General features: G+C 32.2%; 6 protein-coding genes and 1 long non-coding RNA gene across 10 annotated transcripts in view; 4 read left to right on the top strand and 3 right to left on the bottom strand.

Moving 5' to 3' along the window:
- Nucleotides 1-195, top strand: part of LOC110641794 (uncharacterized) — a 1741-nt gene extending 1546 nt beyond the window's left edge. Inside the window, exon 4 of the mRNA XM_021793632.2 lies at nt 1-195. This exon is cut by the window's left edge and continues 73 nt beyond it. Coding sequence (XP_021649324.2) covers nt 1-35 — 35 coding nt within the window. The 3' untranslated portion in view covers nt 36-195.
- Nucleotides 196-19887: 19692 nt separating this feature from the next.
- LOC110641782 (gibberellin 2-beta-dioxygenase) lies at nt 19888-21885 on the top strand. Its single transcript, XM_021793623.2, is given in 4 exon segments — nt 19888-20560; nt 20723-21071; nt 21426-21665; nt 21667-21885. Coding segments are annotated over 4 exon segments (1020 nt in total). The 5' UTR covers nt 19888-20159; the 3' UTR covers nt 21697-21885.
- A 6884-nt stretch (nt 21886-28769) lies between these two features.
- Nucleotides 28770-37992, top strand: LOC131175987 (uncharacterized). The gene is made up of 3 exons (XR_009146099.1): nt 28770-28981; nt 37103-37160; nt 37731-37992. It is a non-coding gene; the product is annotated as an uncharacterized LOC131175987 (long non-coding RNA).
- Nucleotides 37993-41243: 3251 nt separating this feature from the next.
- LOC110641803 (uncharacterized) lies at nt 41244-47472 on the top strand. 4 transcript variants are annotated; one of them, XM_058140419.1, is made up of 12 exons: nt 41244-41457; nt 41806-41991; nt 42098-42156; nt 42682-42747; nt 42894-43001; nt 43793-43859; nt 44838-44922; nt 45372-45532; nt 46062-46163; nt 46317-46539; nt 46872-47007; nt 47238-47472. In XM_058140419.1, exons 1-11 carry the CDS (start codon nt 41416-41418, stop codon nt 47003-47005), a joined length of 1233 nt encoding a protein of 410 aa, XP_057996402.1. In that variant the 5' UTR covers nt 41244-41415; the 3' UTR covers nt 47006-47007; nt 47238-47472. The 4 variants fall into 4 exon arrangements, with proteins under 4 accessions (XP_057996402.1, XP_057996404.1, XP_057996403.1 ...); XM_058140420.1 differs by having other exon boundaries at nt 41245-41457; nt 41833-41991; nt 47287-47472; XM_021793642.2 differs by having other exon boundaries at nt 41245-41457; nt 47287-47472.
- Nucleotides 47473-48198: 726 nt separating this feature from the next.
- LOC110641795 (uncharacterized) lies at nt 48199-50608 on the bottom strand. The gene is made up of 5 exons (XM_021793633.2): nt 50264-50608; nt 49127-49264; nt 48764-49003; nt 48614-48673; nt 48199-48463 (listed from the first exon to the last, which is right to left on the bottom strand). The coding sequence occupies exons 1-5, from the start codon at nt 50372-50374 to the stop codon at nt 48359-48361; spliced, it is 654 nt and encodes a 217-aa protein (XP_021649325.2). The 5' UTR covers nt 50375-50608; the 3' UTR covers nt 48199-48358.
- A 1666-nt stretch (nt 50609-52274) lies between these two features.
- On the bottom strand, nt 52275-53433 carry LOC110641796 (uncharacterized). The gene is made up of 4 exons (XM_021793634.2): nt 53307-53433; nt 53038-53225; nt 52769-52931; nt 52275-52625 (listed from the first exon to the last, which is right to left on the bottom strand). Exons 1-4 carry the CDS (start codon nt 53382-53384, stop codon nt 52401-52403), a joined length of 654 nt encoding a protein of 217 aa, XP_021649326.1. The 5' UTR covers nt 53385-53433; the 3' UTR covers nt 52275-52400.
- Nucleotides 53434-56119: 2686 nt separating this feature from the next.
- LOC110641781 (glucan endo-1,3-beta-glucosidase 11) lies at nt 56120-58498 on the bottom strand. The gene is made up of 3 exons (XM_021793621.2): nt 58273-58498; nt 57048-58096; nt 56120-56599 (listed from the first exon to the last, which is right to left on the bottom strand). The coding sequence occupies exons 1-3, from the start codon at nt 58316-58318 to the stop codon at nt 56510-56512; spliced, it is 1185 nt and encodes a 394-aa protein (XP_021649313.2). The 5' UTR covers nt 58319-58498; the 3' UTR covers nt 56120-56509.
- Between the last annotated feature and the right edge of the window lie 13591 nt (nt 58499-72089).

The following is a 72089-nucleotide window of genomic DNA, read 5'->3' as shown; positions in this document are numbered from 1 at the left end:
AAGGAGAATTTGACCCTAGAAGCTCTAAAATTTAATTATATGAACATTCCAATTGCAAGTTTACAACTCCATTGTTTTATTCATGCCCTTGTTTAATACAATTATTCGCTCAGAATTTCTGTAATAAACTAGGAGAAAAGAAAAAGATGAAAATTGATCCTTAATTTTAGAATGCCAACCCAATTGTTATGTTAAGCTCATCTCTTGGGGCCTCGAGCCTGCAGGCTGAATTAAGCTTGGGTGGACAGGACAATAAAGGGTGACGTGCGAACCCAACACACATCATGTAGCACGTGTAGGAAAGGCCAATGGGCCATGTCTCCTTTCCTTCATTCTGTCATAAATTGTAAATGTCAATTTTATTCATTATAAAAATCACGTAATGCTATATTTTGGAGAATGAAAAAAATAAAAATTATCTATAAATATCAAGTAAATTCTCATTTCTAAACCTACCAAAATTTTTTCGATTTGCTTAATCATCAAATACCCAAATGACCAATTTTTCCTAACATTAATTTCATCTATTTTTTAATTTTTCAATTTAAAATTTTCTTATATTTTACTTTTTCTTTTCTTATAAAAAATTTAAAGACATCTAACAAATGGCAAACGTTAAAAAAAAAAAAAAAAAAAAAAAAAAAAAAGCATCTGGCCGAGCCCTGTAACTGTCAAACCAAAATTGTTGGAAACCAATTCCCTAAAATTCAGTTCATGCCCTTCATTTTCACGGACCGGAACTGAGCCATTAATGGTTGTCCGAACCTGAAAATGGCAAACAGAAGCTATAGTTGGTATTTTCTGATGAGGATGAAGAGAAATTATAGTGATATACTAAGAAACTGACATGGTGAAGGATGTGAGCTCCTAGTGATATCGTGAATAATTAAAATAATGAAATAAGGACCACGATGCCTGCTCAAGATATCTATGTTTTGGATTCCACGATTGAAAAACATTTTTCCATCTGATCGATGTGTGTGTATGTATATATGCCATCTGTTTTGGAGGAATCTCATACAGAAGTCCAATTTTCAGAAACTCGACAGTCATGTTTCCCAACCACATTGTCACATGCACTCTACATTCAAATAAAATAAAATTCTATTACCCATGTATCAATCTCAGAGTGCAGCATGATCTTCGAAATGAGTCATCATTAGGAAAATACACGTAATGGGAATTCAATTTTGATTTTCAACTTTAGAGATTAACCATAAATATAATTAGTTCCAGCTAGTTGGCCAAAACATATTTTATTAATTTCATTGAGAGATTATAGTAAAAATTTTGCCCATCAAAAATAACTATTCAGTAAAACTAAACACTCAGCCTAATAGGCCCATATGCATGCACGTCATATTTTTGTTCTGCTTAATATTTTTTTCAATGAAGTGTTGATTGAATAGTTAACACTGAAATTCTAAGATGATAATATTTTAAATTGGAACCTATGAGATGTTTTTAAGATTTTCATATTATTTCAAGAAGTCAAAGGATGATTAGGTTAGTGATGTTAAATACACTTGAGGGTGTACATTATTTGATTATAATTAAATAATTAAATTGATAAAATTAAGTTATTTTAGAAAAGATAATTTCAGCTTAGTTTGATTGATTTTTATTAGTAATTTTAAAAATTTTTTATTTTTGATTATAAATTCGATTGTTTATGATTTGGTAATCGAAATAATTGATTATATATTAAATAATATATTAATTATATTTTTTATTAATAATATATTATTTATAATATTATTTATTAATAAAAAAATATATTTATAAATAAAAATGATTAAAAATGTATTATTATTAATTAATTTAAAATATATATCACAATATTTTTAATTAATTCAATTGTAACAATGATTTCATTTAAATTTAATTTTTTCTAATTTTAATTTGATTTAATTAAAATTTTTGAAGTTAATTAAAAATTCAGTTTAATTCAATCCAGGTAAATGATTCTCACCCTGAAATACACCCATAGTAAAAAAGAAAAACTATATATGTTTGGGTGCTTGAATAACTAGCCCAACTGCCTACAAGCCAATATAAACGCCATTGCTGCCATGAAAACCTGATTTTGGTTTCCTTCTCCATGGTTCTTATCTGGCATGAAAGCCTTGTAATGTCATAAATCTCAATGTTTCATGTCATTTTTCCAATGAAGGGGTGCGTGTGTATTGTACAAATCAGAGGAAATTCCTTTCGTGTCTGGAAGGAATAAGTACGGATACAGAGGGTGGGGGGTGGTTAAGCTTAGCCCAAGCCTTGACTTGTGGATGTACATTGGAAACTTTCAGTAAACTGGGTGTGGTACATCATTTTATCCTCTGCTCTGACTTCCATTATTTATCACCTCGCGCGTGCTCTACCAATCTCTTTCTCCCGCTTTATACTACAGCCAAGTGGGACTGTATGCTTTAATTACGTGTCACACAGTGGGGCCTTGGCCATTCCTGCTGTGCCAGCATTGCACTAATAACTATCAAAATCTTAATATAATTTTAATTTAAAAATAAATGTCTGATTTTGACTTATAATATTAACACTTGTAAATTTAAACTTAATTTTAGGCTTTTTTTTTTTAATATTACCAAAAGCTTTATATTTTAATAGCATGTATGTTAAAATTGAGTAAATTAATTGTTCATAGGTATATCAACTGGAAGTGAGGACTTTGTGGGAAATTGAAATTGAATGGTAAAAATTAATTAATATTATTCTTAAAATATCATTTTATTTTTTTGACAACCTTAAAATATTATATTATTATTTCAAAGTTTTTATTATTAAAATATATTAAATTAAAATTTAAAAATTATAATAAATCATTTTGAAATAGTACTTTCTCAATAAACATTTTCGAAATTCGTAACGGCATCGCTGCAACCTAGAGTGGAAAGAGTGTGTGTGATTAAGAATGGAAAGGAGAGGTGGCTTATTGTGTACCGTTGATCTAGTACTAAAAGAGGAAACGAGACTGAAATCGGCAGAACACAGACAAGAGAAGAACTGAAGAAGGGCAGTCACTGGGTGACAGCTTGGTCAGAAAATAATAAAACAAAGGTGAGGTATAGGCCAACCTGGATACAATAGACTTGACAGAGAAATGGTGCGAATGAGGAATGTCCACGTCACCTGCCAAATCTGACGCAGCCTATCGTTCCACGTTTCCAAAGTCTGATTCGTTGGAGCGTAAGACTGCCACTTACGATTTTGGAACCTTTAGCACCACTCGCATGCGGCTACACGGTGGGTTTTTGGGTGTCCCAACTCCCACACACAGTATGCACCTTCCATGGTCTCTCTTATTTCTTGTAAAAATGCCTATAATTAAATTTAATAATTAGAAAAACAGAATTTGAGGACATTAACATTCCATCTCACAGTCTGTTAATGCAATTTAATTTGAATTTTGGATTCTTAATTTATACTATCAGGTAAGGGATACTATATAATTGAGAGATCATAGAATTAGTAATTTTGGATATTACTAGCATGCTCCTTAGTTTTATTATTGTTCATTTATTAAAAGGCTTTATTAATACTTTTTTATAATTTTAATGTTTACATTTAAAAAATAAATAGAAAATATTTTTTTAATTTAGAAGAAAATGAAGTCATTGGAAAATAGACTTAAAAATGGCCTCATTTAGTGTATAAATAAAAATAAATTATATGAATTGTATCTCAATTTAAAATTATGTACCAATAAGATATTTAAATTTTAATTTATAATACAAAATCCCTTATTTAAAAAAAAAAGTGAGTATCACGATCTCAGCATGGAGAATGGAGATGCAAGTACCAATCATAGCGTGTTTATATTTGAGAAATCTGATATCTAATAAAAAGAGTTTGATAATAACCGATAGTACTCTTCATTCATGCAGAGTAAAAACTACTTTAACTGCTTCAAAGTATAAATGAGAGTACATTTGTCTTTTTCATTGGGGGATAGAAGGAGAAGGAATATCGAGAGTGATATATTATTCGGCAATAGTAGATCTGAGAACACAATATTTAAGATGAGAAGTCTGTACATATTATTTAGTGATAAATTTTCTTGAAGAGATAAGAGACTAATTTTTAAGTTATTTATATTAATATAACATTTATTAAATTGAAAAAATTATATTTTTATCAATTAGTAGCTTCAAGTAAATAAATTTTGTATTACTAAAGTGTCAATATGCATATTTTGAATTAAAAACAAGCAAGAGAGGGTTAGAGATCAATTAATTATAAAATTATTTTTAACTAATTATTTTTCTTAATAAATATCCAATTAATAGAGAGATAATAATTTTTTTTAATTAAACAAGTGACACGTTAAAAAAAATAATTTAAAAATCTATTATTAAAAGGCCACAAAGTGTTTTATATTATACAAAGTAAAGATAAAGAGTTTTGTATTATAAATTAAACTTTTAATAACTTATTATTATATACCCTACAATTTTATGTAATTTACCCGTATAACTAGCTTTCCACTTAAAGCAATCCTATCACAATCTCATCAAAAAAAAAAAACAAAGACTTGCTCTCTTTCGCCATATTGATCCCTTCAATATCAATATATATCCTGGTTCCATTAATAAGCAGTTTCATTCCCACCACTTCACACATCATACATCGATCTCTGCAATGAATGCATTTTGTTGCTCCATCCTTGAAAAAAAACATATATATGCTGACTCCCTCTCCATCTTTTTAGTATCCCAACAGGCTTTATCATGAAGCAAAACTGATTCTTGCATATATATATATATATATATATATATATCAGCTGCAACCCCACAAAAATTAATTAATACCCACCAATTTGTTTGGTATCCTGATTATATTATTGGGTGACATCACAAGCCAATAGTCTATGGACTATTCCTGTATCACTCTTATTCTAGCTGATAAGGAAGTCTGCGGGTGACTGGAGAGAGCTACAGAGATGTCTATTTCAGTGGCAGTCGATTTTACAATAACTTTTCTAGACACAACATTGTCATCATTTTTCCTTAGAAAGTGAATCCACTGATTTGGGCACCTCTAGATAAACTGTTCGAGCACCTTTCCAATCTTAATTACTGTAAATGAAGTGATTATAAGATTATCCTTCGATATCTACTAAACTTAAACCTTCTTATCTAGTAAGGTATTTTTATTTTTAATGGAAACTGGGAAAATAAATTTAATGTGAAGTGCGAAAATGACGTGTTAATATTTTATATTCGTACATTAATTAAAAAGAAGAGAAGTAAAAAGATATTAATGCGTTAAATTGGATTCTGGATTTTTTTAGGTATTTTGATGATAGAGATAGGAGTGGGTCTGTTCATGGGGTAACATATATTCTGGATTCTTCATTATGAAGTCAATTTTGTGAATTGCATGTGATGCCTTGTGGAGTGGGGGTCGCTGGCGTACAGTACTACCGTTCGTGACAGATGGAAAGCAAGCAAGCTGCAACTAAAATGACATTGCACTGCAGCTAAATTGATTAGTGAAAGTGTTGAACTTTTGTAAAGGTTTTGTGCTGAATTGATTCGATTTCTTGATGAGAACAAATTTAATAATAATATTTATTATATATATATATTTTTTAATTAATTATATATAATTTTTAATTAAATATTTAATTTATCTATTAATTATTAACACGTTGTTATGAAATTGTTCTAAAAAATATATACTTTCAATTAAGTTGAAATTTCAAATAAAGTAGAATAATAAGTTAAAACACGAATCAATCTCGTCAAAACAATTACATAAAGCCGTTTGACTAATGTAATAGCTAAGAATGTATTATTCAAAGGTTTCAGCCACCGAATTTGTGTTTGTAGAAGGGTTAAGTAAAAGGAGTTCAACAGTAACAGCCATCTTTTACAGCGTTAGAAAAAACCAAGAGAATAAATGCACTAGTGATGAAGAAGAATGGACAGGACTTGTCCTAAGCTATAGGATTGGAAATGCATTATTATTATTATTATTATTATTATTATTATTATTATTATTATTATTATGAAGAAAGTGACCCCAAATTGAGAAGTCTTCTTGTCGATAATCTAAGATTTTCTAAAGCCATCAGCACTCTTGACCAAATGAAAAGACCAAAGAGAAGCCAAACCATTAGCATGTTTATATAGTGGCCTATATTTGTGTTTTTGGATTTATTAAGTATTTGTCCACAAAAAAATTAATTTTTTTATAATTTGTGATTGTCCTTTTTAATAATATATTTTTTTAAGGATCGAACTTAAGTTCTTTCATCGAGAGCACAATGAACCTTATCAATTGTATGTTTATATAGTGGTCTATATTTGTGTTTGAGAAAGAGAATGAGTTTGATTTTTTTCTCATCAGTACTAACGTTAATTAGGGACAAAGTCTAGATTACCCGCAAGATATGCATACATAGAAAATGACCAAGAAGGATGCAATATCTACTGAAAGGTCCTCTTTACCTGCATTTAAACAATCTTTTCACCACTTTAATTCCTCCTCATTTTTCTTCCATTTGAAAGAGTGAGTCGTTGAAATTTTGGCGTTTGAAGTTGATGGAAATAGAATCTCTCATAGCGAAAGCACGCTACTTAGTATGATTAGTCTAGTTCATAAAGATGGGATATACCATCTTTATCAAATAAAGCTTAACAAGGTTAGAAAAACACTTCAAAATTATATAAGAATCTTGAATGTATTAAGCAAATATGAGAGAGTGTACCATTAAATTTTTAATGGTAAAAAATAAAAAATAAAAATATGTTAATTATATATATTTTTTCAATTTTTTTATATTTATATATTTGTATATATTTATATAAACAAGACACACCATAATATTTAAAGAAAGGAAAAAGATTGAATAAACAACTACCTATGGATAATGACATTATAACGTCAATAACCTAATTGGCATGCTTGTTCTTCATTATGATGCATTAGACCTTAGCATCACTCTTATATTGTGGCATCATTTCTTAGGTCATGATGTGATTGTTCTTTCTAATAGTTATAACATTTAACAGAGAACTACAGTAGCCCAAAGTTAGTGCTTTCCCATAATAATAAAAAGGAAAGAGAATTAAGAAGCATTACCTACCTAGCAATGGATGAAAATTTCCATTAATATTCAAAGTGATTTGTGTGAACGTTGGTTTCAAGTTGAGAAGGAATTTGCATTCTTTGTCACCCTTTACCAATCAAAAACCAAAGGTTCTGTCGAAAAAATCAAAAACCAAAGGCTAGCTACAAAGATACAATGTATATCATGTGTCATATAGGATCAAGATAAAAATATAAAATATTAAGAAATTAAAATTAAATAATATAAAAAATTTGAATAAAATTTACATGAAAGTATAGAGACTGCCAAAAAAAAAAAGAAAAAAAATATTACAAGGACAAATAATAATTTTTTTAAAAAATACAGTAAAAATTATACGTAAAATTTTAATTTTAAAACATTTTAGGGGATACTGAAATTTATAAATAAAATTTTAATTTTATTTGATAATTAGAAATTTTAAGACTATAAAATACTCATTAAATGGCATTTTAATTTGATTTTGATAATCTCCAAGATAGTCAAAAGTAATAGGATCTTTGATAACTTTGTCACAAGTAATGATGATAATAGCCTCTCGATATAACCTAGTATTTTACTTGGGTATTGTAAAACATCGAGGAAAATCATTGTTATTATACTCTTAATCGAAGTAATTAATGGTTGTCAAAACTTTATTAGGTTGCATCCTAATTTTCACATTCCTTGTTGTCAAATTTGATTTCGGCTAAAAGAGAACGAGCGAGTAGAGTAATATATAGGATATGATATAATTGTGCATCTTAATTATATAATTATTATATATGGTGTATACTAATTAATTAGCATTGGAAAATATGACTTTAATTTAGAAGTTTTGCTCTCACAATACTCATCATTATTGTCTTTACAGCATATCATTTATGGCTACAATAATTCATGTATATATGATTTACATGATTCTACCTACCTAGACACATCAAAATCCACTGGTCACCCTCACTAGAGATGGAATTCTAAAGAACACACAATTTAAAAAAAAAAATTATTTATTAATAAGTATTCTTAAAAAATAATCAAACCTAACTCATCCCTAAAAGTTAATTTAAGAGAATGAAATTTACTCAAGTCAAACTTGAAAGTAAACACATCTACATATAACTCAATATTAAAACTACTCTTATATCATATTGAGAAAATATACCAAATCTAATTTTACTTCAAAAGTTAGTTTAAATAAAAAAAAATTTATTCAAGCCTAATATGTATAATTCAAATACTTCACCCCATAACATATCTTATAGTATAAATATAACATAATATTTTTAAATGAGAAAAAATATAAATATAAATAATAAAAAAATTTTCTGTTCATAAATGATATGGCAGACAAGGATAATCTTACTGATAAATTTTTTTTTTTTTTTTAATTTTGGACGGTAAAAGAAACTTACAGAAATTTTTATTTTTTTTTCATTTTCAACGGTAAAAGAAACTTTCTACAACCTTCTACTATCTATTACATAGATTAAGTGGAAACTGAAATATTTAATTTTTGTTGTTTGAAATTTTTTAGTTTCAATATGAATAATTATATTTATCTTTGATATTGATTAATTTGATCACTTTAAATTTGAAGTCATTGCAACCACTGAAAAAGATTGAAAATAAAAGAAAAGCTTTTAGGATATAGTGATGTCTCTATGTGTAGGGGGAGAAAAGATGGCAATCAAAATCAGGTCCTCTTATTTCCCCACTCAAAGGTTTGATTGTAATATGGGTGACAGCTACCAATTAATTGTTTTTACAAGTCCATGTTCACATTAAGATCCACGCACCAAGAATAATAACAATTATCTAGAGGTTTTTTTTTATAAAAAAAAAAAAAGATTTTTATAGAAATATCAAGTAGGGGAAACATCAGCAAGACAGACAAAGGAAACCCAGTCCTGTAAACACAATCTGAGAGTGCAAGGCCAAATATATATATTTTTTTATTTTTTTTTTTGTTTATTTTGTGTATGTGCTTAATATTATTATTCAACATTATGAGTAATTCAGACCTGCAACAGAATGCTGCAAAGCTAGAGAAGAGCATCCGTCTCAATTTTCAGTTTTGCCACGAGACTAAAAAATAAATATTATTATTTTCAAAAATAAATAAATAAATAGTATTTGAGTTGTTTTTAAAATTATAAAATTTAAATAATTTGAATTTGATTAAATGAAACTTAAATAACAGTGTTCGAAAATTAATCACTTTCCTAACATATGCAAGACAGCATTTGCGATGATGTTATTTTCAAAGTATGAGATAGAGATCCACCATCCAGCTTTTTTTTTTTTTTGAATTTATAAATTATTAAAAATTCAAGTGGATTAATATTTTCCATGAGACTGTTGTTTGTTTGGATAAAAAAAAGAAAATTAGAAAATAAAATAAAAAAATATGCTTTTTTTTTTGTTTGGAATAGAGGAAAATTGAAGAGGAAAGAAAATATACTCATAATTTATTTTCTCGTTAATTAAAAAAATGAAAAATTAAAAAAAAAGTCAAAGATAAGTTTTATTATTTATAAAATAATTCATTTTTCTCCCTAATTTCTAAACAAAAAAAGAAAATAATTTTATTTTCCATTTAATACTTTCCTTCCTTTTTTTATACTCTCTATTTGCTTTTCCCCTAAATGGGTCTTTGATTTACCTGTTGGGTGCAGCTGATGGCTAATAGATATTCAAATAGGTAAATTATAGTGTTTGAAAAGCTTAAAAAAATAGAGCTGATAGTTGATGGAGAACTGATATGATACCCATCGGCTGCAGTTTGTATCATCTCTATTTTTAAAACAGTTTCTTATCGGCTGATAGCTCATTTGATTTTATTTTTTATTTTGATCATATTATTCTTTTTTATTTAACTTGAAAATTAATATTATTAATATTTTTATTTTTTATTTATAATTTTAATATTTTAATTAACGTATTTCAACTTTATTAAAATATTTTTTTAATAACATAAAATATTTATTTATATGTAAAAACTTAAAATTAATTATAAATTTTTATATTAACAATAATAATTATTTTATTATTTTATTTATATTTTTAAAATTATTTAATTATCTTAAAAAATGATTATTTTTTATTTCAATAATAAAATAAATAATATAATATAAAAGATTAATAATTATATATTTATTTAAATAATATAATATATTAATTTAATAATTATATATTTAATTTAATAATAAAATAAATAATATAATATAATAAATTTATAATTTTATATTTATTTAAATAATAAAATAAATTATATGATGTATATCTTTATTAGTCATTTCACGTATCAACAACAACAGCTAAATATAATTTTACTAAACACTTAATATAAAATAGCTATCAATTATCATCTAATAATTATTAATTGTATTCAACAGTTAAATCAGATCATAAATCTTTTCAAACTGACAATCTAGAATATTCAGTATATTTTTTATTTTTTAAAAAGATATTATTTTTTAACAGAAAAGGAATAGAGAAGTTTCTTTTTTATTTTATGAATTAAAAAAAAAAAACTTACCATTTCTATAGAAACAAGATATATATGGAAACCCATGAATACCCTGTTAGTTAGCCTTATCCAAATGCTAGACTAATTAAGCCCTTAAATCACAATTTCAATTAATTAATCATGTTTATTAGATTATTTAGATACAATTAAACGCACAAAGCCACAAAAGTAGATGTTAAATATGCCAATTAGGCACAGCTAAATCTTAGCGGGGCTGTAGCCAACAGTAATATGTGCAAAAAAGAAGCATTATTGGTGGGTGAATTGAGGACTGTAGAGAATCCATGCCCATTCTACAGGGTGCCCAAATCATTTCTCAAATTGCAAACTAATAATTATTTTCCTTAAAAACAGACTGAAAAGGAAAGGCAATTACAGATGAGTTTGAAATTGACCATATTATTTTATTATTATTATTATTACCTTTTTGGTCAAAATATTATTTTTATTATTATTATTATTATTAAAATGGCCCTGTTATTATTAAAATGGCCCTGTTAATCATCTAAATTAAATGATGAGCCTCCAGAATTGGGAAAAGAAATATTGAGCTTCTAATTCTAAAGGAAGAGAAGAGATGTGGTTTTCTGGAATTTTTGTTAATTATTATGGACCCATTAAACTTTGAATACTTTTCAATGTGAACAAAGGTTCTGCTTTAATTGACCATTTTAGTCTCATTGCAAAATAAGGACCCTTTTAATTATCTGAAACTAATGTTAGGTCTCCAACTCCAAACTAATAAATAATATCTGGTCCTGCTTATTATATTTAATACATTAATTATAAGAGTTTCAAAAATTTTCAATAAAATCTTTGATTTTAAAGCTTCTCCTTTTCAATATTATGAGATAACTTCTCAATTATATTATTTCTATTGATTTTTAATTGTTGTATTTAGAACTTATAACCTCATTTTTATTAAAAAAAAAATTCTAGTAATTGGTTAAATTATCTTTTATATATTTCATCTTATTATTTATTATATAAATATTTATTGTATTTAATAGAGATAAAGTATATAATACTCTAAATTTTTAAATAATTATTTTATACATAAATTATAATATTTTATTTTATTAAATATTATGAAAATTAAATTGAAATTTTTTTATTTTTAAAATCAGATTTGATTTTTTTGAAACAATAAATTTTATTAATTTTTAAAAATTTATTTAAAAACGACGTGGTAAATTTAAAAATATATTTAGACTCTATAAATTTTTGTAAGTTTTAAGTAATTTTTTTTGGAATTTTTGGGTCTTATTTTAGGTCTCAGAGTGAAGTAAAAATTAAATTTCGAATATTTTGAATCGAATTGCCTGAATCGAATCAGACTAAATCAGACCGGTCAAATCAAATCGCCCATCTTTTCTTCCCTTCCTCTCCTTTCGCGCGTTGCTGCCCATCCCTCTTCTCTCCCATTTTTCTCTCTCCTCTCCATTCCCCCACGCCGGCGATCCACCTGGTCCCCTTCTCACAGCCGACCGCTGCCCCATACATTAGAAAATCGAGCTTGAACCTCCCTTCATGCACAGCGCACTGTTTCAGCTTTCATGGTCGATTTTGGCTGATTTGGCCACTGATTGGATCGGATCCAGTCCCAATCATGTTCTACTCTCCAAGAGTTTTCCAAAGACACCAAGAGCGCCCATTTTCATCAAGTAGTTTGTCCGATTTAAGCCCGGAAAGTTTTAACCAATTTCGACTTTTGGACTAAATTTCTTCCAAACCGAGAATTTCACAGTGATTCCAAGACTACCGGCACACTCTACTCAGTGAGAGCTTCGTGGTAATATAAATTTTAAAATTTTACGATACTAAAAATTTGATGGGTGTCACGAACTTTGAAGTGTTTTTCCCAGCCTTTAATGGGCTTATTTAATTAAATATAAATTATATTCTAACTCCTGTAATTGTGGGCTTCGCGTAGGTACTTTCGTTTTGTAGAAAATACACCGACGCCCAAATCTGCATTTTCGAACCGGACAGATAGGCTGTCAAAATTATCTCAGAAGTAGGCTAATATTACTGTCCCTACCACTATTTTCAGAAGCCCCGGATGTGTTCTACGTCTCAGAATTAGCGTAGGTAAACTTGAACTCTAAATTCTCTTAATTGCTTAATGACGAGTTTAGAATAAAAATCTATAAAATATTTGTGGGTGACTAGAAAATTATAATTCCTTTTGCAATAACCTTATAGCATTGTTTAGGGCCATGGGGAAAAATTTTAAAATTTTTAGAGCTAGTTTGAATAATTTTTGCAGGATATTAATTTTAAAGACTATAACTGAATTTTCTGAGTATATGAGTTTTGCTTGGTTTTGAGGGTCCAAGAGAGGCCATGTGATGTTGTTGAGATGTGGATTTGAGACTTATGATTTTAGAAGTGTGATTTGAACCACTTTGCATGTTGAGTAGGTCCTAAGTACAGGGAAAATTTTGCTGAATTTTCGACATAAATTAGGACGTCTTTTATCTCTTTAAAGTCTTGTTTTGAGCTAGTACTGATAAAAATATAATATAATTATTTAGGTGATCAGAATCAGCTCTCTTCCTCCACTCAGCCACCACAGTAGTTTTTTATTAATCTGTGAGCAGATATTGATTTTATTTATAATTTTAATATTACTGAATATTCAAGGCATACCTATGCATTCACTTATAAATATTTGTACATAACTATTATTAGGCATGTCTTGTGTTGCTTTCTTGTTTGATGAAATTGATATGGGTGTCGCCTTAGGGTAATTTGGAGCTATATGCGTGTGTTGGCGTGCGTGTGGTGTGATGCTGATTATGGGTGGGACCGGTAGATTGATTGGGTCTTGCTGGGACCTGATCATTTTTATGATAAGTTGAGGTGAGTACAGTTTTGAGTTGATCTCGCTAACCCCCGCATTTGGATTATTAGGAAAAAGACCAGCTCGAGTTGATCTCGCTGGCAAGTATTGGATTAAGAGAGCTGTATAGGGAATCAACTCCCATATATATATAATTTGATGTGATATACGGGTGCGTGAGTGCTCCAATTTATCTTTTGTGTGAATATTGTTGAAATTGATTGACTTTGAATGTATATGTTGCACTTATGCTTAGAGATGCATTAGTTTTAGATAGTTATAGAAATTATATTTAAAATCAATATTTTACTCTATGAGTCAAACACTCACTTCTGTTCATCTTATTTTTCCAGGCTACAGGAAGATTCCTTTTTTAGTATAACCTGTATTATTTCTTGCAGGTTCTATCAAAGAAGTTCTATTGTAGTGGTGGCCACGGTCCGGTTTGGAATCGAAATCGAACCGAAATTGGACCGGTCAAACCCAGACCGAAACCGTTATTAAATCAAACCTAAATCGTTCCTCCATGATTTGGTTCAGGTTCAAGATATTATAAAACCGTTGAACCGTCGGTTTGATTCGAATTAAAACCGTAGGGTTAATTCGAATCGAACCGGCGGTTTGGATTAAAACGTGTACAGTACACACTGCTGCAGTGCAGCACTGCAGCCCAGCTGCCCACCTACTCTGCGCAGGCCCAGCACGTCTCTATAGCAGCCTACCCTCTGCAAATGTCCATTCAAATGTCATTTCTTTTTTTTTTTAATTTATAATCATTTATTAAATTTCAAAATCAATTGTTTTTATTTTTTTAATCTCAAACGATAAAAATATTTACTGTTACAGTTTTTTTTTATTTTAATTATAAAATTACTCTTTAGTCCCTAATAACAGTAAAAAAGTAGTTACTTTTTTGGGATAATTTTAGAAATAAAAAATTTATAAAAACTCTATAAATACCTCAATTCATCCACTTAATTCATTCACACAACTCTTAAATTCTCTCCAATCTCTCAAATCTCTCAAATTCTCTACACAATTATTCTCAAATCTCTCTTTAATTCTCAATATTCTCTAAATTTTTACACTTTATTTTTTTTAAACTCATAAAAATTTCTTATATCCCATTATTTTATTCAATAACTTTATTATTATTTTTTTATACTATCATTAAAATTTAATATTTTCTTTATTACTCTATTTTTTTATATACTCATAAAAATTTCCACTATCTCTAATTTTTAATTTAAAATTTTACACTATTTTTTTTGTTTGCAAATTTCTAATTTTTTTTTGTTATCTTCTACACTTCTTTTTTTCAAATTTCTAGTACCTTCTATTTTTTGTTATCTCTACACTATTTTTTTTTTCAAATATTATCATAGTATCATACCTTTTTTTTTTTTTTTTTTGAGAAAATGGCAAGTAGTGGATTTGGAAGTTCATCAAGTAGCAAGGGGAAAAGTAAGGTTGATGAATTAACGTACCTAAATCCAAATAAGCTTACTACAGTTAATTTAGACAACATAATGGAGCAAATTGGGGATGATGATAATGATATTGAAGTTCAAGAGTTATTCCACCACACTAAAAAAAGCTAAAATCAACAAGCTGAGAAAGATGAAAAAAAAAAAAAGCACTCACGTCCGATATTTTCAAAGTCCACTTTACAAAAAAACGAAGATCTGAAAATACATTTGATGTAATTTGCAATTACTGTGGCCAAGTCTACAAGTTCAAAATGGGAGATGGATATGGCACATTCAATAGGCATTTGGAGCAAAAACATCCGATCAAAATTGGGTATGATAAGTCTCAAACTCAAATATCAAGGTACACAAATTCTAAATCTCAATCTTTATTTCAATATTCTGATCAAAAAAATAAAGAAGAATTAGCAATAATAATTTGTGTTGAGCATTTATCATTTAATTTTGGTGAAAAACTTGGTTTTATTAATTATTGTCAAAATGCTTTAAATACTAATGCAAAACGTATTCCTAGAAATACTTTGAAACGAAATGTTTTTTCTTTATTTAAAAAAGGAAAAAAAGAATTATAATAATTTTTTTTTAAATATGAGTGCACAAGTTTCTATTTGTAGTGATATTTGGAGTGATCATTGGCAAATGCATTTATATATGGACATAACATGTCATTGGATTAGTGATGATTAGATCATGCAAAAAAGAATAATTGCAATTCGTGTTTTTGATGAGAGAAATACTGCTGATAATATTTATAGGATGATTAAAATATTTTAAAAGAATATAGATTAGTTTATAAAATTTTTTTAATTGGTTTTGATAATGCTACTGCAAATTCTGCATCAATTAATGACCTTAAAAAAATTTATCAACCCAATTTTGGGGGAAAATTTTTTCATATTAGGTGTGCATGTCATGCATTAAATTTGAGTGTGCAAGATGGTTTAAGAACCCTGGATGAATTTATTTCTTCCATCAAAAAAATAATTTTATTTTTATGGGAATATCCCCGAATTATGAAAGAATGGGCTAAATTTTGTAAAATAAATAATAAAAGTTCCAAGAAATGTTCCCACTTGTTGGAATTCAATATATGAATTACTAAACGAGTCATTTTGATATATAGATTTATTGTGCATATTTATTAGCAATAATGTGCCACAAGTTCAACTATATCTACAAAATTGGGACATTTGTACAAAACTTTTGGATATTTTAAAAGTTTTTAATGATACTACATATACATTGAGTGGTGTTTATTATCCTACATCTCATTTATTTATGATTGAATGTCTTAATATTATTGGTGCATTGCAAGACCATGAAAATGATGTTAATTTAAAAAATTGCATTTCTAACATGAAAAAAAAAATGGTTGAATTATTTCAAAAATATTCCTCCACTTTATCTTGTTGCTTGTGTTTTTTATCCTAGATGTAAATTAGATGGTTTAAATGATTATTTGTCTCTTTATTATTCATGTTTAAATCTTGATGATGAGATTGATTTTGATATTCTTGCAATAATTGTTGAAATTAGAAAATTAATTTTTGATTTATATAGTGAATTTTGTTCTTCTAGTCAACAATTAGTTTCTTAATCTCAGCCTTCTAGTTAAGTTCAGAATGAGCCAACCTCTAGAATAAGCATGGGTGATCGTGCCTTATTACAAAGGCAAAAAGTGCCTAGAGGATCCCTTGATAATAATTCTGATTTTGATATTTATTTAATCACTATTTTCGAGTTTGGTGATAATAGTGCAGGTAAAGAATTTTTAGTACTTGATTGGTGGCGTCGACATACAAATACTTTTCCCACCCTTGCACTAATTGCTAAATAAATTTTAGCAGCACCAGTCTCCACAGTTGTAGTTGAACAAGCTTTTAGTGCAGGGGGTAGTATATTAGATGAGACACGATCTAATATGGTTCCTGAATCATTAGAAGCTCAAACATGTTTAAATGATTGGATTAAGGCAGCCTTAAGGCAACAAGAGATCACACGTGAAGGAAATAAAGATTTATATGACATAAGAACCAATGGAACAACAACGGAATCGAGCGGTTGTGGAAGTGATTAGGGTAAGGGGGTTATCTAACTCAAAATAGAAGGTAAGAGAACTACGTGGGCTTTGATTCCTCTAAACCCCAAGAGGATACGTAGGCAACTTAATTTCTACAAAATTAAGTTCAAGCCCTTCTTCCTTTTTTTTTTTAATTAAAATTAATTTAATCTCTTTTCATTTCTATAATTTTTTTAAATTAACTCTACACATTTCTTATTAATTTTTATTACAAATACAAATAATATCATTTTCTTCTTTTCTTTTTTTTTTGAAATATTTATTTTACCAATTTTTTTTTCTCCTATTTTTTGATCAAACTGTCCTAAACCATCCCCCGAACCGCTCCAAACCGCCTCTTGAACCGCTCTAAACAGCCCAACTCTAAACCGCCTATTAAACCGTTTTAAATTGGGGCTCGAACCGAAACCGGCGGTTCATGAACCGCCCTTCAAACTGTCTCTTAGCTGTTCGGTTCAGGTTCAATATTTCTCTAAACCTAAACCGGCAGTTTAAGAACTGTAACCGGCGATTTCTGAACCGTGGCCACCCCTATTTTATTGTATTCTTCTTTTTCTTTATCTTCATTCTAGGACTCCACATGTATCGGTAGTGTATTATTTATTTGGGTTTGAAATAACTTAACTTTGGGGTTGTAATATTATATATATGAATGTGTATGGGTACGTGATATGTACTATTTTATGGATGAGGGAGCTGAGCTCCCATTTGATTAATTTGTGATTGATTGAGGATAGTAAAGGTGAGCCGAGCTCCCCAATTTAATATATTTTATATTTATAGATCGGGTGAGCTAAAACTCTCTGTTAGATAGTCCAGTTTATGGCCAGACTCTATTCGGTTGTTTTCTTGAAATTGAACTACAAGAATGGGCATTAGACTTGGGCTAGAAATAATAGGTTTGCTACGGGTTTTGAGGACTTTATGCTGATTTAAGTCCTAGTGCTGATCTGACCCATAATTTGAGTCTTGACAAAGCATAAAATTAAAAAAAAAAAAAAAGTTAATACTTTTTGGCTGTCTAAATGCGATAGATAATTATAGACAAAAGAAAATACAACAAATAAAAATGGATGGAAAAAATAATTCAATGTAGTATTTTAAGAGACTTGTGTTATTTTGAAATATTATATCATAATTTTTTAATTTTTAAAATAATTAATTATAAATACTAAATAGCAAATTGTTTTGAATATTCGTTCTAAAAAAAATAAAATTGTTAAAATATGAATAATTTAAAATATAATTGTAGAAGTTGGTTAATTCATTTGAAAATATAACCACTAAAATAAAAATTCTTTTATATTACAAACTTAATTATAATATATCTTATTTCATAAAATTTTTCTAATTTTAATCCCATTAATCTTTTTCAATACATAATACAGTAAAAATATGTGTGATATTAAATAAGGTATCATTTCATTCAATTTTCGCTTTTTGATTGTTTAAATTACTTTTATAGTTTTTTTTTAATTTTCATTATAAAGTAAAAATGATAATAAAGAAAAAAAAACTTTTCAGTTTCTCAAATTTTAATTTCAACTAAAATTAATAATAATAAAAAATACTATATTTACTGTAAGTAATGCTGCTACATAATAAATATAAGGCATCGATGGGAAACTGTTGTTAAATATGATTAAATCATAGCCATACATCAATGATGAAGCAGTGGCTTGTGAACCAATACATATGCCTATATTATCATAACACAAAGTAACAGTTTAATTATATTTTCACAATAGATAAAAATTGTTGTTTTGGATATGTATAAATCATTATTATTGTAACAGTAGCAATTTTGCTAAAATTTTACATAATTTATCGATTATAAGATTGAAATTATTTACTCATCAATCAAATTACACCCAATAAAATTTTCACATCAAATTGCTCATAATAAATATATTAATCGATCCCTTTTATATCCCTTTATACATAACTCAATTGTGTCTATAACTATAATGAATGATAGTACATTCCTCTTAAATTATATCCTTTCTACCCTTATCGAAATCTCTTTCCTTTCATTAGACTGCAATAAACAAATGTAACCCTTTTTAATAGACAAAAATATATTATTTCTTGAGTAAAAGTCATTCTTTTTAATGGACAAAACCCCTTATCCTCTATGAGAAAATCCTTCTCTATATTTACTATATTTATAAAGTTAATTTATTAGAAATCTCACTCAAATTAAGAATATCAATATAATAGAAGTTACACCCTATATAAAAAATAATCTTATTAATATTTAATTATAGTGTAAATTAATAATATAATTACGATAAAAATCTCACAATAAAATATTAGTGATGCTTACCTTGAAATAATACAATTTTGTAAAAAAAAACTTTTCAAATAATATAAAATAAATTAAGGTTGAATAATAATACCTGCTAATATAATTGTTATAAATTCCCACATGACATATTAATAGAGCAAAGTCGAAATAACAGAAAATAAATTTGTAGGGCCTAACTTGGAATAATATGAAAAAGATAAAAAAATAAATGATTAAATAGGAAATAAAAAAAAGAAAAAATTTAAGAAATTTCTTGATATTATTTATAACTTAAATTTTGAATACATTTTATAGATTTAAATTGTGGTTCGATTTATTTAAATTAGGGTTGTAAGTTATTTAAAAAATATACTAAAATTAAAATTTAAAAATTTTAAATAATTATATTTTATTTTTTTTATTATAATATAATTTTTTATATATTTTTTTATAAATATAGAACTTATAATTAAAATACATTAAATTTTATATTATTATTTTAATATTATATAACTATGCTATTAGCGCGTCTTAAATTTACGTTGCTATTACAACATTTCTATTTTCTTCTCTTCCTCGAAAGCATAAAAGCCAAGCAGACACACAAGGCCAGATGGCTCCCCTTTATAGTTACTAACGCCTGTGTCCCTCCTCCCTCTCTCATGCATTAGCTTCTTCACCCATTTGCCCATTTATAACCCCATCAATCTCCGCCAACTTCTCTATTCCAAATCGCCTCATCTTCTCTTTGTTTCTTTCTCTCTTACTCTGTTTCTTTTTCTTTTTTGTGTTCTTGTGCCCCTTTTGGTGTTTTTGAGTGTGAAACAATAGCAGAGCCATGGTGGTTCTGTCGCAGACAGCATTAGACCATTACTCCCTAATCAAAACATGCAAGCCTACGGGCTTATTCTCTGGGATTCCTGTGATAAACTTGATGGACCCTGATGCCAAGACCCTCATAGTTGAAGCTTGTGAAGAGTTTGGGTTCTTCAAGTTGGTCAATCACGGAGTCCCATTGGAGTTCATGAGCAGATTGGAAACACTGGCCATGAACTTCTTTGACCTTCCTCAGTCTGAGAAAGATAAGGTTGGCCCACCTGACCCTTTTGGCTATGGCAACAAGAGAATTGGCCCTAATGGTGATGTTGGTTGGATTGAATATCTTCTTCTCAACACCAATCCCCAAATCACTTCCCACAAAACTCTCTCCATTTTCCAGGAAAACCCACAAATTTTCCGGTAAAATTTGTACATAAGCCTCCTCCTTTTCTTGTTTTCTCCTTCTCTCTTTCGTACTTCTGTTTGTCTCTTGTCGTAACAGAGGAAATAACATAATTTAGTATCAGATAAATGAATGAATTGCATTATTAATATTTTTCTTCTTTTTGTTAATGGTTGTAGCTCTGCTGTGGAAGATTACATATTGGCAGTGAAGAGAATGGCATATGAAGTGCTGGAATTGATGGCAGATGGACTGGGGATTGAACCAAGGAATGTGCTGAGTAAGCTGGTGAAGGATGAGAAGAGCGACTCATGCTTCAGGCTAAACTACTATGCACCATGCCCAGAGCTGCAAGCATTGAGTGGTAGAAATTTGATTGGGTTTGGGGAGCACACAGACCCACAGATAATTTCTGTCTTAAGATCTAACAACACAACTGGCCTGCAAATCTGTCTGAGAGATGGGACTTGGGTTTCAGTCCCACCTGATCAGACGTCCTTTTTTATCAATGTTGGTGATGCCTTGCAGGTACAGTTTATTTTCTTTTAGTTTATTTTATATGTATATTTCTTTAATTTATTATGTAATATCTTTTTTCTAAGAAAAAGAAAAATTGCAGCTAAGTTTGTTACTTGTGTTTATCGGCCTGTGTCTTCCATATTGAACAGAACGTACCCTCAAGTAAAAATAAATGATTTTCTATATTGGCCCCATCTAGTTTTACTAGTAAAAGTTTAATTTTTTTTTTTTTAAAGTTTCATTTTCTGTGTTTTCTTGGAAAAGTTTTTGGGTTCAAAAGTAGTAAAGTACAAAGGGAAACTTTTTATTTTTTTTTCTTGTTTTATTGAATTTTGTGTGGGGATTTTGAAAATAAAAATACAGGTAATGACTAATGGAAGGTTTAAGAGTGTGAGGCACAGAGTTTTAGCTGACACAAGAAAATCAAGAATTTCCATGATCTACTTCGGTGGTCCACCTCTGAGTGAAAAGATTGCACCTTTACCATCTCTATTAGCAGAAGGGGAAGAAAGCTTATATGAGCAGTTCACATGGAGTGAATACAAAAACTCAGCTTACAAGTCAAGGTTGGCTGACTACAGACTTGGGCTATTTGAAAAGAAGAAAACTGCAGGCCATTTTAGCAAATATTTAATTTAGGGTTTTGTCAAAGCTCAAAATAGGTTTGAAAGAGTTGACTCAATTCCCACAGATGGAAAAGCATAGAGGTTGTTCTTTTGCTTTTGTGGATTTCTTTCTTTCTTTCTTTCTTTTCTTCTGGTTTAAATGTAACAGCAGCTGCAGCTTCTCTACCATTAATGCAAGTTTATTATCATATGTACAATATTATCCAAATGTTTGTGTCAAAATTCCCTGCATGGCCCTTAACTGTAACTTTTACCAGATGGGGGATTCTCCACTTCTCTGATAATTGTGGCAAGCAAAGTTCCCATCTCTAGTCAGATTTCCAATTGCTATCAATTTTTATAGTTTTCTCACCCTCCCATCATACCATGAATGTGTAGATTGGTATTTGACACGATAATGCTAATCACACGCAAGTAAGCCCAATTTGTCCACCTATGCAGACAACCATGGCTACAATTATTAGCTTATCTATGATTTCATAAAAGTTGTTATTGCACCTATTTGTATGATTCACCTACTGGCTTGTCATTTGGGAAACTGAAATGTGGCATATTAAAAAAAAAAAAAAAAAAAAAAAAAAGACTAAAAGCAATTGAGCAAGTTATGATGATGATTATCTGTTAATGGTTTTTGGAGTAGTAGTCCCTAGTGCCCCACACGAAATGAGAGGGTTGAGAAGATTCTGAAAGGGAAAGGTGTGCTTGGTCAAGTCACTCTACCAGCAAAGAGTTTGTATTGACCATCCAATTGAACTACACAATCTCAGTCACGTCCCCTTTTCTGAGTCGTCATTTCATCAATGATCAACCATTAATTTTCTATAGTGAATGGTTTCACTTCTATATTTCTAAATATTTTTTTCTCTTTAAATTATATCTAAAGAGAAAAAATCGACACGCTATTGACCCAATGATTTTCAGGTCGTTATTTATAAGTATTTTTCTTTGAATTGGTCTCTCAAGGCAAAGATGAACATGGATAGGTATTTTGTGTTAGAAGTCCCATTCAAAGGAAGGACCACATCAAAAAATAATTTTGTGGTCACAAAGCAAGTTGCAATTCTAGGAAGTGACTTGTTCAGTGAGAAATACATTCAATCTTTGAACCATAAAGGACTTGGCTTCTCCTTCTGGCTGAAGATAGATTTCGCTGACAGAAATTGCTAAATCCACATGTTTATATTTGCATCCACCCACTCACCTTCAGGCTTCAGGCTGTGGATTTAGAAGAAAAGTGTTGATAACTCCATCCCAAAAAACATTTATTCTATAAAAATTAGAAAAAAAAATATAAAGGATCCTTTAGAGAGAGGTGTAATAAAAGTTATTAAATTTTAATTTTTTTTATAAAATTAATTAAATTTCAATTTAATTTTATAAAATTCTTTGGAATATAAAATTAAAGGTTTTAAATTAATTTATCTTGTATAAATAAAATTACCTAACTAACAATTGTTGATAAAAAAAGATGAGAGATTTGACGATGAGAGAAGTAGTTAGATGCGTTTTATGCATTTTATTTTTTTTAATAAACTAATAAAATAAAATAATTTTATTTATAAAATAATTAACAGGTCAATAAATTAATATATAATATTTTAATTTTTTATTACAGAAGATATGAAATTAAATTAAAATTTAATGAGTTTTATGAAATAAATTAAAATTTAAAAAATTTTATAAAAAAATGAAATGTAATGAATTTTATAAAAATATTCCTATAAAAAAAAAAAAAAGAGTAAATGATCACATTTAGTATTGAGAAGGATGAAGCATTTAAAATTTCACCGCAGAATCACAGGTAGGCAATAAAGAGGAGCAGATTCTCCAATTTCTTAAAAAGGTAATGTAGACAATGCAATTCCCTAATTTTTGGGCAACCTTCAACGTCATTTGCTTTGCAAGTAGGGGATTTTTTGAAGTGGGTATAATTGGATTGGTAACATATGAGATAGGGACAGAAACACACATACCCCCACCCACCCAAAAATAATAAAAAAAAAAAAAACAGCAGACTTTTTTGAGTGTTTTTTTTTTTTTTTTATTTAAAGAAAGAATATTACAGCCGGGGTACAATTTTGGTCCCAAAGTAGAATACAATATTCTGCACATGAGAGAGATATTTGAGAGACAGATACCCAACAAACATCTATAAATTTCAAATTATCACTACCCTGAAACCATCCCTCTTATAATTGTGCATGATTCCTAGAAAAAGGAAATATCACAATTGTCCACAACTTGATCTTCCTTCACTCCATTCTTTAACATTGATTATATTATTGGGTCCATTTTCAAAAAATTGACACATATAATATTTTAATTCGTTGGTTGGGAATAATGTAGTGCATTCTTTTTTCTTTTTTTTCCAGAAGCAAAGCTGTACAATTCTTTCTGAATCTTGCCAATGAAATGAACAAAAGAAATAGTTTGGCATTCTCCATTACGTTCATTCAGAATGCATCTGATTCCTAATTTGGGCTAAGTCAACTTTTGCTTTTCTTACAAAGTCGAATAATGATTCTAACACAACAAAACTCACAGTGCAATTTGAACAAAATATTTTGTAAATAATTTGATTAATTATCAACTATTTGTCACAATTAAATAATTTATTAAAAAAAAATACGTCACACAATCTTGTTGCATCAATAGAATGTCCAAATTGAAAAACCGTCACCAAATAAATGAATGAACTTCTAGTTGCGAGGGCACCCATCAATGCCATTGTTTCAGCAATTATTGAAGATTTTGTCAAGAGGGGGTGGTGGACTGTTGGTGGTGGTGGTCATTTCTGTTCAACAACACCCAACAGAATTTCTTTAAAGTATCTCCTCATCTCATCGGATGTCAACCTCTTTCGCTTAAGAGGAACCGCCGCTAAGCACAATCATCTTTGAACATAAATAGCTGTATAAGTTTCATTATTGTTTTCATGATTGCCTAAAATTATAAACCAAGTTGTTCCGTATAGTTAGCTAGCTCTCACATCTTTCCATTGGTTTTTGCCGATACATAACTATATTGAAACTAGAAACCTTCATGTGTGTACGCGCGCACATGTATATGTATATATATATATATATATATATATATATATATATATATATATATATATATATATATATATATATATATATATATATATATATATAAATTTATTAAATTTAGAGAAAATGTTTAATAAATTATATCTTAATTTATTTTTAATTTAAATTTATATAAATAATTAAATTAATTATTTTATATATCAAAATTACTAATCAAATTAATATTATAATTTAATCACTTATATTTATTCTTTAATATTTAATCTTTGTATTTTCCTAATATGGAATAAGTAGTCCCAACAAAGTATTATATTCATAACCCTGGTATTGATATAGTGTAATATCTCTAGACAATTTCTTTACATGTATAACTTGTTTTAAATTTATTTTATAAATATAAATTTGTTTTACTTTTTCATTTATCTCAAATTATAAGCCACTTTCTTTTACTTAATATATATTGAACAACAAAACCTATTAATTCTGATGATAGTTTAATAATATAAATTATTTTATTTTTTAATAAAATAATATGAGTGAAAAATACAATAAAAAAGCCTAAATAAAATTCATTAACTTATTTATATTAATTACATTTTTTTAATTTATGTAAAAAATAAAAATAATTTTGTGAAAAGGATCGTTAAGTAATTCTCTTATGGACAATAGGAGGGAGCTAGGCTGTGGATTTTGATGTCGTAATTTTTTTTAAACTAAAAAATCAGTATTATTCTGATACGATAATTATAGCCCCTTAAATTTAAAACTTAGGATTATAAGTTGACGTTTTCAATTTAATCCAATCTTATAAAAAGGAATCTATCACTAAATTTGAAGCGAGACATAATAAGATAAATAATTGAATAATCCGATGCTTTCTCTTATAACATTTTTAAATATAAATAATATTTAATTATTATGCAGATAAATAAATATTTACGGTTATACCATTTCCTACTGGAGACAACAATAAAACATTGAAACAACAAAATCATTATCGCAATGGAGCATCCATTAATTCTGTGTCCCCTATATTGCTTGAAGCACTTATGGGCACCAAAGATTTTTAGTTATCACATTATTTGTAAATTAAAATTTTCTACAATTATTTATATATATTTATAATTTTTTTAATGTTAAAGAATAACAAAAAATTAATTCACATGATTATTTATGATTCCATTACTATAAAGTAATTTAATATAGTAGATTGAATTTAAATAATTTAATATAATAATTCCATTACTCATATAGCACAGAGGGCTCACATTTTTAAATAAAGGAAGTAAGAATTTTATTATTATAAGAAATATTAATTTTTAATACTTCTAATATTAATATATTTTAGAATTCAATGGGCTTGGGCTGCTTGAATTTCGTGTTAATTGATTTCAAGCAACTTTGGAATGATTTCATGAAATTAATTATGGAAGAGAAGGCACCATGGACGGTCAATTGTAGTTTTCAAAGGAAGACCTTTGCTGGTCTACAGCCATCTAATTAAAAACAGGGAATAATTAAACAAACAATTGCTTATCCAAAATCCTAAAATTCAAACACTTTTCTGAATTCCTGAAGATGATTAGCTTACTTAGAATCCTTCCATGATTTGGACATTCCACAATTAATCAGATTAATTAGATCACATCTTATCAGAACTTATGTTGTCACTCTCATTTTTCAACTTTGATTTATTTAAAATAATAATAATAATAATAGTATTTTTAAAGTCTCTTTCGGCTGCTAAGTTCATTGAATTCTTAAAGCCATTTTCTATGTATTTTGAATGCCCTTTTTATTGTTTTTTAATTCAAATTTTACCTTTTTAATAATATTTTAGAAATTTCGTTCTCTAATACTTTCTAATTCTAGAATTTCAAATTATTATTATTATTATTATTATTATTATTATTATTATTATTATTATTATTATTATTATTATTATTATAAACTACTCATAAATTAATAAAAAAAAGATATAATTACCGATAATTTGAGACATAAAATTATCCTAATAACATGCCACACTCATACCCTTTCGATATATCATATTAAATAACATGTGAATAAAAAAAAAGCTACACATAAATTTATAATTAATTTTAAAAAATTGCATAGTTATAAGTTTGTGGGACGGTATATTTACACATATAAATTTATTATTGGTTTATTATTTCAAGTAGTTTCCCTCACCTAAGTCTCCCCTTATATAATTTTTTTTTTATATTTTATAATTGATTAAATTTTATAATTTGTTAATTATTATGTTAAATAAATTATGCTTATTTGATTATAAAAAAAAAAAAGTAGAATAGTACAAATGAATTTCAATTTTGCCATTTTGGTCCAAGGCTGTTTTGGAAGGGGCTTGGTGGTTCAGAACCAAAAGGCAAAACTCATTGGGCCTGGATTTCTGCTCTATCTTTGGGTATTAGTCTTGGTGGCATCACAATCTGCACCAGTTACACAGGTGGGTTTCATTTGCATTCTGCATAAATAAAATTGTTGTCAATTATGATTGTACATGAGTTTCAATCTCCTCATCCTGAAAAAATTTTAATCCTGAGGGTCAAATCCAACAACTTGCTTAAATCATCTCAAGAGCTAACGAACCCATAATGCTTTATTTATTTTATTTAACATCAATTTTTCAAGGCATTCACAAGCATTATTATTCATGCGATGCTGGAAAATGTAATTTTCTAAAGAAAAAATATTTTTATTAATAATAAGTGCAATAATCAATAAAAATGATTTAATAAATACTAGACATTTATTTGGGAAATTTTTATTTTTTAAAAATTATTAATAAAATAAATAATAATAATAATATAATAGTTTCTAAATTTAGAAAAAAAATATTAAATTTTAAGAACATATCTTATGAATACTTGTGAAAACTCTTATTCACGATCTTCACTTTTTTTTTTTTATTATAACTTTTGTTTATGATGATTTAAATTTATATCGACTTCTTCTTGTCATCAAAATTTTTATAAAATTATTTTTTCAATAGTAATTTTATTTGATATTCATTCATCATATGCTTATGAGTCATAACTATGACATTTTATTTGTCATTCAACAATTATTTTTCATTAACCTTTTTATATTCTTATCATAGCTTAATTTTATGTTGTTATTTTATAACTCATGTAACACCCCAACATTTTAAATTTTATTATTTTATGAGCATTTTTGGTATTTTAATCTTATTTAAATTTTAGGAATTTTTTTGAGATTTTTCAGATTTTAAAAATCGGGTTCGATTTTCCGAAAATATAAACTTTGATGATTTTTAAAATTAATTTAAAGACCATGTGGCAAAACTAAAAATATATTTGGAATCTACGTATTTTTCTGAGTTTTCTGGAATTTTTTCGGAATTTTTGGATCTCGTTTTCGGTCCCGAGGCAGAGTAAAAATTTAAAATTTTGTATCCTGAATCGAACCGGTCGAATCGAACCGGACCGGATCGGACCGATCGAATCGGACCGGCCTTTTCTTTTTCTTCCTTCTTCCTCCCGCGCACGTCGACCTCTCTCCCTTCTCTCTCTCTTTTCTCTCTCCTCCCTCCTCCCCTTGCCGCGCCACCACCTCCCCTGCCTCCCCACCTCGCTGGCGCTCCACCTTGGCCCTCCCCACGGCCGGCCGCCGCCTGGAACGCCGGAAAACGTCGCCCGAAGTTGAGCGACGCGCGCGCGCGGCTGTTGGTCTTCCCAGCCGATCCGGCTACCAATCGGACCGGGTCTTGTGTCTAAAATCATCTACTCGTCGAGAGCTTTCCATAGACACCAAGAACACCAAAATCCATCAAGCGGTTTGTCCGATTTTTGCCCGGGAAGTTTTAGCCCATTTTGACTTTCGGACTAGATTTCTCACAAACCGTGAATCCCACGAGAAAACCGAGAGTACCAGAGCACTCCATTCTTCGAGAGCTTCGCGACGACATAAATTTCAAATTTTTCCGACACCGTTTTTCGGTGGGTCCCACGGAACTTCGCAGTGTCTTTTCGAGCATTAAATGAGCTTAGAAAATTCTGAAAAATTTATGTACTAACCACTGTGTTGTGGGCTTCGTGTAGGTATCCTCAATTCGCGGAAATTCGACAGTTGACCAGGTCTGTGAATTTCCGGCCAGACAGACCTGTTACCGGAAAAGTCTCCGAATTGGACCAAAGTTTTGGCTACCCCCCCATTGTCAGACGTCCCGAGCGCGTCCCCGAAGTCGGAATCGGCAAAGGTGAACCCGAACCTTATTTTTACGTAATTTTCTAGTTCTTAAATAGGATTAAAAATCCATAAAATATTCGTGGTAGCTTAGAAAATTATGATTCTTTTTGCAATAGCTTAGTAATATTGCTAAGGACCGCGGGGCAAAGTTTTAGAATTTTTAGAGCTGATTTGGGCGGTTTTTGCAAAAATGGTCAATTATAAGGACTAAATTGAAATTTTACATATTGTGATGGATGATTGATTTGATGGGCCCAGGAGGGGCTGTGTGATGTGATTGAGTTGTGGACATATGGATTGTGAATATAGAAGTGTGTTTTGAGCCCTTTTGCAGGTTGGGTAGGTCCTAGGTATAGGGGAGACTCTGCCGGATTTTCGGCACGACTTAGGACGTATTTGGTATTTTCTTTGTTTGTATTGAGTCAAATTTATTAAATGATTGTAATAAAAATTGTCAGGTGAGCCGATGACCTTCTTCCTCACCAAGCCTCAGTGACCACCGTCAAGTCTGTGAGTAAAATATTAATTTTAATTGTAATTTCGATATTATTATATGTTCAAGCATGCCCATGCATCACTTATATGTGTATATCTATGTAGATAAATTCTAGGCACGATTTATGTTGCATTGATAACTGTGAAAGTGCCATGGATGTTGTTGTGGTAATTTAGAGCAGTGTGCGTGCGTTGGCGTGCGTATGATGTGGTGTGGACTATGGATAGGACGGGTAGACACGGCTTGAGATCTTATTTGGGACCGGTCCTTCGGGTAGACACGGCTTGAGTTCTTCTGGGACCCCGATTTGGTTATTAAGTGGAAGTCCGAGCTGAGTTCTTCGCTGGCACCAGGTTGGATTTAAGAGAGCTGTATAGGGGATCAGCTCCCATATATTATGATTGATGTTACAGGGTGCGTGAGTGCTCCAAATTACCTTTTTGCTGTTATGATGTGAAAATATTGTTGCTGTTGCATTTCACTTCACAGGTTGCATTAGTTCTAGATAGTTATAGAGATTATGGTTAAAATTGATATTTTACTCTTCGAGTCGAACGCCACTCCTCGCTCAATATTTTTCCGTGCCACAGAGGATATTTTTGAGGTTAACCTGCTTTTCTCCCTCGCAGGTCATTTATTTATGTTTGTGTAATTCTATAAACTCCTAGAATTTCTGCATGTGTTAGAAATGTTTATTTGATTTGGGTCTGTAAACTAAATTATTATTGTGGACCTGTAAAATTATTATATGCATGTTTGATGGACTGGATGAGGGAGCTGAGCTCCCATTTATCTTTATGATGATATGAGTATGTGGAGGGTGAGCTGAGCTCCCTAATGGATTGTTTAATGTGTTTACAGGTTGGGTGAGTCAAAAACTCCCCGTTGGTAGGTCCATTTTATGGCCGGACTCTGTCCGGTTGGTTTCTTGAAATTGGGCCCAAATGGGCCTTAGAGTTGGGTAAATGAATAGTTAAGGCTTACTACGGGCCTCGGGGGCTTTAGGCTGGCCCAAGTCCTAGTGCCGGTCCGGCCCATAGGTTGGGTCGTGACAAATGTGGTATCAGAGCTTAGGCTCCAGATTCTTAGGGAAAAATTGTCTAAGTGTTGGGAAGAGTCCACTAGGAGTCACATGCGGAAAAATAGGGTCCGCATTCGTCTTGCATTGTCATCTTTGCTTCTAGTTTCTGCTTCACATAATTGTGTGTAAATATGAGTCTATAGAGCTGTGTAATGTATAGTTTTGAATTTTGTGGGCTAATGCTGCTGAATTTCAGGAAAATGCGTAGAAGGTGAGAGCCGCCATCGCACTGTAACGGATGTGCTGACGAGGTGTCAAGACAGATGAGGCGCTTTGCCCGAGGAGGCGGGGTAGGAGGCCTAGAGCTGCTCAAGTAGAAGAGCAGCTGCCCACAGTACAGGATCAGTCTTTTATGGCACAGGGTCCCATGGACCCAATGGCAGCTACTCTAGCTGGGTTGCAGAGAACCATCGATATGATGGCGTAGTATATGATCCACCCTCCACAGCAGCAGCAGTCCACCGCACCAAGAGGAGAACCTTACAAACAAATCATCAATTTCAAGAAGTTGGTGCCTGGTACTTATGATGTGTTAGACGATGCGTATCGGTTTTTGGATTCCTGCAGACAGGCAGGAACAGAATTGTAGTTGACTGATAAAAGACTGATAGAGTGTATGCAGCATGTCATGGGGCCTATGCCTAGACAATGGATGAATGACTACGTATTACCTCGGATGGAGAGTTTGACATGGGCTCAGTTTGTGGAACTGTTCATCAATCGGTTTGTGCCAGAAAGCTTCAGAGATCAGAAGCAGTGGGCCTTTGAGGCCTTAAGACGTAATGGCAGTGCAGTAGATGAATATGCTCTGCAATTTCGAATTGAGCAGATATGCCCCTACAGCAGTAGCTACAGAAACTATGAAGGTGAAGAGATTCCTAAAGGGGCTTGACAGGAGGTATGCAAACCTGGCCATGATGTCTGATCAGTCTTTTGATGTGATAGTTGATCGAGCCAGACAGATAGAGATTAGCTATGCGGTGGATGACAGCGGAAGAGCAAAGAAAAACAAAGCAGAGGGTTCTTCAGGTGTTCCCCACATGGGTACTTCGGATAGTGGGTGCCAGACTAATTACAGAGGAAGAAGCAGGAATAAGAGAAGTGGTTACAGACACAAATCCCGAGAGTTCAGACCAGGGTACAGATCCAGCAGTGGTTATAGTTCAGGGTACAGCAGTTCTGGGTCTGGATTAGGATCCTCCTTGGCACCTTGTGCACAGTGTGGAAGAGGACATTCAGGACCTTGTCTAATGGGTTCAGGAGTATGCTTCAGATGTGGCCAACCAGGTCACTTTGCTAGGGAATGCCCCGTGTTCAGCGAGCCACAGATGGGGTCACAGGGTTCTGTTGCAAATGTTCCTCGCCAGTTGTATCCGGGTGCTTCCAACATGGCAGGCAGTCAGTTCAGTGGCCAACAGGGCCGAGGACAAGGGGGACGTGGATTTGGAGGCAGATCAGGAGGTAGAAGTCGATGTCGTGGTTCTGCCACTCAGGGTAGGGGTCAAGCTCGGGTTTTCACCCTGACCCACCAGGATGCTCAGGCTTCAAATGCAGTTGTGGCAGGTATTCTTCTGGTCTGTTCTTATGAGGCTCGTGTTTTAATAGATCCGGGTGCTACGCACTCATTTGTCTCCCCTGTGTTTTCCATGAGGTTGGGTAGAAACCCTACAACCTTAGAATGTCCTTTGTCGGTAGCTACCCCACTTAGTGACAACATAGAAGTAGATATGGTTTTTCCGGGTAGCCCAGTAGTAGTGGATGGAAAGATCCTCCCAGTAGACTTGGTTCCTCTACCAGTAATGGATTTCGATGTAATCTTGGCGATGGATTGGTTGGCAACTCATTATGCCACCTTAGACTGTAGGAACAAAAAGGTGTATTTTCACATACCTGGTGTGGAAGGGTTTAGCTTTGACGGTGACAGGAGCGTGGCTCCATATAACTTAGTGTCAGCAATTAGTGCTAGAAAAATGTTGAGGCGTGGATGCCAAGGGTATTTGGCATTGGTGAGAGATACATCTGTAGAAGGTGTCAGCATGGAAAATGTTCCTGTTGTCAGAGAATTTATGGATGTCTTCCCAGAAGAGCTTCCAGGGTTGCCACCAGAAAGGGAAATAGAGTTTTGCATTGATGTTGTTCAGGGTACAAATCCCATATCCATGCCACCTTACAGGATGGCACCAGCAGAATTGAAAGAGCTAAAGGAGCAGCTACAGGAGCTTTTGGACAAGGGTTTTATACGTCCGAGCACTTCACCTTGGGGCGCTCCTGTTCTATTCGTGAGAAAGAAGGATGGGTCATTGAGGTTATGTATTAACTACAGACAGCTGAACAAGGTGACTGTGAAGAACAACTATCCACTTCCTCGGATCGATGATCTGTTTGATCAGCTCCAAGGGGCTAGATTCTTTTCCAAGATAGACCTACGATCAGGCTACCATCAGTTGAGAATCAGGAATGAGGACGTGTCCAAAACGGCTTTCAGGACAAGATATGGTCATTATGAGTTCTTGGTGATGTCTTTTGGACTCACTAATGCACCAGCAGCCTTCATGGACTTGATGAACAGGGTGTTCAAGCCATTTTTGGACCGTTTTGTCATCATATTCATAGATGACATTCTGGTATACTCTTGGATCGAGGAAGAACACGTGTGGCACTTGAGGATGGTGTTGCAGACTTTGAGGGAGCACCAGCTATATGCCAAATTTTCGAAATGTGAATTTTAGCTAGAAAGCATCTCATTCTTAGGACACATGGTTTCTAGTGATGGCATTCAAGTGGATCCCAAGAAAATTAAAGCTGCAACTGATTGGCTTAGGCCTACAACAGTCACTGAGGTGCGAAGTTTTCTGGGTCTAGCTGGCTACTATAGGCGTTTTGTGCAAGATTTTTCCAGGATAGCGGCTCCCTTAACTAAGTTAACTCGGAAGAATGTTCCATTCATTTGGACAGATAACTGTGAGAGGAGTTTCCAGAAGCTTAAGGAGTGTCTAACCACTGCCCCTGTGTTGACACTACCTATGAGTGGTGAAGGATACACCGTGTACTGTGATGCCTCCAGAGTTGGCCTAGGGTGTGTTTTGATGCAAAATGGAAAAGTAGTAGCTTATGCTTCAAGACAGCTGAAGAGGCATGAGTAAAACTACCCCACCCATGATTTGGAAATGGCGGCTGTAGTCTTTGCACTAAAAATCTGGAGACACTACCTGTATGGTGAAGTGTGCGAGATATACACTGACCACAAGAGTTTGAAGTACATCTTCCAACAGAGGGATTTAAACTTGAGACAGAGGAGATGGATGGAGCTTCTGAAAGACTATGATTGCACCATCTAGTACCACCCTGGGAAAGCCAATGTAGTGGCAGATGCTTTGAGCAGGAAGTCTTCTGGCAGTTTGGCGCACATTTCAGCAGAAAAGAGACCATTGATTCAGGAGGTACATGAGTTGATGGATCAAGGTTTAATCCTAGATCTTTCAGATGAGGGGGTATTGTTGGCTCATTTTTCAGTGAGGCCAGACTTGCGGGACAGAGTTAGAGTTTCCCAGCACAGAGACCAACAATTGATGAAGGTCATAGAAAAAGTACAACAAGGTGAAGGTGGTGAGTTTGGATTTGCCAATGATGGCGCCCTAGTGCAAGGTTCTAGGATATGTGTGCCCGATGTGGACAACCTCAGGAATGAAATCATGCGAGAGGCACACTACACACTGTACAGTGTCCACCCAGGTTCCACCAAGATGTACCATGATGTGAAAGATAGCTACTGGTGGAATGGTATGAAGAGAGACATAGTAGACTTTGTGCCCAAGTGCTTGACTTGTCAAAAGGTGAAGTTTGAACACCAGAGACCGTCAGGGAAGCTGCAAGAGCTCCCTATCCCAGAATGGAAGTGGGAAATGATCACTATGGATTTTGTGACTGAGTTGCCTCGTACCACGCGAGGATATGATTCGATATGGGTAATTGTAGACCGTTTAACCAAATCAGCTCACTTCTTGCCTGTGAAGACTACATATTCTGTAGCACAGTACGCCCGACTCTACATTCGAGAAATAGTCAGATTGCATGGAGTTCCGGCTTCCATAATATCTAACAGAGGGCCCCAGTTCACTTCTCAGTTTTGGAGAAAGTTGCAGGAGGCACTTGGCAAACAGTTGAACTTCAGTACGGCTTTCCACCCTTAGACAGACGGACAGTCCGAAAGGACGATCCAAACACTGGAAGACATGCTTCGCATGAGTGTTTTGAATTTTGGAGGTCAATGGAATGAGCAGCTAGCTTTGGTGGAATTTGCTTACAACAACAGTTACCATTCTAGCATAGGGATGGCACCCTATGAGGCACTATATGGAAGGAAGTGTAGGTCTCCTCTGTGTTGGACGGAAATGGGAGAAGCGAAGGTGCATGATGTAGACCTAGTGCAGTACACTTTAGAGGTAGTTCCTTTAATAAGGAAATGATTGAAAACAGCTTTCAGTAGGCAGAAGAGTTATGCAGACCCTAGACGGAGGGATGTGGAGTTTGCAGTGGGCGACCATGTATTCCTGAAGATTTCTCCAATGAAGGGAGTCATGAGATTTGGAAAGAAGGGCAAGTTGGCGCCTCAGTATATCGGACCTTTTGAGGTTACTGATAGAGTTGGAGCAGTTGCCTACCAGTTGGAGCTACCACCCAACCTTTCTCACGTTCATCCCGTGTTTCACATCTCCATGCTCAGGAAATACATTCCAGATCCTTCTCATGTACTACAGCCGGATGTAATAGAGCTAAAAGAGAACTTGATATTTGAGGAGCAACCTGTAGCCATAGTGGACTACCAAGTGAGACAGCTAAGATCCAAACAGATCCCTATGGTTAAGGTTTTGTGGAGGAGCCAGTCAGTGGAAGAGTGCACCTGGGAGTCAGAACGGGACATGCGTAGCAAGTACCCTTATTTGTTCAATGTATAATCATGTGCTTTATTCTGCCTTGTATAAAAATTCGAGGACGAATTTTCTGTAAGGAGGGAAGAATGTAACACCCCAAGATTTTAAATTTTATTATTTTATGAGCATTTTTGGTATTTTAATTTTATTTAAATTTTAGGAATTTTTTTGAGATTTTTCGGATTTTAAAAATCGGGTTTAATTTTTCGAAAATATAAACTTTGATGATTTTTAAAAATTAATTTAAAGACTACGTGGCAAAACTAAAAATATATTTAGAATCTACGTATTTTTCTGAGTTTTCTGGAATTTTTTCGAAATTTTTGGACCTCGTTTTCGGTCTCGAGGCAGAGTAAAAATTTAAAATTTTGTATCCTGAATCGGACCGACCGAATCGAACCGGACCGGATCGGACCGGCCTTTTCTTTTTCTTCCTTCTTCCTCCCGCGCGCGTCGACCTCTCTCCCTTCTCTCTCTCTTTTCTCTCTCCTCCCTCCTCCCCTTGCCGCGCCACCACCTCCCCTGCCTCCCCACCTCGCCGGCGCCCCACCTTGGCCCTCCCCCACGGCCGGCCGCCGCCTGGAAAGCTGGAAAATGTCGCCCGAAGTTGAGCGACGCGCGCGCGCGGCTGTTGGTCTTCCCGGCCGAAATCCGACCGATCCGGCCACCAATCGGACCGGGTCTTGTGTATAAAATCATCTACTCGTCGAGAGCTTTCCATAGACACCAAGAACACCGAAATCCATCGAGCGGTTTGTCCGATTTTTGCCCGGGAAGTTTTAGCCCATTTTGATTTTCGGGCTAGATTTCTCACAAACCGTGAATCCCACGAGAAAACCGAGAGTACCAGAGCACTCCACTCGTCGAGAGCTTCGCGGCGACATAAATTTCAAATTTTTCCGACACCGTTTTTTGGTGGGTCCCAAGAAACTTCGCAGTGTCTTTTCGAGCGTTAAATGAGCTTAGAAAATTCTAAAAAATTTATGTACTAACCCCCGTGTTGTGGGCTTCGTGTAGGTATTCTCAATTCGCAGAAATTCGACAGTTGACCGGGTCTGTGAATTTCCGGCTAGACAGACCTGTTACCGGAAAAGTCTCCGAATTGGACCGAAGTTTTGGCTACCCCCCCATTGTCGGACGTCCCGAGCGCGTCCCCGAAGTCAGAATCGGCAAAGGTAAACCCGAACCTTGTTTTTACGTAATTTTCTAGTGCTTAAATAGGATTAAAAATCCATAAAATATTCGTGGTAGTTTAGAAAATTATGATTCTTTTTGCAATAGCTTAGTAATATTGCTAAGGAACGCAGGGCAAAGTTTTAGAATTTTTAGAGCTGATTTGGGCGGTTTTTGCAAAAATGGTCAATTATAAGGACTAAATTAAAATTTTACATATTGTGATGGATGATTGATTTGATGGGCCCAGGAGGGGCTGTGTGATGTGATTGAGTTGTGGACATATGGATTGTGAATATAGAAGTGTGTTTTGAGCCCTTTTGCAGGTTGGGTAGGTCCTAGGTATAGGGGAGACTCTGTCGGATTTTCGGCGCGACTTATGACATATTTGGTATTTTCTTTGTTTGCATTGAGTCAAATTTATTAAATGATTGTAATAAAAATTATCAGGTGAGCCGGGACAGCCTTCTTCCTCCGCCCAGCCGCCTCAGTGACCACCGTCAAGTCTGTGAGTAAAATATTAATTTTAATTGTAATTTCGATATTATTATATGTTCAAGCATGCCCATGCATCACTTATATGCGTATATCTATGTAGATAAATTCTAGGCACGATTTATGTTGCATTGATAACTGTGAAAGTGCCATGGATGTTGTTGTGGTAATTTGGAGCAGTGTGCGTGCGTTGGCGTGCGTGTAATGTGGTGTGGACTATGGATAGGACGGGTAGACACGGCTTGAGATCTTATTGGGACCGGTCCTTCGGGTAGACACGCTTGAGTTCTTATTTGGGACCCGATTTGGTTATTAAGTGAAAGTCCGAAATGAGTGATAGGGGATCGACACTGAGTTAGATTTAAGAGAGTCAGATAGGGGATCAGCTCCCATATATTATGATTGATGTTACAGGGTGCGTGAGTGCTCCAAATTACCTTTTTGCTGTTATGATGTGAAAATATTGTTGCTGTTGCATTTTACTTCACATGTTGCATTAGTTCTAGATAGTTATAGAGATTATGGTTAAAATTGATATTTTACTCTCTGAGTCGAACGCTTACTCTGTTCAATATTTTTCCAGGCCACAGGAGGATATTTTTGAGGTTAACTTGCTTTTCTCCCTCGCAGGTCATTTATTTATGTTTGTGTAATTCTATAAACTCCTAGAATTTCCGCATGTGTTAGAAATGTTTATTTGATTTGGGTCTGTAAACTAAATTATTATTGTGGACCTGTAAAATTATTATATGCATGTTTGATGGACTGGATGAGGGAGCTGAGCTCCCATTTATCTTTATGATGATATGAGTATGTGGAGGGTGAGCTGAGCTCCCCAATGGATTGTTTAATGTGTTTACAGGTCGGGTGAGTCAAAAACTCCCCGTTGGTAGGTCCATTTTATGGCCGGACTCTGTCCGGTTGGTTTCTTGAAATTGGGCCCAAATGGGCCTTAGAGTTGGGTAAATGAATAGTTAAGGCTTACTACGGGCTTCGGGGGCTTTAGGCTGGCCCAGGTCCTAGTGCCGGTCCGGCCCATAGGTTGGGTCGTGACAACTCAGTTTTACAATATTTATATAGATTATATTTTAAAAATTAGGAAATTGAAAAGTCATACTAATAAGTGATTAGTAATAATAAATAAGATTAGTAATACCAATAAAGTTTAATTAATGATAAAATTGCTCATAAAAAATATGATAAAATATAACAAAAAATATAAAGATAAAATACATTAAAATTATGGAAAATCACTTAGTTATTTTATTGTGTTTTTAATTAGTTATACTTATTAATTTTGAGTTTAATATTTTTTGTGATTATGACTCATTAAATATTAAGCATTAACAAATTAAAAAAATCACATATTAATAAGACTAAAAAAACTTTAGTTAACATATAAATATTAATTATTATTATTAAAAAATGTAGATTTTTTACAATTTTAATTCTTAAATCTAAATATATATTAATTTTATTTAAATTTTATATTAAATATTAAGAAATTAAAAAGTTATATAAGTTATATATTCTAAAATTTATTTAAAATATAATGGTAATTATTATTAATGATAAATTGTACATATTTATTTATTATTATATACATATTAGTTGTTATTAATGAATTTTATTTAATTTAAAATATACATATTATAAATTAATCATTTTTATTGATAAAAAATCATTTCTTTCAATTATAATTTATAAATATAAATGTATATTAACTTTATTTGAATTTTATATTAAATATTAAAAAATAAAAAAGTCAGGTATAAAAAAAAGTCACATATTAAATAGTGATAATAATTAAATTTTTATGTTAGTGTGAAAAAAGTAAAAAGTCATATATTGAAGACTAGTAATAATAAGATAAAAAAAGGTAAAATTGACAAATAAAAAAGATATAATAAAGTGCCACTAGTCATTTTTTAATAAACTTATTTTAAAGACTAATTTTATTAATATATAGAGAGATTTGTGAATGAGTAATTTTGATGATTTTTAGCTTTAATAATTAGAATTTAAGAGTCTACAATATTATCTATGTATTAAAAAGTTAAGCGATCAAACAACTATCATTATCTGTAAAAAGAATTAGAATAATGATTATTGAAATTTACCAATTGTTAGAGTGAAATAGTAATAATTCTATTTATATAAATATATGATAAACAAATAAAATAAAATAAAAAAATGATATATATATATATTTTTATATGATAAAAATTCATTTCTATTCAAAATATTTTTTATTTAATAATATTTAAAAAATATTTTAATTATAATATCTTAAAATTAAACATTAAATTATAGTATGGATTTTAATATAAAAGTACAAAAGGAAAGAGCGTAAATATAAAAATGGATAAATTACAAATTAATATTTAATATTTAGTAAAATTTATATATTAATTTTTATATTTTTAAAATCAACTATATTTTAATAAATTTATATATTAATCACATTTAAATTACCATTAATTTTAATAAAAATATCAAAATATCATTTACTATATTTTTCTATTTACAACGATTTATTCTTTGAAATTTGATTAAAAGTACATATTAATTAATATAAATTATAATTATAAAAAATATAAATTAATTACTTTAATTTTTTTAAAAATTTTGATTAATTCAAAAATTATTTATATATTTTATAAATTGATCGTTAAATATTATACTTATTTACAAATAAGTTTTTATCTTTTTTAATTTATAACATATATAAGTATTAATTTGTAAATAATTATAATTATTAATGTATGAATTAATTATTTTAAGATCCTTATATTTGATGAAGCACAAATTCATCCTTACATTTTTAATAAAATAATATAACATATAAATACAACTTAAAACAATTAAAAATTAGAATTTATTAATAGTTGATTTTTTAAAATTTCATCTTATTGATTAATAGTTATTTTTTAAAATTAACTATTAATTATGTTATAATTTTTGAAATGTAATTTTATAAATTTGTAAAATTAAAACAATTAAAATTTTTATTTTGGGACGTCAAACATTATTTCTTAATAAATTAAAAATTTAAAAATTATTTTGTTTCATATTGAAATACATAAGTGAAGGATTTTTTATTTTTTTTAATTAACAATAATTTAGAACTAAAATTAAATAAAATGATTAAGAAAATTTTTTAAAAAATATTATATATTTTTTTTTAATGAAGAAGCTTTATTTTTTTATTAAATTAATAAAATTTTTATAATTAATTACTTTATGAAAAAATAATTATTTTATAAAAACTTCATAATATAAATAATAAATTTATGTAGAATTATTTTATTTTTCATAATAAAATAATTATATTTCATATGAACTAATTAATCATAAAAGACAAATTGACTAACATACAAATTAATTAAAAATCAAGAAATAAATAATAGTCCTACAAGAAGTTTCTTTTTACACCCACGTTTTGAGCATGTTTACCAAATGACAGGTCACACTCTGCCGAATCTCTTACCTTTACGGCATTATTTTCCTAACGGAATAAGTTCAATTTGATTGTATTTGATTCTGTTTAATTTAATTTATTTTTAATTTAATTTAATTTATAAATTTAAATTTATATTTAAATTAATTTAATTAATAAAAATATATAATTATTTAATTATTTTTTTAAATATTAAAATATTATTTATATATTATATAATTAATTAATAAAAATAAAATATTATTTTTATTATTTAATATTATTAATTAGAATAATAATATTTTTTTATTTTTATTAATAAAAATAATATTTTTATTTTATTAATTATACAATATAAAAATAAATATTTTAATATTAACAAAAATTATTTTTTAATATTATTTAAATAAAATAATTAAATATTTTAAAAATAATATTAAAATATTATTTTTATATTTTATAATTTATATAATTAAAATATTAAATAAATTATTTTTATATTATATTTTAATATTAAACAATAATATTTTTATTAACCGAATTAATTTAAACATAAATTAAAATTTATAAATTAAATTAAATCAAAAATTAAAAATACACTAAATCAAACCCCCACAACAGCATGTACAAGTTAAAATTGAACCTTATTCCTTTTCCTAATTTTATGCACAGGCTCATGCTCCACTCTCTTTTCCTGCTGCAGCTCTCGTCTTTTCCTTCGCTGTAGCTCCAAAATCCAAATCTAACAGGGGCGCGAGAGAGTCTTTTTAGAGTTGTTTCTCTGTTTTCTCATTTCTCTTTCTCTTTCTCTCTCTCTCGATCATCAACAATGGCCGCCGATGAGCCTTCTCTCACTCGGTGGTCTTTTCAGGTACCAACTCTCTCTCCTTTTTCTATGTCCCAGCAAGTTTCTGTTTGGTTGCCAAGAAAAAGAAAAGTTCAGAAACTGAGTTTAATTAAGTTTAGAAAATTTCTACAAATCTGAACCTATTCAATTCCTTCATTTTTTTTTGCAAAAACAAACATCACAATGCTTTTATTGACTAATCGGATCGAAGCTTCCAGTACTTAGCTCAACTTCAACCTTTAATTTTTTGTGATTTTGGTTCGGCGTCGTTTTTATATCAGGTCTTTTTTGTTTGATAATATTTGATTTGAGAAAAATGAAAAATTCGCGAACGGTTATGCATGTGTTTCAGCTACTAATGTTTGTTTTTAGGATTTTAAAATATTTTATGATGCCAAGTTTGGGAGAAAGAGGATACCGGAGAAGCAGAACGGCAAGTCGGCTGCTGATAATTCAGTGCCAAACGTGAGTTCTTCTTTATCGAGTGCTTCATCGAATGGAAATGGTTTTGTCAAGAGCACATCTGATATGGCTATTTACGAGCAGTACAGAAACCAAGTATTGCATTGGATTGATTCTATTTGTTTGCGTAGTCGTGTTTTGGCATTTTTAGAGCTTAACGAGCTGATTTGTATGCTGATGCTGTGTTTTGTTGCTGTTTCAGAACGGGAGCACAAACCACTTAAATGGAGTTTCGGCTAGCGGGAATAATAGTGAAAGACCGTATGTTTATTTGATTCATTACTTTGAGTAATTGGCGTTTGCGTTTGTTCTTCTGGATTATATGACAGAAACTGAGTCCATTTGTTGCATCGTTGTTATTGTTTTGCTTTACTCAATTGGTACCAATTATAGAACCCTCCACGAGAGAGAGAGAGAGAGAGAGAGAGAGAGAATGCATTTCACGCAGTATTTATAAATTTGGTAGCAATTTTTTTCCTTCAAATTTTTATCGGTCAAGGGAGATAAACATACAAATACATGAATATGAATAGTCTGATATCTGATGGTGGCATCAATTCATGGTAATTTTACTGTATACAACTTCACTGCTAGATCTAAATGGATTGGGAGAGCCGGAGAGATGTTTCTGGTGCTCATGGTTGTTCTGGTCTAGAAATTTATCTTATAAATACTGAGAGCATTAAACTCCATTCTTGCATAGAATATCAAGCTTTCTTTTTTTGAAATAACTGATAATTGGCTTTTGCCTTGAAAATGTCCTAATGTTTGTCTTTACTTTTTCAGCCAGAAGTCTTTGCTTCCTGCTTTTGATTCCTCTGAAACTCGCTCTTTGGCAGAGGGTTTATGCAGGTAATTGGTAATTTGAATTTTAATCACAAAGAAGAACCTGTTGCAAGGAATATTATATGACAGTTAAATTTTTTATTTTTATTTTATGCTAACTTAGAATCTTTTCAGTCATGTCATTGATGTCCTCTACAATTTCTCTTATATAGGGATATTGTTCGTGGGTACCCTGATGTGAAATGGGAAAGCATTAAAGGGTTAGAGAATGCCAAACGTTTACTGAAAGAGGCAGTTGTCATGCCGATAAAATATCCCAAGTACGTCTTGTTTGCCATATCTACACTTCCAATTATGATTAGTTTTGCTGATGTTGGTAGATTTGGAGATAATTACTAATCTTAGTTGACAAGAAAAATTAGATGCTGACATAACAAGGGTAGGTCACATCTTTGAGAATGAAGAATGGGGCATTCACATTAGCAAAATAAAGTTACCATGTTACCCTCCTCCGGACGTCTCATCACAAAATAAGTTGCATGCTCTAATTATTGGATTAGTGTTTACAAGAAGGGCATTGGAACTTAATATAGCAAGCCTCATGGTATGCATGGATGTGAATAGTTTTGCTACTTTCTTGCCATGCTGAACCAGGCAAATAATTTTGTAGGTTCCTTAGTACAACAGGAAACAGACCATTCGAATGTTGCCTTCACTTGTCAAAGCTTGAGGCTCTTTTTTTGTTTTTTTACTGAATAAGGTTTTCTTCATTCCCTTCCTTTTGTGGAAGAAATAAAGAAGTTGCGGAGGCCTGAGCTATTGTAAGCTGGTTGTCACAAAACGTAGATGGCAAGTGCATGCAGTAGTGAACTTTAAACTTCTGCTTAGCTTGGTTTGTAAATATAATGTTGGGATTCTCCAGTCTGCCTTAAATGTTCTCTGCATTTGATCTAATTTGGCTATTAGCTATTGTGTCATTGCATGGAAAGTTAGTGTCTGTTAATATTATGTCATATGGTTAATTATAATCTTGAATAATAATATGAAATATCCTTCAAGGAGAAATTTGAAGTTAATTTTTTACAGTGAAGCTGGCATTTCCCATTTCTAGGTACTTTACTGGCCTTCTATCACCATGGAAAGGCATTCTTCTTTTTGGCCCTCCCGGGACAGGAAAGGTGTATGAACTTGGTATTTCTAACTTTCAATTATTTCTTTTCCTCATGTTTTGTTTACGTGCTGGTATATTTCCCTAAATAGAACTGTTATTCATTTAAGTTTTTCCTTTGTTCTTTTTGTAACTAGCCTCATCAAAACATTTTTTTTTAACCTTTATGTCCATTTGTGACATGGAGGTCATGGGTTCAAGCCATGGAAACAGTCTCTCTGCAAAGTAAGGGTAAGGCTGCGTGCATCAAGTCATCAACCCTCCCTCGAGACCACAAGTGTGGGATGCTTCATGCACTAGGTCACCCGTTTTTGTCCATGTGTGTGATTTTTTTTTTTCTTTTTGGTCTGTGGGGAGGTAATATATTTGAGTATGCTTATGGAGTACTAAACTTCCTTTTGATCCTTGAGTTTGATTGCTTGCTTAAAATTTTTTCTCAACATTCACAGTTGATATGAACTGTAATGATTTTTATGTGACAAACAGATTTATCACTCATCTTTTTGTAACAACTTGAACATTTTGGCTAGACCATTTCCATTGCTGTCTTTGCCTTGGGGAGTTGCTGTGCTACTCTTGACACTTGAAGTTAGCATTTTTTTCGTTTGTGCCTTTTTATAATCTTACCTGGTCTCTCGCAGTATTTCAAGAAATGTTTGTTAATTATGGCATCCAAAATAATCTAGAGAAAGAGAACATTGGGTGATTGTTATTTTTATTTGAAGAAAGCTTAAAAGAGAACAGGATGTAAAGTCTCATGGGCTAGGGGCAAAGTCATCCAAGAGGTTCTCTATGTGATGAACATCTTGGACTTTCCATCATCATACTTCCTATGACATAATTCCACAGCCATGAATGACTCTGGAATTACAAGCTGTTTTATGTATGGTGCTTTATTTCCAGTTTTCCACTCATAATGGCGCATTAGTTCACTTTTCTTTCTGGTGCTATCATGATTGTTGTGTAACTTGCTATTTTGATTATTCAGACAATGCTTGCAAAGGCTATTGCTACAGAGTGCAAAACCACATTTTTTAATATCTCAGCATCTTCTGTTGTTAGCAAGTGGCGTGGTATGTTATCATCTGGCAACTTTTAGTATGACATTGTTGGCATGCGTTCTACTTTCTTTTGAAACTGTGCATTTTTGAAGTTCTGGTTCATCTAGTATCAAACCCCAAAAATATTGCATGACCCATCAAGGACACTATGGTTACTGCCTTATGTTTTTGGAGGAACTGACGAAGTGGTTCCAGATTTTGGGTGAACTTATTGCATATGTGAGCTGTTGCTGTTTTTGCTATTATGATGGTAATAGATAAGCTTGAATGGTGGTGTCTATCTTTTACTCGGATAATTTTATTTTTCATTGATAACATAGGTTTGTTCAATGCATATATACATCAAACTTGAAAAACTTCTTTATTTTGGGACATGACCTTTTCTGGCCCTTTTGATAAGATGATTTACTGTTAATACAATATCTGAAGTGAATCTAATATCGTTTATGCAAACATTGCAGGTGATTCTGAGAAGTTAATAAAGGTGTTATTTGAGCTTGCTAGGCATCATGCACCATCAACTATTTTTATTGATGAAATTGATGCAATTATTAGTCACCGGGGTGAAGGTCGTAGTGAGCATGAAGCAAGTAGGCGTTTGAAGACTGAGCTACTCATACAGGTGATGTTTGTTTCTTCAAAGGTTTTTTTGGGAATATGTGCAAGGCATGATATTTGTGCCCTCTGTCTTTGCATGCGGTTCCTTTATTTGTGTGAGATACGGTGCTTTCCATCAGAGTATTGGAGCAACCAAAATGGGCATTAGCTGAGAGAATGATAAGCACCATAAATTTTAGCAACCTTGCAAATTGGAATTCTTAGAGAATCATAGCGATCACTATTAAATTTACTGTACATTAGCATTAAAAGCCAAATCATACTTACCTTTCAAATCTTGATCACAACTTGCTTATGTTTATATTTATCCTCAACTAAGTGGAATGAGCATAATCAATGCTTCCTTGCCCTTATCATTATTCTCTCATGTAAACCATATACTTTTAGAGGTTTTTATCCTAATTGACAAGTTTAGGTGCAGGAGCACTTCAAATAGTCCCATTGCATGTCACCAATTAAATACTGATTTGGAAATGAAATCATTTTATTTTAATCTAGTTTCTCGAAAATTAATCGCTCGGATTAGATTGCAGATGGATGGTTTGACACGGACAGAAGATCTTGTTTTCGTTTTGGCGGCAACAAATCTCCCCTGGGAGTTGGATGCGGCCATGCTCCGGCGTCTTGAGAAGCGAGTATCCTTTTGCCTCTTGTTGTCCTTGGTGTTATTCATCCATTTCGCATCATTGGCCTGATGGCACTGTACTGCAATTCGTTGAGCAAATAATGAGACAAAAGTTTTGGCGGTTTAGTAATCAGATAGTTCTCCTTTAACTATAAAAATTAAGATCCTTGTACCTCTTCCTGAACCAGATGCAAGAAAAGCCATGCTTGAGGAACTCCTGCCAACACAGCCTGACGAGAATGAGCTTCCTTATGGTTTACTGGTGGAAAGGACAGAACGTTATTCAGGTTCAGATATTCGATTACTGTGCAAAGAAGCTGCCATGCAGCCACTACGACGGCTGATGGCAATCCTTGAGGACAAACAGGAAGTAGTACCTGAGGATGGTAAGCGATGTCCATACTAATATATGATTATATGTGAATATGAATTCTTAGCGAAATCATGGAAAATGCGTCTAATAAATGGATAACAGGTTACATACTTGTGCGACAACTTTCTACTCTTACAAGGGGAGATATGTAACTAAGATAATAATAAGAGAAAAAAAAAAAAAAAGAATATGCACATCGAAGAAAGTGAATTATCAATCTTTTCATACTAAATGGTTTATGCTCAATGATAACGTGTATTTAATTTTTATTACTTGCACAATCGTTATCTGCATTTCATTTTTGGTCATTTATCATAAGCTGAAGATTTAATTTTTGGCTTACAGAGTTGCCAGAAGTTGGGCCTATCACACCTGAGGATGTAGAGACAGCTTTGAAGAACACTAGGCCATCTGCTCATCTCCATGCCCATCGATATGAGCAGTTTAATGCTGATTACGGTAGCCAAATAGTACAATGAAGGTACATATCCTCCGATATGAAAGTTAATGTAAAGTTTCCGAGCTTATGGTATTTTCATATGATGTCTATTATTATTATTATTATTATTATTATTATTATTATTATTATTATTATTATTTTATACCATAATAAGTATAGAGCAGTGTGTGAAAACCAGATAACAACATATCTAGGTTTGATCTCAATTGCTTCCCACTTCCTAGTATCCATTATTTTTATGGTCTTTGTAGGATGTGCAAATACTCTGAACACAGTTTCCAATTTTCGGGTTTATTTTAGGTGCTGCTGCTGCGTAAGGGTATTGTTCTTAGCTGATTGGCACTCGGTTATTGAGGTATTACTGTTCATTGGCCGTGCAAATTCGTTTCAGAATTTTTTTTTCTCTAACATTTGATGTTGAGATCTGTTTCGTTAATTTTTTTTTTTTTGTTAAAAGTTGAAAATTTACATGCGACTTTTTTTTCATTATTTTTTTGTGAAGCTATTTCATGTTTTTTTTTTTCAAAATATAAGGTAATAAAACTACATTGGACAAATGCGAACTCAAAATTTTGGCACTCCTGACCTCAAACTGGAACCGAAATTACACACTACTAAGAATAAATGTGCAAAAATGTTATTCGCATGAAATATTAATTTTCAGGTTTGAGAAGTATAGTTGTTCATTTCTTAATTAAGCGTAAGAAGGCAACGGGACGAATCAGCTTCACGCCATACGAATTTAGGGTCAGATATCAATTTTGTGCTGGAGATACGGACTTCTCTTTTTATTTTTTCATTTTAATATATTATTATATAATATAAATTTATTTATTAAAAAATAAATAAAATTTAAAATTATAGAACTTTAAACGTAATTTTAATAATTTATTTATATTTTTTTAAAATTATAAGATTTTAATACATAAAAATAATGTCATCTTGCGAATTGAATCTTGAAAATTCTAAGGGAGAAAATATCCCGTCTCCACTGCTCAGTTTCGAGGTCAGTGAAATCCAAGAAAATTAATTAAGTTTAACTCATAAGCCATCCCTAATTAAGGGAGAGAAATACTAAATGCAATTTCATTAAGGAAAATTTAAATAAAAAAAGACTTGTTAACTGTTCGTGTGCTTGGTTTGTCCAAATGACAAATATATAATAGAACAGAAGGCATGCAAACCATGATCCAATGATTAAAGAGATGAAAGTTAAAAAGGAAACCCGCAATTCATAACATTCTACCAAAAAAAAAGCATTCGCACACAATCTTTCGACAAGCTGCAACACGTGAAATTATGGCACAAAAACCATGGAAACACATTATCTGCCAAAATGATATCAAAGATGTTGGACGAATTCTAATTTGGTTTAACGATAGCCCTGCAATGGATCAGCTGCTTTGCCTGATCTTGCATCAGTCCATGCTTTTGCAATGGTTTTTTTCATTTCATCATCCCCTTCTTCGTACATATTCTGTAAGTAGTACATAACCAACATAAATTCAGTAACAACAATGGAATCTAATATTTTTCTACAAACGCACGGCTAGCATCATTCATCGTAGGCAAAGTATGCTAAAGTAGACTTGTGTGTGCGGGTGCAACAGAGTGAAGAAAACTGTACCTTCATTAAGTCCATAATTCCAGCCATGGGATCTCGATCCTTACCCAGATTTGGCTTCAGCTGTAACATAAGGCGAATAGAATACAATTAGAAAACAACTTTAATAAGAAAATCATCAATGAACCTGCACCATCCATATAGAGTCCTTACCTTGTCCTCTTTGTAGTGCAAGTCTAACCAGTTACCCTTCGAAGCTTTAAACAAAGTGATGATAACCCTGGTAGGCTTGACTAACACTTTACATTTCTCCAGTTCTATCTCCTTGTTCAATTTTGGTATCGCACATCGGTAGTTCTTTCCTTGCACATCATGGAATTTGACATCGAATGACATTGGCTTGAAGTCTGTCTCAATATTTTCTTGCTTGACACCCTCTAGAGAGACATATATCTGCAGACAGAAAAAAGTGGACCAGACAAAATTATAAGCACGTAATTCATATGCCAGAAATTCAGAACATCTTATGCTCGAATCTGTGCTGGTTAATATTTGTTCGAGCAGGTAATTTATTACCTTGACTTTGTCATTGTCCTGATCCCAGCTGAAAGATCCAAGCGTAACATAATTCAGAGCAGGGGTTGGAGGCACCTTGACTCCAGTTGCTAATTGAGTTGGAGTTGGAACAGGCACAGAAATAGGCTCCTGTGACAACTAAGCATGGAAAGTAAATAGCCATTTAGTGGTTGCAAGCAAAGTGGACGATTCCCAAAAGCCTCGTTGGCCTACGATAATACTACGATTGAATACTAATCTACAAAAAGAATAACAACTACCAAACCAATAAACACTCATCTGTCGGGAACAATCCAAAAACACAAAAATTGAATGTCTATCCAAATGCCAAGGGAGGAAGGGGGAAAAATTAATTAAAAAAAAAGGAAAAAGAGAGAGAAAAGGAAGAAAGAGAGTGAAAGAAGGATAGACGTTACATCTACAGAAACTATGAGCAAATAAAACAAGAGTAGAAATGGCTAATTAAGCAAAATTCTACACCAAAGTTAAAGAGTCACTTTTATCACTATAAAAGAATACAGAGATGCTTAATTTACTTGAACTTCATTAATGATCAGCTTCACGGAAGCATAATTGCGCATTTCATGCCATGTTGATCTTATGAAGCATTGTGGGTCAGTTTCAACTTACAACGCTGATACAGTCTTTACAGAATATTCTAAGACAACCATCCATTATGCCAAATAGCATTAGCAAATTATAGCAAACAAAGGATCCTAGCGAATTTATTGTCTAAACATTAAAGCACTAAACATTAGAGTCGCTATCAAGCCAAAAATCCTGGGAAAAGTGATGATAATAAAAATTCCACCATAATTTACAGTATGAAACTCTGAAGTGGAAAACATCATCATACCACGAATACGACAATAACAATAATCCAAAACTTCCTTCCTCGCAACAATACTTTGATAATCCACAGATAACATACACAGGAAAGGGCAAGTAATTAGCAAAAACTAGTTAGAAGCATTTCAACCAAAGTATCGGATTTAGCTTCAAAGACAAGGATAATTATACAATACTCCCGTGAACAAATAGTGCATCAGTGAGCAAGGGCGCTCTGAATGATTTTCTGAAACACATAATCAAGAATAGAAAAACACAAATTAAGCCAAAGCATCAAGAAAAGCACACCTTCTCCAAGTTGCGTATCTCAGAGGAGATGAGCGAGAGGACTCTTGGCCTCTTGGCTAAGCTTTGTAGCTGCCTTAGCTCCTCCAAATCCAACGCCAATTCGTCACCCATTTTTCCTTCTTTTTCTGTACAAATGAAATAGAAGAGAGTGATTTTATAAGTGAATAAAAAGGAACGTAACACTGCTGTGTGTGGAAAATGCTAGAACCTCCTCTTGTTTACTGGAGGGCGCAAATGGGGGATTTATAGGAAATTAAACCTGTTTTACTGATGTCTAGGGCTTTTGTTGAGTTTTGACAAAGAAGGTTCTAGAGCGTCGGTTGGAATGAGAAAGCAGACAGCGAGAGAATCGGGATTCCGGAGAGCTCGGGAAAATTTGGGCTGTAAGAGCTTGCGGGCTTTAATGAACTTAGGACCCTCTAGAACCCAAGAAGATGGATTTGGGCTTCCACTTTAATGACCGAGGTGGACTTGTTGCCGTTAGTTGCCAATGGGTTAAAGAGTTGGGGAAATGTCTTTCCTCACAAGTCTCGTATTTTCGAGGATGATCCAAGGACGGTCCAGCGAAGAACTCGTAAAATTGCCTGTTTCATACAATTTTAAAGAGAAGAAGCCAAATTAGATTCTCAAATGTCCATTTCATTGATATCAATGTAATGCAACAACTATACGAACGAAGTTTGAGTTGTAAGGAAATTCGAACCCTCAGTCAGAATCCAATTAACAATTTTATGGTACCACAAAACTAATTTAGAGCGAAAATAAACTTTTTTAAAGGTTTTTACCAATAGTTTTTAATTGGCGACTGTTATTATTAACTGATAATTGATAATAAACTTATTTAAAGGTTTTTACTAATAATTTTTAATTAGCGACTGTTATTATTAACTGATAATTGATAACTGATGATAGTAAATTAATGTTAAGTGTTTGATAAAACTATATTTAAAGATTACTATTAATATGTAAACTGACTAATTAAGGTATATATCGTATAATTTATTTTATTATTAAAATAAATATAAAATTATAAATTTATTATATTATATTATTTTATTTTATTATTAAAATAAATACATAATTATTAATTTTATATATTATATTATTTATTATATTATTAAAATAAAATATAATTATTAATTTATTATATCACATTATTTATTTTATTATTAAAATAAGAAAATAATTAAATTCCTTAAAAAATAATTAAATAATTTTTAAAATATAGTTATAAAAAAATAAAATAATTATTTTTGTTTATGAAGAAAAAAATCTTATAATTTTAAGTTTTTCAAAAAAAACTTTTTTTTATAATAAATAAATATTCTATATTTTATGTTGTTAACAAAAAATATTTTAATAAAATTACAATACGTAAATTAAAGTGTTAAGATTGTAAAATAAAAAAATAAAAAGTAAATATTATTAATAATATTAATTTTCGAGTTATATGAAAAAGAATAATATAGCCTAAATAAAATTTAATCAGTTATCAGCTGATAAGAAACTGTTCTAATAATAGAGCTAATACAAATTGCAGGTGATAGATACTATATCAGTTACACATTAATTAACAGCTCAATTTTTTTAAAATTATCAAATATTTTAATTTACTTATTTGGATGCTTATACTAAAAAAAGTAAACCAAACATACTTTAGAGCCAAAATAAAATTTCCCATCAAGGAAATAGCGCCGGTTACGGTTATAGAAACTGAAAATACGCGGAGAAAGAAGAATAGTTGGGACTTGGGGGAACTAGCTGGCAGCTGGACTAGAAAACAACATTAGCTAACTAATTACAAAAATATCCACCTTATTAACAAAATTAGGCAATTAAAATAAATTAGTTGCTACAGTTCATTTTCTTTATTGTCTAAGAAATAATTTGTTCAAGCAAGGGGCAGGCAGTACGTAAGGGTTTCTTTAACTTTTTGCAATTTTGGGTATGCATTCAAGTTGAATGCTCAAAAATTAGTTTACAGTGCCCATCTTAATCATAAAATGCTAAATTTACCAAAACAAAGATAGAAATCTGATTCACTTCACAAAGCATTTTATAGAAATTACACAGGTTTCAGCAAGTTATATAGCCCAAAAACTTCTCTGATAAGAAGCCTGCTTCATTGCACCTTTACTTAACAGTGAAATTGGGATAGTTTTCTCTTCTCTTGATTTTGTGCGCTCGATATACTCTGAAGCTGCTTTTGCAGCTGTGATCTTATTTGGCAATTAGAAGCCAAAGTTTTGTCCAAATTCTTCTTCGCGGCAACAAGCTCTGACTTTCTCATCTCTGCTGGAGCTATCTCAGAATTATTCAAATATCCATTGTTGTCTTGGAGTTTTACAAAGGCTGAATTCAACTGAAACAAATATCAACTTTATCACATCCTTGAAAAAAAAAAAAAAAAAAACTACAAGTGACAGATTAGAACCTTAACACTATTAAACACCAATTAATGTGAAATTTAATTCAGTTTATTGTGAAGTTCAAATAAATCCTGACCTCATTCACTTGATTCCTCAACTCATTCACTTGCATCTGAGATTTCAGAACAAATTTCTCCAGAGTTTCCCTAAACTCCTTCATTTCATTACTTTTTAGCTCATAAAACCTCTCTTTCTCCTTCTCCTCCTCTTCCAGTTCCTCCACTTCACTCTTCAAAACCCTATCAATCCAATCCAATACAAAAACAAAACTCAAATCTAGTTCAAAATTTTCTTTTCCTGTCTACGAATAATAAATCTAATGACAATAACAACATTTCATCTTACCTCAATTGATGTAAATCGGCCTGGTATTTGGCATCGAGGCTCTCGATTTCAGATTTTAGAGCCAAGATTTTGAAGTTTTGAGACGCAATGTTTCGATCGAGCACCAAGCAACGTTGCTCCACGGACCGAATATCAGCTAGCTTTGACGCTAAGATCTTCGATCTGTTTGCTTCCAATTCTCTCTCTACCTGCAAAGATACCGTTAAAACTCATTTTCTTTTCTAGGCTACCAAACAAAGGAAAAAAAATTTAAGGTATAAATTGAGGACCTGGAGGAGAGAGAGGCGTTGGTTTCTGGTACGCTCCATGAGCTCTAGCCTCTCTCGAAACGCAGAGGAAAGCGCCATTGATGATTTAGAGAGATGAATTTCCGCTCCAAATCGAGAGCCAAGAGGATCTTGTCTCGCTGAGTTTGAATTAAGAGGCCTTATATATTATGGGCTATGTTCAACTGGACCGAATTCGACTCCACGGGAAGCCCAATCTCACTTTGTTTGAAACAAATCAGGTAAACGCATGCGGGAATCTTCGTACTTTTAGCTTTTTTGCTATTGAGCCCCTATATTTCAATGTAGTCACATTAAGCAGCTGAACTTTTATTTTATTTGTTATTGAGCCTTTATTAGACTAACAATGTCACCAAATTGAAGTGCAACTGTGCAAGGGCTCAATAGCAAAAAAAATTAAAAGTACTGACGCGTTTTATCAACAAAGTAAAATTATTTTATGTAGTTTTTTAAATAATTTTTAAAAATAAAGTTTCAGTCCATAACATAGCATTATTATTTTTTTTTCTCAAAATAATCTTTAATTACTTGCATCTCCATATTAATAATTAGTAGATTTACTTTAAAAGAAACTTGCAATATAGCTGACTGTAGAAAACTTCCAAAGAAAAAAGAATTCCACTTTATGAAAGCATCTTCCTCAAATTATTGTAATTAAAGATCCTTAAACAAAGTCTAATCAATAATCATCATGGCCCCTCAGACAAAGTGAGAAGATAATCAACCTATATACATCATCATGGCCTTATTATTAAATTTGCATCACTATGGAAAACCAACCCCTCTCACTTTTTTTATTCTACTTTTAAAAAAAATAAATAAATAAGGAGGATTCTCAATTTGACCATCTTTAGAAACGAAAAGACAGATCCCAACTCTATATATTATTGAAGAAGCATTCAAAGCTACCTTTAATGGTTAAGATTGTAATGCTTCACTTGATTTTCATTTACTTGTGATTAATTAATTCTCTAATTAGATTTCTTTTGGTATCTTTTTTTTTTTTAAACTTTAGGTAATTAAAGAAAATTATCCATTTGCATGAAAAGGAAATAAGAAAACTTGGTCATTTCATCTGATAATTACATAGCTGCTTAAAGTTTTAGGTAGGCAAGCCATAATGCTGAAGGGCAGCATGTGATTGATGAGAGGCATTGATTCTCTGTCAATTTCAGCCAGCCAAGAAAATCACCATTAATTAACTAATTAAGCATTAGTTAATGGTGATGTTTAATATATATTTCTTTTGGTAATCTTTTTGACTTTCCTAACCTTTGTTGATAATTAACTTTTGACAAGCATTGTCATGTCAACATCCAAAAGTATGGTCCAAAACCACCAAATATCGATCAAAGATTCTAGTTCTATTTTATTCATTTCTACTGCTGGGTGTGATAGCCTGATAAATACAGGAAATATAAATATACAAATTCTACCTATTTAATATGTAAGTTTTATTATATATAATGTGTATTGGACTTATGATAAATCAGGTCTATTACATAATTTTTTCATAAAAATGTAATATTGCTTTGAATTCAATAATGAAGTGCAGAAATGAAAATGGAATAAAAAGCTTAAGCCTTCATGAGCTAACATAGGAGTTAGAAAATTATTTGTGAGAGAGTCAACATTATATATACAATTAATTTAAAAAATTATTTAATTACAATTATATCTCTATATTTTAAAGGGTCTATATTATATATTCAAAAAATACTATATATCATATATAATAAAACAATATAAATTATCTTTTGAGCACCAAAGCTCCCCTAGCCCCCTTCCTCCGCGCCTGACCTGACGTACAAATTGCTGTTAGATTTGATAGAGATCATGCAAATACTGGAACAGAAAGTTTGCTTCTTTTAATACAGGAAGGATTACTTAAGCTGATTAAGATGTATTAGGCTTAAAGAGTGTGCGATAAAACAATCTCACCAGGAGGCAACTGCACATGGTGCTGTGTACACGTCAATAGAGCCTCAACACGTCGTTTTGCTGAAAACAATAAAGTATAAGAAACAACGCTTCTTTGATTGATGCTCACAAAAATTAGAGTTGTGTTGTAGTATGAATATAGTGTATGTTAACGTCGGATGAATTGATTGAAAGAAACTAGAAAATTAATTTTGAAAGGTAATATTTGATTTTTTACTATATATATATATATATATTACAAAAATAATAATTTCTATGGAATTTCTTGCTGTTAAGGTAACGACTTGGAGCATGACACTCTCATAGTGTGAAAAATAAAAAGAAAAAGGAAATATTTTGTTGGTTGTGGGGTCTGGGTGCATGTGCACCACGTTGGCTGACGTAAAGCAGTGAGACCGTCCTCATCAGGTTTAACTAAGGCTGAGCATATATTGTCTCCTTCATCATCTTCCTATATATTTCTCCACACAGAAAGAAAAGTGAAGGAGAGAAAACAAGCCAAAAGCTCTTTTGCAAAAAAGGATACCAAAATGGCCATGTGCTGACGGCATTATACCCCAAAGGAATAAAGCTGAGCTGCCCAATTCTTGCTACAGGATTAAAAAAAAAAAAAAAAAGCCTAACCTTTTAATTAATTAATTATATTAATTTCCCTACATTATCTTATATATATTTGAGTAAGAGAGAGAAGAAAGAAAAAGCAAACTTGAGGAAATCTTTGTATATTGCAGGTACAGTTATGGATTCCACGTCCTAAAGTAGAGAGAGATAGAGAGGTCCCCAATAAGATATATCACATAGAACAACAAATATATATATATATATATATATATATATATATTTTACACAAGTAGTCCTACAATTAATGACAAGTAATTAAATTGATGATCAGAAAACAGAAATAAATTTTCTACAACTTCTTACAAATTACAGAATAATTAAAAAAGATATTGAGATAATTCAGTTCTTGATCGAGAGACTGCGGAATTGAGATTCATTTCTGAAGGATGTTGATGATGAAGATATGGCCTGCAGGCTAATCATAGATATATAGAACTATATATACACATATATATGGTTAACTGGCTTGGTGCAAATTCCTTTGGTATGGTTGCGGGGTGTCTCTCTATTGTAATTTTTTATGATGGGAAAGTACAAAATGGGAAATTAAAGATTGACCCCTAAGTTTCTTACCAAAACGCAATATATGTAAATATGAATATAAGCATTTGGACTCCGAATGCTTAAAATGGTCTTCTCATAAAAACTTGGAAGGTCAGCAAATGTACAAACATCCAGTACACCAAGCTTTGATCATATTCCTTGTTTGAAGCCTGTTCCACAGTGAATTCCATATAAGGAAAAAGAAAAAAAAAAAGAACAGAAAAATTACAATATTTCTCACCACAAGCAGGAAACTTTTATTAGCATTGATTACATATTTAATTACATAAAGATTTTTTTTCGTTTAAACTTAGTTCACCGTGACCCAAGATAGAAGATGTATAGTGGGATTCACCTATTAAATATATGCATCTTACATATTTGTGCCTAAATATATGATAGACGGGCCAAGGCAAGAATTCCCAATTGCACAATAAAAAAAAAATATAATAATTTATACAAATTGCTCATTGGATGAATAGCATACACTGTATTTTCTTCCCCTACATTGTCCCACAACTACATGTGTGTACACTTTTGTTTTTCTGTGTAAATTTTATTAAACTAAAAAAATATTGATAAGAAATAGTTTTGAAGAAGAATGTACTATGGCTTTACCTTAGTGGCAGAGGAAGTGAGAGAAATGGAAGCTGATGATGTTGATGATGAACTTGAAGGGGCAGAGAGTCCCACATTGTAAGCCATTGTACAATTAGGTTGATAGAGACCATAGTTTCTTTCTGATGTTGGTCCAGGCTTCATATCTTCATTGAATAAAGCAAATAAATAAACTTCTAGTCTCATATTAGGCCTCAAAGGTGTCCCTTCATTCTCCAATTGCCTTCTCAGCAAATTTCTGTTGTAAAGTGCTGCATTTTCAATGGCTGCACCAACTTCATTTGGATCACCTTTAGATGGCCACCCAGTCTCAGAAACTCTAACCTCAATTCCATTATAACCCAATCTAGCCATAGCAAAAATAACAGCATCTACTTGAGCATAAAGCATATTGTCATAGTGTAGCTTGGTGTAGGGGTCAACCATGCCTGAATTAGGGTTAAAAAGAACATAGTCCAAGGGAACCCTGTTAGGGTCATCCTTATAAGCATAATATGGGTATGCATTGATCCAAAATGGAGCCTTAGTGCTTGACAAAAATTGCAAAAATTGTGACATTACTCCTGAGACCTCACTTTTGAAACTACCTGCTGAAGGAGGGAAAGATTGGTCAAGAACAGCTAAAGAATTAGGTGTTGAGACTTGAATATTATCTAGGCCTAATTGAACTAGTGCCTCATGAATGCTGACAATGGCTTGAACTAGATATGATAATAATGTTGTGTCATCGTCGGTGAAGACCTCATTTCCAACCGCGATTCCGGTGATTCTTGTGCCCGGAAAGTATGGCTTGATTTGGGTACTAACCCATTGAAGGGCTTGTTCAGGGTCCACCAAAACAGGTAGCATTTCGTTTTCTACAGTGACAATCAGCTCAACGTTGGAGTTGGCAAATGCTGTTAGAACTTGAGGATTGGTATCGTAGATTCTTGCTTTGGTGATCTTAAGGGAGGCTAAGAGTTCAAGAACGTTCTCTGGTGGTGGCAAATTGTTGCCCACCTGCCCGTAGTTGATGCCAAGAGATGTAACTCCCCGTAGAAAACCATAATCTGCGAAACATTAAAAAAAAAAAAAAGAGTATTGGACATTAACAAAGTAGACACTTGACAAAAAGTTAATACAAGCATATTGGCTCAAGATTGAAGAAATTAAGAAGAAATGAAATAGAAACCAGAAATGCATCATAAACTATATAGAAATGATTTAAAAAATATTGAAATGGTACCTGAGAAAGCTAGAGAAAATGTAAGAAAAATATGGATCATAGCCATCTTGCTAAAATGACTAACAGAGAAAGAGAGTGCTAGGAATTCCAAACTGAGAGAGGAACAGAAGAGATATAGAGAGAGGAGAAGATGAGGCTAAGAGGAGTCTGTGAATTCTTTTCTTGCTTGTTTGAAAATTTTATTTTGGAATGGAGAAGCTTCAGCTTATTAATTATTCCCTGCCAATGGCCAATGCTGCCTTTGGCTCTTACCTCTTAACTGGTTTTATACGGCTATTGATGTGTTTTCTCTCATTTTCTCAAGGCTTGTCTCTTTCCAAACCACTCTCCGACTTCCAAATTTCTTATGACCAAAATAACCCTTCCACTTTCTTCAGGCAAAAGCAAAGTCCAGGGGGAAATTCCACTAATGGGTTAAATTAATATATGGAATGGATAGCGAAATAACTTAATTGGAAGAGTCCTGAAATTTGGGACCTTCAGTGAATTTTTTATTAGCAATAATTACAATATATAATATATTCTACTTTAATTTTAATTATGTCCATTGATTTTAATACTAATAGGAATATTTCTAATCCCCTTCCTTATGTCATAATGATGATGATTTTTTCCTTTAAAAAGTATTGAAGAGGAGATTATAATTGGTGTGATTCCAATATTAATTAATGATGATTATTTGAATAGATGATTTTTTTTTTCTTTTTTTTTTTAAAGAGAAATGTTATGTTCAATCCAAATTGGATTAAACTAAACATAAGGCCCAGTATGGCTTAGTTGAGTCTAAATTCTTTTGCCGAAAAAGCAGCTTCCCACTTTCCTCACGTTGTCGTTTCAGTTTTAACCGGTTGGGATTAATGGTGTTTTAATTTAATGATAAATAGATTATTTAGTTATGAATGGGCAAATTAATTCCAATATTATTTAATTTGTTGCAACCCTCGCAATGCTAAAATAAATAAATAAATAAATAAAAATTGAGAAATTCAATGGTGATAACTTACTTAGTTTGGCTAAAGAACCCCTCATTGAAAAGGCTATGCTTGGTAAGTGGATAAGAAATGGGATAGGTTTAGCCACCTTATCTTACGAGACGTTGAGACGTAGGTATCCTTATCTTTATGACTTTCTTTTTCTTTCCGTTTAACTTTATAGTGCAATTTATTAAAAAATAGATCAGGATTAACTTACTCTCAAACAATGACAGATTTAGAGTGTAAAATGAGAGGATACTTTAATATTTTTTTCTAAAAATGTTCTTTGTATATATATATAGTTATATATATATATTAATTCATTACAAATTTAATTATTAATTTTTTTTAAATTTAAAATTTATTGAGATAAAAAAAATATGTTATGCATACAAAAGTTTATTTACTTTTAAAATTTCACCATAACTTTTTAATAATAAACTTTATTAAAATAAAATAATTATATAATAAATCGATAAATGACTTTTAATTAAACTTTTTAATAATACTTTATTATTTATTTTTATATATCGACCCTAGGAATAAATTATAGATCCATCGATGCACCCAAAACCTAGTTTAAGGAGATAAGTGTTTAAAGTTTTTATAAAGATACATTGTTCATATCTCAAACTAATGTGAAAATATTAGTACATTTCTTTTGCGTTTAGGATCAAATACCGTAAAATATTTATGAGAGGCTCAATATCAATTAAAATATTATTATATCATTATAGAAAAATGAGTTAGACCTAATTCATTTTAAAAGTTAAACAAAAAAAGAAGAGTGTTCAAGGACTTATAAGAAGCATATTACTCATATCTCAAATTGATATGAAATATTAATAAAATTAGTTTTTTAAATTTATTTTTTAATAAAAAAAATTAATATGGTACAGAAGGCGCTAGATGGACAAAAAATTATAATTAATAATGAGTGTAGTTATTATAAATAGGGTGAGCAAAATTTAATTTTAATCAAAATAATTCACTGAATCAAATAGCATCAAATTCAAAATCGATTTATTAAATAATTTAATTCATTTTTAATTTTAAAACTTAATTTATTTAATAAAAATAAATTATTATATTAAAAAAAATTATATAAATCAAATCGAATTGATATTTTAAATACCATAGCCTTTAATTTAGGGTTAGGGTGTAAAATTGATTTGTTTGATTGAGCTTGACCCTTTGCCCTTCTGCCTTCCTTTTGCGGAGAGCACCTCTCTCTCGACTCTCATTGCGTTTCTCTATTCTCTGCCCCTATAAAAAGAACATTGCCCCTTCATTACTTCTCCAGCTTGCCTCTCGATTCCCCAAATTTGGGACTTTTGGTGAAATTTTTATTAGCAATAATGACCATATATTTTACTTTAATTATATTTATGTCCATTGATTTTAGTACTTTGAATAAGGGATAAATAAAAATAAGAAGGAATAAATATAACCTTATTTAGAAAGGAGCAAGCTAACGAAGAGTATGAGAAAGGAAGGTAAGCTTTACCCTCCTTTATCTTTTAAATCTCAATTTTTTTTTATAAATAATGATAAGGAAGAGAATACGAGAGTTATGAATATTCTTATTTCCTTAAATTTATCATTCTTTTACTATTTTCTAAATATAAAAAATATACATTAAGTTTCTTTACTTTTTCATTAATTCATACCTTTCAAAACATTATTATTTTTTTATTTTTACCCTTCTTATTTTTCTCCCTCTTTACTTTTTTTTCTAATTTATCCTTTTCTGACGCATCCAAACAGAACCTAATATTATTTTAAAAAATATATATATATATATATATATATATATATATATATATATATATATATATATATATATTTCTAACAATTGTAAGTCAAAGACAACTACATTCAAAAAGAAATCGCGAAGAGGGATCAGCATGATTCACGTTGACATTCAGGAGGTTCGCAAGCTAGAGCAAAATTTCATAGACTGAGTGCATGCGTTTGAAATGGTTTTTTCTGTGTGTCGCCAAATGTGCCTTCTTGATTATACTGTTGCAAAAAATTTAGTGGCTTGATTATTCAGATTGAAGAGAACCAAGTTTGATGGAGAAGGAAAACAATATTCAAGATTACATGGCATGATAAACTGTCCAATCACCTATCAAAGCTTCTCATAAAAAAAAACATTTCTGACAATAACAAAATATAATAAGGGAGAACACAGTTCTCACTAAATTTTAATGCATTTCCAAATCAAAGAGACACAAAGTTAATTTGAGTTCGAAACTCAAATTAACCTGCAAATCTTAAAAAAAGAAAAAAATGAATAATTTGTTGGTGTATGGCAGAAATTAATATTTTTATTAATCGTTTTCTCTGCTATATTCAAATAGTGAATAAGCTATAATCAAATGTGATTCATTAATCGTCATTAATTAAATTAAACTCTCTAAAAACTTAAATTATGCAATCCGCACTGATCTTTTTGTAGGTTCATATTCTATTTATGATCAGTTGGCTCATCATTGAAAGGAGTCTCCTTTCTTTCAAATATAAATATGCACATTTACTATATCTAAATCAGTAGAGACGGTTTGGATCGATGGTGGCAGATCTCTGTACTTGACTTAATGGGCTCCTCTCTGATATGCAACGGGGACATGTTGCATCACCCTGGCCAATGCATGTGCACTCTCGGAGGTAAAAGAGATAAAAAGAAAAATAAAAGAAACCAACCTTATTATTGCAAAAAAAAAAAAAAAAAAAAGGGAAAAGAAAGTCCACGACAGCCGACATGCATGAATACTGTATCCATTGTAACGTTAGTACTTTGATAATTTTATGTGCTTAAAAACAGATCCCTAAAAATAAAGAAAAAAAAAACAGAAAAAAGAAGGATCTTTCTTGATTATCTTCAACATATATATGTATATGAGATTCCGCTGACGAATCAGAATAATGGAACCACCATGTCTTTTCTTGGCTGGTCAATGTTAAACATTTTCTTTTTCTTCCTTTTATATAGATCCCCAAAGGGATTTGCATGCATGAGAGTGTTGGTGAGAGAGAGAGAGAGAGAGAGAGAGAGAGAGAGAGACCATAAAGAAGTTTTTGTAAAGAAAATGCTTTTGTTAAAGACATGCATTTTAGTGTTAAAGAGGAAGCATATAAATGCATCATTAAAGAAAAGGGCTGAGAGTAAAGTGATATGTTGATATGTGAGAGGTGCCAGTGCAATGCATGAAAGTGTTTGATTAATTGACAATGCCTATGTTTATGTTTCTCAAGGACATGCTTCTTGTAGGCCCTTAGGTTTTGGTTTTAACAATGTATGAATCATTACCTTATTTTTCCAAAGGGTGGGTTGCCCATTTTGGAATCCATTCAAATTTTCTTCTCTATTTTATGAGTGCAGTAATGGTATATAATTTCCATGATAAGATAAGGCAGATGGGTGAGAAATGAAAAGCAATAGTAGTTATTGGTTATTTTTAGTATAAGAATTCACGAGAGGTTATTACAATCATTGTACATATATTATTTTTTTTAAAAATATGGATTTTATTTTTTTAAATTAAAAAAAATAATTTTTTATATCTTAGTCCTCCTAATGTATGCAATAATTAGTCAAATTTCATGTTACATGTATGAAAACCAGCCGCAAAGTTTTGCCCATGCAAGCTGGTCATCTCATCTCATACAGATGAAGTCAATTAATGTCCCACGTATGTAAGGTTAAAACTTAAAACAACTTGAAAACAGTTGAAATGTATACAAAGATTACGTTGATGTTGTTTGACTTGGACGAGTAATGCCTGTCCTAGTGTCAAATGATATACGTATGTAATGGTTATCTCATGATTCTTTATGACATCCGAGCACATAGGATATAGTTGGACGAGTAATGCCTGTCCTAGTATCAAATGGAAATATCCTTACGTCTTGTGATAGCTCAGAACCATATCAGACAATATTCACCCATTACTCGATTATCCATTATTCCCCTTCAAATGTTGTTTTTAATGGTTGTAGCTATCATATATTCTATCATATATTTTCACTCAGTCCTCTCAATTACATCTAATATGTTATGATAACTAGTGTTTAGCAAGTGAAACTAACTTTTATATTGATTAGTTTTTGTCTACGTATATTATTTATAGGAATGGTAACGGGATGGGTAGGGGGCGGAAATCGCTCCTCCCATCCCTGTTCCATAGGAGTTTGGGGCCGGGGTGAGGTGCGACGAGTTTTCCCACGGAAAAATTTTTTTTTTTAATTTATTATTATGTAATATAAATTTATTTATTAAAAAATAAAATATAATTAGAAATATAAGTTTTACATATTATTTTAATAATATATTTATATATTTTATTAAAATTATAATATTTATGATGAAATTTTAAAAATTAAATGAAAATAATATAATAAAATATTTGATCAAACTTGTTTATAAGCACAAGACTTATAAATATCAAAATGAAAAGTTGAAAGTATTTTTTTAGCTTATAAACTCAAAAATTATTATAAACAAACAGATTAGTTGATGTTAGCTGTGAAATAGCTTCCGCAAGTGCACGGGTCACAGTAGTATTGTTTTAAAAATATCGTTCCCATAGAAAATTGTGCTTAAATTGAAATTAAAGGAATAACCTAATTAGAATTGTAAAATTTAAAGATATTAAAAATGAAATTTAAAATTAAAATTGGTATTTGAGGAATTTAAGCTAAATCAAACAATTAATTAAATTAATTAAACTAGATTTCCAAAATTTAAATTGAAATTGTTAATTATGAAATTGGGACGAATTAAATTTAAATTTAATAAAAATTAAAGTGATTCTAGAGATAGGGTTTTCAATGTTGTTTGCATGTGATTTATCCCCAATTTAGTCAAACACATGAGAATTGCAATTTTGAGGGAAATTAATTATTCGTTCTTTGAAACCTTTTTTAAGCATTTCAAAGTTGGTATTTATCAAATCAAACTCTGTTTTCACGGTATTTCAAACCTGACAAAAACTCAATTAAAGCTCTAATTGATTTTAAAAGTCCCTTTAATCCTCTTAGCTTATCTCTAATACCAAGAAAATTAAGTTTATTGCAAGATTATCTATCCCAAACATTTACTTCTCAGTCCATCTGTCAAGGATTAAATGTCACACCTTACCCCTCTGTAAGGCATAACATGATCTCGTAGTATACCTAATGAATTATCGACTCCATCTACCAATAACCCATTAAATACACTACAAGGAATTTTAAAACAATTTTTTTACTTTTTGAAAGTGATGAGCTTTTTCTTACATTTAATAGAAGTTTAAAAACTAGTTAAAATTTTTTTTCATTTTTATTTGTTTGCAAATTTTAGAAAAATTTCGGCAAGTGCCGTCTGTATTTTAAGAAAACAGTTCTTCAAAAATGTCACACCTTACCCCTCTGTAAGGCATAACATGATCCCGTAGAATACCTAATGAACTACCGAACTTCACCTACCGATAACTCATTAAGTACCCAACAAGGGATTTTAAACAATTTTCTTACTTTTGACAAGTGGTGAGCATTTTCTAATAGGTATTTAAAACATATGATTAAAAGTAAATCTAGTTAATATTTTTGGTCCATTTTGTTTTTCCGCAAATTTTATATAAATTTTGATAGAGTTCTGTCTGTATTTTGAAAAACCAGTTCTTTAAATACCTGTAAAAAGTACTTCTAAAAATTTTTCTCAATAACTACTTCAATTTCACAATCAAACTCAATTCATTTCAATCAATTTCTCAAGTTCAAAATTCAATAATCCTCAAAATACTAGCAATACATTTCATTCAAATTAAATAAAATAGTTCCACTCATATTTCATTAAAGACAAAATAATTTATACACATCCTTATAAATTTATATCAAAAGAAACATAAACTAAACTTTATTACAAACTTTATACAAATTTTTGTACAAGCTGCTCAAGACCCATTTACATGTCCATACATTTGTATGCAATACATACATCAAAAGAAATATTTACAATTAGGGTATAAATTATACCCGATAGCTTCAAAACAGGAAGATCCTCAATCCTTAGCATTTCGATCTGCTCTTCTAGTCTCAGATCTGCGGCAATAGAAGCTATTCTTTGAGTACTGAGACTCGATGGTGCACAACATACTAAAATAATCTTTATGCAAAACTTAAATCACATTTATTCAAAAATTTGGCTGATCATGAGAATTAAGTACAAATCATGCATTATGAGATTTTAAATGCAAACCAAGTTCATTTCAAAGTATCAAAACACATTTCATAAAACTCACAGTTAAATCATGCCATTCGAAACAAATAAAATCTCAATAGCCAAAGGCTAAAGAGAAATCACATCACAAGGCTAGCTAGCTCAAATATATGGATATCTATTCACATCCTCTTCTACTGGCACACCTCAACACTTCTCCAGAGAAGGAATCAAAATTCGAAACTAATTACCCTCACTAGTCATGCTAGTGAGGTGTTCAAATATATGGTCATGACACTGTGGTTTCAAAACTTATCTTAACAATTTGCTAAACATTGTCATTTCAAATATACACAATAACTTTCAACAATTTAAGTCAAAACATCATAACTAATGTCACAAATAAATTTTCAACAATTCAAAGCAAATGTAAAATACATATTTCATTCACTTTATCACTACATTTTAAAGCATAGTGATGTTGTGCACAAACCTCAAGCGAGTCACCCCTTAGCCTCGACTTGGTTCCTCGGGTTCCTTCCCGATATTCTTTTCAACTGAAACACACAATTTTACAATGTTTCAGTACTAGAACTTAACATAAATCCAAAATAAATTTAGCCTCATTTTTACCTAGCTCTAACATGCTAAACTCGACGTTCTTGAAATTTTGTGCTTCGGGTTACTATTCACTATACTATTCAAGTCAATTGTTGACTTTCTAAGGCTTAATAGGTATGGGAATTTCAATTTCACCCACATACCACATTTTGGTCATTAAATTTGTTAGTTTTGGTCATTTTCTCAAAGCTTAAGTCCTTTTGGCAAAATTATCAAATTTTCAGTTTTGGTGCTCCTAGTTGCACTGTTCCATTGGAAATTTTACTGTTGGAATTTGGCAAAACTTCCTTCATAGAAAATGTTTCTTATTGCCTTAAGTTTATTCTCATTTTTGGATCACCCCAATTGGAGTTTTGTAGCTCAAGTTATGGCCATTTGAACCATAGTTGCCGGATTGGAAACAACCCAGATTTTCTGGGCAAATTTGGTGCTGGCAGTTTTGGATCACCAACTTGGGGTGGCCAAATGGCTTGGTTGCTGCCAGCAGCATGACCACACTCCCTCCGAATTTAGCTTTCACTCCAACCATTCCCACATAACTCATTTGGTCACAAATGACCATTTTTCACTTCACAATAGGTCCAAGACACCATTTACTCATTTCTTACATTTTTGGTTCATAAACCCTAAGTCCCAAAATCCTAACTTACTAAATTGTTGTATATAACCACATTTAATGCTTTTAATCCTAACCATTCAACTAAATAAAGTTTATAAACTCATTTAAATCCATCAAACCATGCAAATCATATTCCCATCACTTGCTGGCCGAAATTTCAGTAATGGTCCCTCACTATTTTTTTTTATTTTAAGCATATTTCAAGCTAATTCAAACTAAAAACACAACAAATAATTACAAACTTTCAAATTGATGTGCTTACCTCAACTTTAATATCCAATCTTCAATTTTCTCTTATTTTCTTCTTTCTTTCTTGTTCTTAAGTTGAGATAACAAGCTCTTGTAAGGTTTTTATGGGAGTTATTAAGATTAAGTAAAGAAATTAAAGCTTGAGTGCAAGCTTTAATGGAGGGCCATTCATGGAGATGAGAGGGAAAGGGTGAGGCGGCAACAATGGGAAAAAGATGACCAAAATGATATTTTTTTTCTTTTTATTTCTTTTATGTATTTTAGCTTATGGAAGACCCAAAAAAAATCAATTTAATTAATTTATTAATTATTACTCTTATGACATCATGCATGATGTCATGCATGTTGTCATCTCCCTACACTTTCTCTTTTTCCTTTTTTTTTTAATTTTTCTATTAGTTCTTTAATTTAATTCCCGACTCCGAAATTTTCTTTTCTCCGATTTTATTTGTGATTAGGTCGAGTCACTCGGGTCAATTGACCAAATTGTCCTCGTAGGTTCATCCGGTTTGCAATTAATTCCATATTTCTTCTCGCTTCTGACCTAATTATTTGGTAGCTTATGATTATTTTTCGTGATTTTCTCTTTTCCACTGTGTTTATAAGGGTCCTAAGGACCGCAGTGTCACTTTTTACGATTCGAAATTTGAGTTTAAAATGACTTCGCAGTCATTCCCGAGAAGGTTACCCATCGCTGTGACTCTCGGCTCGTTTAACTTCTTATGTTCTATTTTTCTTACTTATACTTAACTAATTGGCAATTACTAATTATTTATATTTATGGCTTCTCTAGTTGTCTTAAGTGTGGCTCTAATCCCCTTAATTGTCCAGACCGACTCCGGTCACTAGAACAGTGAAATCTACCAGGCTATGCAAACGGGAGTGTTACAATTCTCCCCCCCTTAAAATAAATTTCGTCTCGAAATTTTACCTGGTACTAATCTCTGAATAGCTGTGGGTGCTGTCTCCTCATATCCTCTTCTCGTTCCCAAGTAGCCTCCTGGCCCGAATGATGGTTCAACAGCACTTTTACCAGCGGTATTTGCTTATTCTGTAGCTGCTTCACCTCATAAGCCAGAATCTCTATGGGTTCTTCTTCATATGTGAGGTCTGGTTTCACTTCAATTTCCTCTACTGGTAGTACATGAGATGGGTCTGATCGATACCTCCTCAACATAGACACATGGAAGACATTATGTATCTTCTCCAACTCTGGAGGTAGTGCCAAACGATATGCCAAAGGACCCACTCTTTCCAGAACCTCATATGGCCCAATGAAACGAGGACTCAGTTTTCCCTTTCTGCCGAATCTCATAATTCTCTTCCAAGGAGAAACTTTGAGGAAAACTTTCTCACCCACTGCATACTCAAATCTCTTCTCTTCAAATCAATGTAGGACTTCTGACAGTCTGATGCAGTCTTAAGTCGATCTCGGATCACCCTGATTTTCTCTTCAGTGTGCTGAACAATTTCGAGTCCAATCATTTTTCTTTCACCCACGTCATCCCAACACAATGGGGTTCTACATTTTCTGCCATACAAAGCTTCATATGGAGGCATTCCAATGCTTGATTGGTAGCTGTTGTTGTAAGCAAACTCAATCAAAGGCAAGTGTGTATCCCAACTGCCCTCAAACTCAATCACACAAGCCCGTTGCATGTCCTCCAAGATATGAATTACCCTCTCAGACTGGCCATCTGTCTGTGGGTGGAATACCGTACTGAATTTCAATCTAGTTCCTAGGGCTCTCTGAAGACTAACCCAGAATCTAGAAGTGAACCTAGGATCTCTATCTGACACGATAGATACAGGCACTCCATGCAGTCTCACAATCTCATCGATGTATAACTTGGCCAATCTTTCTAAACTGTAGTCCATCCGGACTGGCATAAAATGAGCAGACTTAGTTAGTCTGTTGACAATGACCCATACTGCATTATGACTCTTCTGTGTCCTCGGAAGTCCCATCACAAAATCCATTGTTATTCTTTCCCATTTCCATTCTGGTACTGGTAGTGGATGTAACAACCCAGTAGCTACTTGATGCTCTGCCTTCACTTGCTGACAAGTTAGGCATTTGGATACAAACTCTGCCACTTCTCTTTTCACACCCATCCACCAGTAATGCTCCTTTAGCCCCCTATACATTTTTGTGCCACCAGGGTGCATGGCAAAAGGAGACTCATGTGCTTCCTTCAAAATGATCTGCCTCAAATCAACATCATTAGGAACACACATTCTGCCCTGGTGTAGTAATAGACCATCATCTTTGATTGAGAATTCTGGTTTCTTGCCCTGTCGGACTTCTTCCATCAACTTCTGATACTTCTGATCATTTTGAGCAGCCATTCTAATCTGATCAATCAACACTGGCTGTACATGCCATGCAACTGCTGTCTGCCCATCATCATTAATCTCTAAGCTGGCATGCAATGATCTTAACTCATGTACCAAAGACAAAGGAGTAACTCGTAGACTTGCCATAGTCTTGCGACTTAAGGCATCAGCCACAACATTAGCTTTCCCTGGCTGATAGTCTATCAGACAATCGTAGTCTTTTATCAACTCTAACCATCTCCTCTGTCTCAAATTCAGCTCTTTCTGGGTGCCCAAATACTTCAAACTCTTATGATCTGTATAGATGTAACACTTTTCCCCATACAAATAGTGTCTCCAGATCTTAAGAGCAAACACAATGGCTGCAAGCTCCAAATCATGTGTTGGATAATTCCTCTCATGCGGTTTCAGCTGGCGTGATGCATGGGCAATGACATTTCAATCTTGCATCAATACACAGCCTAACCCATTGTGAGAAGCGTCACTATAAACGGTGTATTCTTTACCCGGAGTAGGTAAAGTCAGGACTGGAGCTTTAGTCAAACATTTTTTCAATTCATCAAAACTCTGTTGGCATTTATTCGTCCACTGAAATTTCACATCTTTTCTAAGCAGCTTGGTCAATGAAGATGCCAATATGGAGAATCCCTTCACAAATCTACGGTAGTATCTAGCTAAACCCAGAAAACTACGAATTTCTGTGACATTTTTGGGTGGCCTCCAATTAAGGACAGCTTCAATCTTACTTGGATCTACCTTGAGGCCCTCTTCTGATACTACATGCCCCAAGAAAGATATTTCTTTCAGTCAAAATTCACACTTCGACAATTTGGCATATAGCTGTTTCTCCCTCAAAGTCTGCAGTACAATCCGCAGATGTCTATCATGCTCTTCTGCATTCCTCGAATAGACCAATATATCATCTATGAATACCACAACAAACTGGTCGAGGTATGGTCTGAAGATAGTGTTCATCAGATCCATAAAAGCAGCCGGAGCATTAGTTAACCCGAATGGCATAACCAAAAACTCATAATGGCCATAGCGGGTTCTGAAGGCAGTTTTAGGAATACTTTGCTCTTGTACTTTTAGCTGATAATAACCTGATCTCAGGTCAATTTTGGAGAATACAGCTGCACCCCTCAACTGATCAAACAAGTCATCAATGCGGGGCAATGGATATCTGTTCTTTATAATCACCTTATTCAACTGTCGATAATCAATACACAAGCGGAGAGTGCCATCCTTCTTCTTTACAAACAATACTGGCGCTCCCCAAGGTGACACACTAGGGCGGATAAAGCCCTTGTCAAGCAGCTCTTGCAACTGCACTTTCAACTCTTACAATTCTGCAGGTGCCATTCTATATGGCGTTATGGAGATTGGATCCACACCAGGCATAACATCAATCTCAAACTGCACCTCTCTTTCTGGAGGTAATCCTGACAATTCATCAGGAAACACATCCGAAAAATCACATACAGTAGGGATGTCCCTTAGTGCTAGGCTCCCCACTTGGGTGTCCATCACATGTGCTAAGTATGCTTCACACCCCTTTCTGATCATTCTTCTAGCTAGTGCAGCCGAAATGATATTTGATGGCAGTAAATGCCTCTCCCCATGTATAACCACATCAAATGCAGAGGAGACCAAAAGTGACTGTCTTGATCTACGATCCAATCATGGCGTGATGCCTGGCTAACCAATCCATGCCTAAGATGATATCATACTCTCTGAAGGGCATTTCAATCAAGTCTGACAGGAAAACATGTCCTTGGATCATCAAAGGACAGTCTCTATAAATTCTGTTGACCCGGACCTCTTGTCCTAACGGACTAGTTACTAACACTTCAAAACCCATTTGCACACATGGAACAGCAAGTGAACTGACTATGCTAGCACTAACATATGAATGGGTTGAACCCGGATCATACAATACAAATACTTCTTGATCAGAGATAGAGAATGTACCAGCTACCACATTAGAAGTCTCAGCCTCTTCTTGCTGTCTTATTGTGTAGATTCTGGTTGAAGCACTTCCTTGTCTTGATCGACCAAGCGTGCCACATTGCTGACGGCGCCTCTACCTCTACCTCTTCCTCTACCAACGGACTGTGAACCTCTGGGAGTAGGACTCTGAATAGATCCCTCGGCAGTAGTAGGAGCTGGACCAAATCTCAAAGACGGAGCACTAGTACAGTCTCTTGCTAAATGACCCTTGCCTTCACATTAAAGCAGGCTCCAGTGGCCCAATAACACTCCCCCCCATGAATCTTGCCACAAGTCTCACAGGGGTGGGCAGAATGTGAACCCCTGCTCGACTGCTGATCAGACCTAGGGGGTCTCTGTCCAGAAAATCTGCCTCTACCAAATCTTCCACCTCGACCCCTGCTGGGTCCACTAAACTTCTTTCTCTTTCCAGAGGTAGCACTAGAACTCTGTTCAATTGATTTTTCCCCCTTGTCTTTTTCTGATTTCTCAGCTTTTTCTGATTTTTCTTTCACTGGGGTTGTTTTTGATTCAATTCTCTCTAGTTCAAGTGCTTGAGATATAAGCTCTGAGAAGTTGTTGTGTCGAAATCCCACAACTTGCATCCTTATACTGGGCTTCAAACCCGTCTCAAATCTCTTGCACCTTGCCTTGCTGGTAGTAAGGAGACTCCCAGCATAATGACTTAAGCGGGAGAACTCCCTCTCATACTCTGCCACTGATTTATTTCCTTGTTTCAAACTCAAAAATTCTTGCAATTTCTTATCAACATATGCATCTGGGATGTATTTCTGTCTGAATTCTTTGATGAAGTCATCCCAGG

This window comes from Hevea brasiliensis, chromosome 18, assembly GCF_030052815.1.
Source record: "Hevea brasiliensis isolate MT/VB/25A 57/8 chromosome 18, ASM3005281v1, whole genome shotgun sequence".
NCBI lineage: Eukaryota > Viridiplantae > Streptophyta > Magnoliopsida > Malpighiales > Euphorbiaceae > Hevea > Hevea brasiliensis.
The sequence above is the reverse complement of the archived record's forward strand: the minus strand, read 5'-3'. Positions and strand labels throughout refer to the sequence as shown.

Coding starts and splice junctions, on each gene's coding strand:
- LOC110641796 (XM_021793634.2), bottom strand. CDS start 53,384: ATGGCGCTTTCCTCTGCGTTTCGAGAGAGGCTAGAGCTCATGGAGCGT. Junction 53,226..53,306: donor AACGCCTCTCTCTCCTCCAG/GTCCTCAATTTA, acceptor GTATCTTTGCAG/GTAGAGAGAGAATTGGAAGC. Junction 52,932..53,037: donor GCCGATTTACATCAATTGAG/GTAAGATGAAAT, acceptor TTGGATTGATAG/GGTTTTGAAGAGTGAAGTGG.
- LOC110641781 (XM_021793621.2), bottom strand. CDS start 58,318: ATGGCTATGATCCATATTTTTCTTACATTTTCTCTAGCTTTCTCAG. Junction 58,097..58,272: donor ATTTTCTCTAGCTTTCTCAG/GTACCATTTCAA, acceptor AATGTTTCGCAG/ATTATGGTTTTCTACGGGGA. Junction 56,600..57,047: donor TCACTTCCTCTGCCACTAAG/GTAAAGCCATAG, acceptor ACTGTGGAACAG/GCTTCAAACAAGGAATATGA.
- LOC110641795 (XM_021793633.2), bottom strand. CDS start 50,374: ATGGGTGACGAATTGGCGTTGGATTTGGAGGAGCTAAGGCAGCTACAA. Junction 49,265..50,263: donor AGATACGCAACTTGGAGAAG/GTGTGCTTTTCT, acceptor TTCCATGCTTAG/TTGTCACAGGAGCCTATTTC. Junction 48,464..48,613: donor GAATTATGGACTTAATGAAG/GTACAGTTTTCT, acceptor TACTACTTACAG/AATATGTACGAAGAAGGGGA.
- LOC110641803 (XM_058140419.1), top strand. CDS start 41,416: ATGGCCGCCGATGAGCCTTCTCTCACTCGGTGGTCTTTTCAG. Junction 42,748..42,893: donor TTGGCAGAGGGTTTATGCAG/GTAATTGGTAAT, acceptor TCTCTTATATAG/GGATATTGTTCGTGGGTACC. Junction 46,164..46,316: donor TCCGGCGTCTTGAGAAGCGA/GTATCCTTTTGC, acceptor ATAAAAATTAAG/ATCCTTGTACCTCTTCCTGA.